Genomic DNA, 70,592 nt, shown 5'->3' on the forward strand with positions numbered 1-70,592 from the left:
TCCAGCATTTCCCAGAACGCTCTGAAAGATCAGTACAATAAACTGAACAAGAAGCAGCACCAGATGAAGTTCTCTGAACCAGACAGGCCTTTTCTTCCCCCTCTCCATTACCAGGTCTCAGTCTGCCCACACAAACCTACCACGCTGGCAGTGGCATCCCCTGGTCTCAACCCACAGCCACACACCCCCAGGAGCTTAAAGAGAAGAGAAACCAAAGATCACAACTAGCTGAAACTTATTTTTTTTAAATAATTATTATTATTGAACATTTACAAGCAAATATAGCATCAGGATCTTAGGAAGATTTAATGGGAAAAATTAATTTTCCTAATTCATTTTCCTAATGAAGTACTTGAGCTCCAGGGCAACAACTGCTAATGGTGCTTCTATCTCAGCTGAAGAGGCAAAAAAATTTTGTTTAATAGTAATTTTAAATATAGATTTGAGGTTCTTTCCCATAAATCATGAAGTCAGATAAGGACTGCACATAATAACTTGTCAGATTACATAAACAAAACTGATTTAAAATACCTCAAAAAACACTTTTATTCCATTTGCAAGGCTGCGCATTTGCGAGGAGACTTCACATCTGCGTGAGCCACCATGCACTTAACCCTTCACCCACGATAACTCTTCCTATCTAACAGCACCAAACCTGGTCATCACACGGGCTTTAAAAAAGAATTTAAATTGTCTGGACATGAATTTGTCCAGGGAGGGATCCTGGCAGGTTTGCTCAAGGAGAAGAGCTGCTCCCCACGCAGGGTGATGGGCACCCGCAGCGACAGCAGCCCAGCCAGGCACCAGGAGATGCCCCAGGAGATGCCCCAGGAGACCCTGGGGTTAAAAGCAGCCAAAACCTCTGCAGGCAGCTCAGGGCTGCTCCCCCCCGGGTTTCCAGCCCCAGCAGCCTCCCAGTGCCTGCTCACAGGAGCATTGTCCCTCCACCACGAGCCCTGTGTGTCAGGGAAATGCAGCATGCATCAGTTTTATTCCCCGCGTGCCGCCCTGAGACACCTCTCAGCTGCTGCTGTGCTGAGCTATTACTCTGAATGTAAATAATGGCCCACGCTCTTCCACTCCTTTACAACAGGTACTTTTTTAATGCTTCCCTCCTTGAATCCCTCTTCCCCCGAGGGCCAGAATGGGGCAGGCTGCTGCGTTACTGCAGCAGAACCCCGTCAGCAGAGCAACACCCGCTGGCTCAGCACCCCCAGGGCTTTCACTGGGGGAGCAAACACCCCTCCCTGATACACTGAAAACATCAAGATGATCTTTAACGTCCTCCCTGAACCTCTGCTCCCTTCAGTAAAGGGATGCCAAGGGGGAAAAAAAACCCCACTGACAAAACCTGAATTAGCACTTCAGGGTGTGTTGACAGACAATGGGGGAACCATGAGCCCTCCAAACTGACCATCTTCTGGCCTTGGACCATCCCTAAATCCCTGCTGCCAGGACAACCACCCATCCCCAGCTTGAGGGCCTACTGATTCCCATTAATTACCACCAGTTTGTGTTGAACTGAACAGTCCTATGAGGGAATGCCTGGATTGAAGCAGTAGCTCACACTGAACCCTCCATCCCCGGCCAAGGAGCCTGTGCATGGAGGGAGCGGGGCCAGAGCTGCCAGCAGAACCACCTTCAAGGGCCAGTGGGAGATGGGACTCATCGGAAAGCTCAAAACTCTTCCCTTCTCCAGAACCAGCAGAGGGACCAAATATCTCCATCCCAAATGCCCTACCCTTTTCAGTGCTTTATAAACTTTTTATCCAGCTGTAAAATTTCTAATTATCTGAGGTAACTAACCAACGTTGCATGAACTCAAACCGAGACTATTCCAGTCAAATACATAATTAAAAATTTCTGCTGTGCTGGTTCCTTCCCCCAGTTACATAAATTACTGCGCAGGGTGCAGCACCATGGCTGGGACCCCAGCTTGATGATCCCGATTGTGGTAAATGCCAGGACCAGGAGGAATGAGCTGCGCCCTTCCCTTGCCCCCAGTGCAGCAGCACCGGCCCTCCTGGCTGGCATTCCCACCTCTTCCAGCCATCATTCCCTGCTCTCTCCATCTGCACTTGCTTTGGAGAGCCCCAGGCTGCACCCAGGAGCAGGCTCAGCTGGCAGAGATGGCTCCGGAATTAGAGCGCAGCACATCCTCAGCTTGCCCCTCCTCAGAATCCACTCCGGGAAACATTTCTTCTGTAAGGAGCCAGAAGCAGCTGGAGACTGACAGTTTGGAAAGCCACAAGGAAGAGAGACCGTGGCAGGGAGAAGCTGATGCTCCCAGCTTCTCCGGGGTATGCATTTCCCAGCTGCTGGGACCTCAGTGTTTGCATCTTGCCGACCATGAGGAAACTTCAGCGTCTCCTCAAGCTGTGCCAGAAAACCTGATATTCCTCCTAATGATTCACCTGCCTCCACACTGCATCAAAGACATCAAGTGGGTCTCATAGCAACTGCCAGATTAGCACATCTCCCTAAGCCAGGCTTATCACTGCGAGCAGGAGGGCTGGAAGGGAATGTGTGTGATGCCAGCTGGGAAACAGGAGCAATTCCCCCCAGCTGCCACATACCTGCCAGGGAAGAGCTGCCACTGGGCCCCTAGAAGGGACAAGCACGGGCTGAGCCCCAGACAGCACTGGCTCCCTACCTGGCTCCTAAATAACGTCTCCCCCAGCCCAATCAAGCCTGGGAGGCTCCTACCCCACAGGCAGTTGCTTTCCTGCACACCTGCCTGTGAGAGGAGCTGACTTCCAGAGCTCTGCTTTGGCTCAGCTGTGTCCAGCTGTAGCCTCTGGCACATCCGTGTGTGCCATGTTCATGATTCCCTCAGCTTCCCACAGTGCATGTGAGCAGGGAGAGGGTCTGCAGCAGCTTGCTGTGCTTGTGTCCATGTTCCATGTGCACTTGTGTTTGCTGTGGGAGTGCTGACAGCGGATGCAGGAGGGATTTAGAATCACAGAATCACAGACTGGTTTGGGTTGGGAGGGACCTTGCAGTTCATCTTGTTCCAACCCTCTGCCATGGACGGGGACACCTTCCACAAACCCAGATTGTTCCATTGCTCCTTTTACTCCGAGGGTCCTACTGGAACAGCCCCAGCCTGTTGGAAAGCCTGGCTGGAAGTGCTGGTGGGAGAGGGAGGCCAGCCATGCTAAATGCTCCTGGCAGCAAACACACGGATGGACAAGCGCATCCAGCTCCCCTCCAAATCCATTTTAGATCAAAGGCATTTGACTCTGCCTAATTCCAAAGAGTCCTCCTCTCTTCCCAGTCCAACTGTAGGACTTCCCAGGCACAGCCCTATTCCTGCTGCTGCCCCAGCACTGAGTGCAGGACCTGCCTGTGGGTGTCACAAGTCTCATCTCCTTGGCAGTACTGTGGCAAGAGGGGACAAGTCCAGAGCAATCCAGACAGTTTCCATGGCTTTTTTGGCTGTGGAAATCCTGTGCTTTGGGTCTCACTGCTGCTGCTTTGCCCAAGCATTTCCAGCCTCTCCTTCATCTCTGGATGCTATCCATAGCATTGATCAGTGATGCCAGGGAGCATGGCAGGACCTTGTGACCCCATGCCTGTCGTGCCACAGCTCTGGGGATTTTGTTTGCCAGGGCAGCTGGATACAGAGGCATCTCCAATGGGAGTGTTTAACAGCTCCTCACAACAGATTATTGGAGGGTGCTTTAAACCCCAGGGCCACTTTCTGAGCCTAATTTTCCGTTCCAGCCCCTAACATTTCAATTTCCCCCTTCACTGATCTCTGGCTTTAATGGCTCTCCCAAACTTTCCTCAAGTTGAGAAGTGCCCATTTGGCGTTCCTGCTGCATCCTACCGATGCCTCATCTCCTTTCTTTCTCCTACCCCTTTCCCTTTTCTCATCCTTTTCACCTTGAAAATACAGCCTCAATGTCCTCACTTCCCTGGGAATTGTGGCACTGGCTCTGGCCCTGGCAGGGATGCTGCATTTCCCCTCTTGGCTCCCTCACATGGGACTGCAGCTGGACCCTGGGAAGGAATTTCATGGAGCTTGGGAACCTTCACTTCCCTTTTTCTTTCCTCTCTTTGCAAGCCAGGCTGGATCTGACACTCCATGTCGCTCCGGCGGGACTGAGGGTGGTGCTTGGCCGCCAAACAGCTCCAAATCCTTTCAGTGGGGCCCAGCACCACTCGGTGGTCTCCAGCGGCTCCGGGGGCTCCCGTCCCCCTGCTTTGTCTGCTCACTCCGTGTGCCCAGCGCGTTTGGCCGGCTGCCGCCAGCGAGGCTGCGCTGTCCGGTCTCTTCCCAGCCCCCTGGGGATAGGATGCTACCGGGCTTTGGCAGCTGCTGCTCGGTGTCACTCAGCTGTCACTGCCTTTGTCCCTGCCAGCAGGCTGCCTTCCCGGAGAGGGGCTTGCTCACCCACTCCCAGCCTCCCTGGCACCAAGCGGTGCTGTGGGCTCAGGAGAGGGTTTTGTTGGGCTCTTGGCTGCTTCTTCTCCCATCCTGCAGGGTCTTTCCTCAGGCAGAGCCGGCTCTGGGATGCCTGCACAGCCCAGCACTGCTCTGCCCTCCCCTCTGCCCAAGGAGAGGTGACTTCAGTGTCTTTGGGAGTCCCTTATTTGAAGCCAGACGGTTCTAAAGCCTGCCAACACTCAGGGAAAATGTTTCAGTGGCATTTAAACGATTAGCCCTGCCACCTGGTTTTCAGCCACGCTCTCTGCTGGACTTTGAAAACTGCTGGTGGGACAAGGGACACTGAGCCAGGTTCTTCCCAGGCAATGTGGGACACACAGCCACAGCAAAGCTCCAGCATGCCAGTGTCTGCCCAGGACGGCCAGGTTTTGAGGGTTCCTGTCTCCTAAGCCCCTGGGAGAATGCCAGGGCAAATATACGAGCCCCAGCATTAACAGCATCCATGGACACAGAATGGTTTCAACCAAGAGGCTCTTGGGGCTGATTGAGAGCAAATTGGTGAATGTGGGGCTTTTTCTCTCCCAGGGCTGAGCATGGCTAACTGCTCCGATGGACAGCTTTATGGACTGTTACATGGATATGGCTCTTCCCATGGCTTCCCAGACCCATTTCACAAATGGTGCTGGCTGCAAGCCACTGCTCTGTGCCGAGCTGCTGGCTGGGACATTGTCGCGGAGGCTGAAGCGACGAGAAGGAAAACACGGATGAGAAATAGATAGGGAAAAACAAATGTCAAGCTGTGCTTTTTATAGTGCGAGGGCAGAGTACTGGCTGGGCTTTTAAGTAGAGAAGGATGTGCTGGTAATTGGAAAGGTGCCAGGGGGAGGGTGGCAGCCTGGCTCCTGTACCTGCAAATGCTCAGGACCCCTGGCCAGCCAGCCCTGAGCTAGGATGTTGCACTCTGACTGCCCACATTGAGCCTGGCTGAGACCAAAGGCACCATGTCCCTCGCAGTGAAGCCCAGGCACAGGCCAGTCCTGATCACCCCAGTCACAGAGCCTGCACGGTTGGAGAGAGGAGACTCAGAGGAAAGGACTGAGCTGGATCCCAGCTTTCAGGCAGGGTTGGCCCCATGTCACCACAAGCAGAGCAGTCCTCTGGGTTAGCAGAGAGCTTGGAAACACTCACTGGCAGCCAGAGGCTGAATTAGTGTTGCTTAACTGTGTCTTTTTCTGGGAAAATAAAGCCTCAAGGCCACATGTGGCCATACCTGTTCGTGCTGTCCATTGGACACATCAGGCGATGTGCTCCCGCCGGTGAATCCTGTGTTCTATTCCTAAATACTGCATTATCGAAGGCAGAGAAATAAAATGAGTATCAGGCAGAGAAATCAGCTGTTCCCTGATCTAAGCCGACTGGAATCAATTACTGCGGGGGGAAAGTGCGGTCAGCCACCTCGGAGCCCTCTGACAGGTCAATAAATACACCTGAGAGGACACGCTCGCCCGCGGAGGTGGACGTGTTTCCCCTGGCATTGCTGCTTGAGTGATGCCCTACTGCGCTCTGGTGCTGCTGACGTGGGTGTCACATGGGCTTCACACAGGGCTTCACACCAGGATGTCACTTTGCCCCCACGTGCCACCAGGGCTTTTGCTCCTGCCCCTCCTGCACTGGTCCTGCTGCGGCAGAGGCGAGGAGCCGGCTCCCAGGACACCCACCACCAGCTCCCGCCTCCGTCCTCTGCGCCAGTCACAGCACTTATTCACGCTTGAAAATTTGCAAGGGAAAGATAATAAACCCCCGAAGAAATTCTGTCCCTGTTTTGGCCTGACAAGGAACTAAGAAAAATGTCACTTTTCAGTTAATATCATGTTCGGAAGATGAGCAGGAACAGTGGGGATTTCATTCTGGTACGTTTATTAAACACACAGAGACATGTCACTGCCAGCAGAGCCAAGCAGGTCCCACAGCCCTGGGGCTCAGTCCCTGCCAGCACCAGAAATACCCGAGATTAGATCCAATACAAGCCTGGCATTTGAAACCTGGGAACTGCATCCACATGTGCTTCCTGAGTCCTGAGGAGAAGACCCACTGGAAGGCCAGTCCCCAGCACAAGCCATGGGCAGCCTCCTCACTGCCCATCCCAGCTGGGCACGTGGAGATTGTGGGTTGAGCCTACTGTGGACTTAGCCCACCATGGACAAGCCCCGCCACAGAGTGTGCCCACCACGGGCTGTGCCCGACATGTGCCATGCAGGTCTCCTCCACTGCGCCATCCTCAGGGCTCTTCCTCTCCAAGCCCTCCTGCCATAACTCATCTCTGCTGAGAGGCGTCGCTGCCTCGAACTGCTTATTAGCACAAATTGCCTGGCAGTAACAAACTGCTCTCTCAGTGCTCGTCGTTCACCGGGCGCGCGCGGCCGCGGCCAAGAGCCGGGCACGTCGGCAGCTCGCTCTGCCACGGGGCACCGTGGGGCTTGGCATGACCCACGGGCTGCCTCAGCAACGACAGCAGTGATAAACCCCCCGTTCTGAGCAGAACTTATTGATGGGTCAGTTAATTGCAATTTTAATAAAAGGTTTTGTTCAGACGTGCATGGGCCACACCATCCGCCAGGAGATGGATGCATGCCGGGGGCTGGTACCTGTCTGGGGAGGGGGAAGCAGGGAGTAGGGATGAGCTGCTGGACAACCTTATCCATCAGTGTTCCCTCTGCTCTGCCGCAGAGCCACTCTGCCTGCCACCACAGGCACCTACACGTGGCCCCCCATTCCTGTCCCCCATCCCCGTGGGGTCCTCAGGGCACTCAGAGGGTGGAGAGTGTGGAGATCTTGGAGACCCATCAGCTGGGATGATGTACTTACACTTTTAATAAGAAATAGCACTTGATATAGAACAGTTCCAGCATTTATTGAACCAAAGTGCCTTCCGCTGCTTCGGTGCAGAGCCCTGAAGCCTGTCCTGGATTATTTAAGAATGATCCATCTGGAAAATGATGCAGACAATTTGTTACATCCAGCCAGAGAGCCATAGAAACCACCATAACAAGCTTAAATGATTTCAGCATCACTACATCATCCAGCTCCAGCCAATCTTCCTCAGATCCACCGCCAAGCTGGGGTTGCCCATCCTGCATGCCTTCTCTTCCTGAAGCTGATGCTGCTCCTGCAGCCCATCCTGGTGCTGGATCCAGGCTTCTAATCAATGCTTTGTGGGACATGGGGGACCCCTTTCCACCTTCCCACTGCTTGTCTCACCCTCCTGCCCTCCCAAATCCCTATTTTCAGACAAGAAGCTCCGAGCAGCTCACAAACCCTCCCGGTGGGCTCCTCTGGCTGCCGGCAGCACGGGTGCCTGTTGACGGTAACCACCTCGCCCTGGGTAAATCAGGGCTTCGGTTTTCAAAATAGCGTGTTGATTGAAGCTTAAAATATCCCCAGCAATTACTTCGCCCCGGTATAATTATAATAATTAAACTTGGATAATGCTTAGTCCTACTTTTTATCAGCACTGTGTGCTGCGGCACCAGTGTGTGGTGTTTTGTTTCCAGCCTCATTTCCCAGCCTCGCCCTGCCGAGCAGAGCTGAAGGGACATGAGCTGGCAGCCTCCAGTGCTGACAAGGGGATGGTGACCCTGTCACAGCCCCTCCAGCTCTGTGACCACTCGTGGCACCGTTTAACCCAGGGCATGGTGTGTGGTGGCTGTGCCCTGGCCCTCGCTGCACGGTGGGACCAGCAGCAGGAGGGGATGCTCCCGGCTCTGTGCTGGGGTGATGGGTGCTGGAGGGAGTAGGGATGCTGGTTCTTCCCTTTGGCTGCTTGCCTCGTCCCACCCCAATCCCTCTCCCACGGCTCAGCACAATATTTCTCCTCCACGCTCCCAGCAGCGACACTTGGAACAGCTCAGGCTGGTGAGTACGTTTCCGGCTGTGATAAATAGCAGGGAAAGGAATGAGATCCTAACACTGTATTTCATGCCCTGAAATCCCACTTGCATCTGGAAATGAACAGAGTTCTCCGGCTGATATATGCAGCTCTGAGGCCATTCGCATCCTGTTCGCTTGTACACATTGTCTCAGTGATTTAAGCTGGCAATTTGGCCCTAAAATGAAGAGCAGCTTGCTTTGTCCCTCCCCATTTTTCTATATATTTTCCTGCAGAACGGAGCTTGTGGAGATTTGGCTGGGCTGGGGCTAGGCATCATCTCTGGTCTTGGTTTTGTGCTGCCCTGGCATGGAGAGATGTGGAGGGTCCTGGCACTGCAGGAAGGCTGCTGCCACGGCCTGGGAATGCAATGTGCTGATGTCTGTCTTCCCAGACCATCCCTCTTCAAGGCCAACATGGACACCAATAAAGGCTTTCCCCTCTTCCAGGTCAGATGGCATTGTGAGGAATGACAGCCATGCTGTCCCAGTGCTCTGGGAAAGAGGGATGCTGTGGGAGCACGGGGGGCTGTGGGAGCTGCCCCTGCTGCCTGGCAAGAGCCCTCCTTGTGCTGCCCAGTCCCCACATCTGTCTGTCCATCTGTCAAGGAGTGCAGCAGCATGGCTGGCCTGAGTGTGAACCATGGTGACCTGCTCCACACCCAATGTGCAAACCAGAGCCATCACTTACCAGGGACCTGCTCATGGCCAGGACTCCTCCTTGGGTAAAAGATGCAGCTGGGTGAAGTGATTTCATAGTAGAGCTGTTTAAGGCATCATTAGTGATGTTTAATTAACTCCCCAACAGTCCTATTAAAAGGCTTCCTTCTTCCAAGCAGCTGTCCCAAGGCACACGGGGTCCCCTCAGAGATCTGGGGGACGTTGGGTGAGCCTGGGGACCGGGCACCCTCCTGCCTGTGCCACAGGGTGTGGAGGTGGTGCTGCCATGGTGGAGACTCCAAGGGGATGCACAAGACCCTCTTCCGAAGACAAAGGCCAGGCCATTTCCCAGCTGCTCACCCGAGGCGTGCACAGCTGGGAACAGTGGGATTTCCCCAGAGAAGCCTCTGGTCTCCTTCTTGCTGAGACATTGATCCCCCTGGACACCAAACCAACCCCGTCCCCTCCCCAGGGACCGCGGCCGCGTGCGGAGGAACCCAGTCACCACCGGCTGCGCGGTTCTCATATCAGTTTTAATAGCAACATCAGAGTACTAAATATACAGAGGGCAAGGGGACAGGGTGGCATTTACAGTGCTTCCAAATACACGGCTTCCACGGACAGAGACAAATTAAAAACCGCTCGGGAAGAAAAGGTCCTTTTGGCACCACCCCAGCTCGCGCTGTGGGCGCGTGGGGCAGCCACAATGCCAAAAGGCGACGGTGCTTCCACCGGATGCCTCCCGGTGCAGGGTTTTCCCAGGAAAAGAAAGAAGTACTCAGTGATGTAAAACCGGTTACAAAGTAAAACTGTCTCATGTTAGAAAACGGGTTTTGGCAAAATAAAAATAAAGTGTAAACTTCACTGTACATGTCCTATCAAACAAAAAAAATAAACCCCTTGGAACCTAAAATAGAAGAATCTGGGTCAGAAATCTGTGCCCTTAGTGTACATTTTTGTGCAACATATACTTTTTTCAAAGTAAATATTATTTCCACTCTTGACACTATTAAAAATGTACCTACAAACGCTGAGAGTAATTCTTAAAAATGTGTGAGAAGCGTTAGATGAGCTCGGGAGACCAAACCCACAGACTTGGAAATGGCGAGGGATTTCTTGCTGGTTTTGAAAAAATCGCGTACAGATTTAATATCTGGTTGAAAGAAAATTCCAACCACATTCATCCTGAAATGGGCGGGCTGAGATAGGATAGATATATTTTTGTTCTATTTTATTTTTTAATTTTATTTTTTTACAAAATATATATTATGTGTAGAATATCTACTATTTAACTACCGCTTCAGCTGAACTACCTTCCTTCGCGACAAGCTGCCAGTGGAGAAGAGGTAACCTGAAATCCGTCCCCGCGCCGGCGCTGCCATCGCTGCGGTGACCTCCTGGCAGGCTCGGTGCCCTTGACCCCATGGTGCCCCATGGAGCACTGGTGTTCTCTGGAGCACGGCTCCTGCCACCACCACCGGCCGCCCTTTCTCCAGCTGGGAAGACAGAGTGAAGGTAAACGATCGGATCTGGAGAGACGGGCGGCTGCCCACGGCCGGCTCTGCCCGGGGTGCTGTGGGGTGAAGCCGCCCTCGGGGGACCCCGGCTTCCAAAGGTCAGGGGATTGAGGAACAAACCCTGCCCGCCCTACCTGCTGGTGCCATGACATGGGAGCTCGGACCTAGAGCCCCAAACCAGCTCAGTTTGGTGCGGGACAGAGCCCGCTGGTGCCGGTGGCAGCAGCGGTGCCGACTCCCTGGCTCAGTGGGAGCGGCACATCCTGTGGCTCCTGCTCAGGGTTTGCAAGGGATGTGGAGGGAGGAGAGTCCCGCATGGCCCTGGGAAGCCTGGGCTTGCTGCAGAGCTCGAGGAGAACCAACCTCTCCTTGCCATGGGTGTCTTGTCCCACACCACTTTCTCTAGGACAGAGCCACAAGTGACACACAGACACTCCATGACACGTCTGGGGGATGTGGCAGCCTCTCAGCTGCCATGGTGTGTTTCTCAGGGACTACTCAGGGGCTAAGGAATCCGGAAAATGAACTGAAAAGAAACAAGCAGCAGCGGGCTGAGGGCTTACAGCAAAGCAAGGAGCAAAACTTTTCTTTTTTTAAGCTTCCAGGACCTCGGGGTGAGACGATGTGCCCAAAACATGACAAAGCTCCCATGGGAGCATGTCTGAGAACACCACGCTTCCCTGCTTTTCCATGGTGGAAAGATCTACTCAATAGACTATGCCATGGAAATGCGACTTTCTATTTTCATTTCTTTCTTGTTTTTTGGCTTTCATCAATAGGAGGGAATGAAATCACCACAGTTCATTTCTCTTCACTGTGCAAGACCTTGGGATGCCTGGATCCTGCCTCGTACATCACTGCATCAGCGGCTCCATCCCAGCCCTTCCTCCTCCTCCTCTCCCTCCACCGCAGAGGCCCAGCATGGATGGGGGGAGGCTTCCTCTGATAAAGTGCAAGTGCTGTTGGTCCTTATAAATAAGGGAAGATTGTGCATCTACTTTTGTTCCCTGGTTCACCGCTCAGCTCCAGGGAAACCAGGACATGTCCTGCTGCAGACTGTGGGGGAAGCTCATGCAAGTCCTGCCCTCTGAAACCTGTGACCATCCTCGGGGTCACAGTGACTCACCTTCCTTCTCTCTCCCTGGCACACACACACACACAAACACACACACATACACGCTTTCCCCTCCTCTTCCCCAGCTCCACAGGGAATTTCCTGTGAGCCAGGTGCCTCCTCATCACCACTGCTTGCACTAGTGCTGCCTGTGCTGCCCTGGCATCCCCCAGCTCTGCCTGACGACTCCCCTGCGGGCAGCAGGTTCCATCCATGCAGAAACAGAATGCTGCTTCACATGCCCTGGAATGAGGGAGCTGAGATATATTTCTTGTCATACTGCTACCGCGATTACACTGGAATACCTGTGGGAATGAAATAAATAGGAAGATTAAGGGGAGAAGCTCAAGGAACGTGGCTCCAAGCTGGCGTGGATGGATTCCCATGAAGTCACAAAGGGAGGAGAGCCTGTGGCAGGGGCTGCACCACTGACACCAGCGTCACAGGAAAGCCCCAGGACACTGAGATGACGCTGGAGCAGTCGCTCAGACTCCACGCTTCCCAAGGACAGACACTCCCCACATTTCCCAGGGACGGCTAAAGCTTTGGGGGCCACTGCTCTAGCAAGACACTGTCCCCTCTCCTCCCTGGAGGCATCCAATGCTCTGGAGAGCCGGACATGAGCCACCCAGGAGATACTGCTCTCCCCAGGGGAATGGTTGGCTCGAGTCCGCAGGTAATTGTCAGGGCTGGCAAGGAAGACTTCTGTCTGAGGCAGTGTCCAAAAATTCAGGACAAATAATCCAGACTGTGCAATTCCATGGGAAAAGGACAGAAAAGGACACGGGAACAAGAGACCGCACGCGTGGCTATGCGCAACACCAGGGTTCTACTTTTTTTTGTTTTGTTTTTAAACTGCACGTTCATTATCATAAAGAAAAGGAGCTGAGTAATCAGTGGGGGAGTAGAAACGTGGATCTGGACAGTTCTAAAAAAGCACTAGTATTTACCAAGGGCAGTTTACAAAAAGAACTGGAGGACTTTGGTCTGATCTCTGCTGTCGTTCCCACCCATTTAACATTGAAGGGACCCGAGAGAGACCCATCCCAGTGTACGATGTGCAGCACAGCATGGCAGCACCCGACTCCATGGAAAGACTTGGACAGAGGGTTTAGGGTCAGCACCCACCACCAGCACCCACCTCAGAAGGAGCTGGATGGGCATGGACGTTTCCAGATCAACAGATCAAGCCGGAGCCTGCAGAATCGTGCTTCCCTGGCAAAAATTCCCTTTAAACACTATTAAGTGATCTCCAGGATTGTGGACAGCTGGCTGTGTCTTCTCCTGCTGCAGCAGAGCCAGCCAAGACCAGGAGAACAAAGGAAGAGGCTCTCTCCATCCCACAGCCCCAGGCTGGGGCAGGAGGCAACGAGCTCCTTCCTCTTGTTTCTCACACAGGGCTGAGTACACTTTGGTGCTGTGGCCAATTTAGAAGCCATTTTCCAAAAAACCTCCCACACCCCAGTCCTAAAATTTGTCTTCTGTGCCAAGAGAGGCCAATCTTTTGGAAGTCCACCCCTAAAATCTGCCCCGTCCAGCCCCGAGGTGTCATGCCTAGCGTGGCAGAGATCACAGCTCTGTGGACACAGGGCAGGCCCGGGATTTCCGGCTTCCTCCCATCGACCTTGATGATGTATCGGGATACAGAAGCCGGGAAATACCTTCAGCACCGCCTTGAGCTGCGCTCTGGATGGTTTTGGGAAGCTTCTCCTCTGCTTCCCGCCGGCAGCGCAGTCCCGGCTGTCTCCCACCACGGTCACATCGCAATGCTGGAAAAGCATTTCCAAAAAGAACCAAAATGATATATATATATATGTATACATACATATATATGTCTATACATACACACACACACGTATATATATGTATATATGTCTACCTATATATACACATATAGGTTGACAGGCAAGCTGCCAAAGTAGAAAACATCAGATCACCCAGTTTGCATGATGCGTGTTAAAGAAATTAGACTTTTAGCCCATGACATCATCTTTAAAAATGAGTATTTAAGATCTTCAAAAATTGCTACAGTACAAAAAGTGTTTGTGTGTGTATATATATATATATATTTTCTCTCTACATATACCGTATGTATGTACGCGTATGGACCGGAATGGATGACCCCACCAGAAGAGATGCCCCACTCTTCCTCCACAACATTTCCAGGCGTTATTGACTCGGCTCTTTGCAAAGTCTTTGCATCGGTTCATGGCACATAATGGTATTATTGGCACAGGTTCAGAGTCACCGTCCATGGCCGGGCTCCAGGCGCTCATCCTTCCCTTTCCATCCCTTGCTGGTTCCTCCTCCTCCTCCTCCTCCACAGGATTCTTTGCTCGCACACTTTCCTTTCTCTCCTCCCAAAAACGCGCTCCTTGACAACGCAGTTACCTATAGGCATGTTCATTTTTATAAAAATATATTTGGCCCATAGAACGCTGCTCTTTGAGTCTCCTACTGGTAAACAGAAATGGTAGGTACAGGTAACCCATTATTTTTTTATATTTTTTACAGGTTCACCAATGGAATCCTGTTGAGAACGAGAAGAAAAAGAAAGATTATGTCATGACAGGGAATTGCACCACATCTTGTGTCACTGCTTGGATGATCCCCCACTACCTGGAGGTTTCCTCCTCCTTCCCCCTGGCTGTGGAGCTGCAGGATTCCTGGGGAAGTGGAGCATGGAGGGAGCAGGGTACCAGTGACCTCCTCCTCCTTCTCCGCAGCTGCCAGTCTGTGCTGGGGATTGGGATCACTACTTCTCTCTCCTCAAGGCCTTTTCCAGAGTGGGATTTACTCCTGATCATCCCAGCGTCCTGCAGCTTCTCACACTCGGGCCTCGAGCAGCGAGTGCTCTGGCAGACGAGCAGATGATGACAAGCACTAACAAGATTTTCTAAAGTTAAATCTAAAGAATCAATAAGGAATTGGTTAAGCACCAAACCAGAGATCCTATCAAAGTCCTTAAGCTATTTATTTACCGTCTACTGGAAGATCTCTCCGTATGCAATCTTGGACCCTCAGTGTGAAGACAATCACTCCCCATCATTGGCATGTGGCCACTTGCTTTACATGTCCGTGACATTTCATGGGCTGTAGCACAGCTGGGTGTGCCAGAGCCAGCTGCAAGCAGGTACCTACACCCCGTACAGCAGTGCTCAGGACACACATCCCTAATTCACACATCCCTAATCTGTGCCCTCTGCCTGGCTGGGATCAGCGTCCAGAACGTGGCATGCTTTTTGTCCCAAGGTTCTTTCTCTAAAAACCACTATTTTTAAGCAAGATGCCCAATACACCATCGCCAAGAACAACCCTGAAGTCTTAATTAGCGAGACAGATTTTCCAGAGTCCTTAATCTCCTGTGCTGGGAGTGCTGGGACTGCTGCTACTCCTCCGAAGACAAGCCGGGATTTTTTATGATGACTCATTATCTGTTAATGTTAACACAAACCATTTGCTGTTGTTAGGCAGAACGGGGCCAGCACAGCAGCTGCTGCCGTGTTCGAGCGCGGCATTACCACACAACGCCGTCAGCTCTCACCGCCCTGTGCCAGGGCAGGGTCAGGCTGATGTCACCAAACCAGCACAGCTGCTGGGTCCCAAACTGCCCCGTCCCTGCCAGCGGTGCCGAGCCTCCCGTGGCTCCGGGTGAGCACTGGTTAATGCACGATGGCAGGATGTACAATTGGTATTGTATCCCAAATAGCCTCTTTGTGCAAAGTAGGTCAGCGCTTGATCAACCTTACAGATTTTTGTATAATCTCATTCCATGGGGTTTTTCAGTCAAAGAGAGTGGGATTAAGGACAAGAATAATGTGGAATCTCAAACTCCATTTCAGCAAGCCCCAGAGCCAGGATGAGATCAAGTCAAACCAGCCACCCTGTGCTGCGGTGCTCGGACAAAGCCACTCGTCTTTATCACATGTCCCGTGCTGGTCTGCAGAGCAGAGGTGCTCCTGCCTCTGTCTGGGCTCTCCTCCAGCACCACTGGCACCAGGGCAAGGGGAGTCCTCCTTTTCATCCCTCCCTGAAGGTAACTCCTGAGAGCTTTCACGGACTGCTCCACTCCTCACCTACCCAGCCCAGGGCCACACTGAGGCTGCACTGCTACACCAGGCTGCTGCAGATGCACCGGCTTCTCCGCCTGCAGGAATAGCTGCTGGCAGCCACTGCTGAGGTGTGACATCCACCGAGGTGTGACATCTACCAAGGAGCTGGTGCTCCAGTGGGGCCTGGCTGCTGGCACAAGCAATCTGCTGGAAAGCTCCACCAGCTGCTTGCCACAGGCGGCATTGCCTGCTGTGGGGAGGGACAGTGTCCTGGTGGGGACCATGCCTGCAGTGCAGGAATCCTCCCCACGGCTCCTGCAGGTGCAGGAGGAATCTGACCCCAGGAAATAGCTTCAACATCTGCTCCCCGTGTAACTAGATGAGTTTCACTATGTTTCGTGACACAACCCTGGTGTTCCCTGCAGCTCTCCTGGCTGGAGATGCTCCTCAGTGCTGTCCCTTATATCTGCTGCCTCAAGTGCTCAGCCCAGCCTGATGAGGCTCTCAGCATCACCCAAGGCCAGGGTGCCAGCTGGGCAGCACCACGGTCAGTCCTCACACCAGGCTGATGGACTGTCAGATGTGAAGTTCACATTAAATTCCAACTTGGCTCCCAGCGGTTGTGTCGATGAAACATCTGCAGCACCTCTGTCCTGCCATCCCTGTCCTGGGACATGCCACCTGCCTTTTGCCTCCAGCTCTTGCCCCACACCATCAGGAGCACTAATGTGCCAACCAGCCAGCTCAGAGCTGTGAAGTGCTGTCAATTAAAACTTGTAAAACACCAGGAGAAAGCGGCTGTGAGGAGAAAGCTGCATGTAGTCCCTTCAGCCAAAAAGCTGCATGTGCTCCAGAGCATCCTCTGCCTCGGCTGTGGTGCAGTGGGTCAACAACAACTGTCCCCTTCAGGTGACCTTGCTGCAGCTGTGCATGCCAGCCAGGAAACACTCATTCCCCCGGAAGCGGTGCAGCCCAAGCAGCTGCATCTCCTTTTCCACCAGCCTTTCCTCTAGAAACAAGAGCTGGAGAGGCATCCTCCATGCCTCTGCTCCTCTGGCGCTTCCCTCCATCCCACTGCTCCTCTGGCACTTGGCAGCTGGTGACAGCACAAGGCAACCACGGTGGCAGGGACAGCCTAGCAGGGAGCTCATCTCAACGCCATCTGCACCTTGCACAGTGGCACATGAAACTTGGAATGCTCGTTTCACCTGCGGGATTTCCCACCGGCACCTGGTTTCAACTGGGACACACCACTTATGCAAGTGTGTCCCAGAAACAGCCGGGTGCAAACACACCTATGCACAGTAAGCACGCAGAGAACAGGTAGAACAGCTTTGGGATCAATCTCATTTTGTTATCGTTAATGAAACCAAACAGCAGCTTCCAGAACTGCATCTGTAATTGAAGTGCCATTACAGAGCTAATGCTCCAGGTACGAGCCGGATAGATTTTTCCAGAGCACGTCAATGTGCATTTTATGGATTCCATGAAAACGGGTCAATGAGAATTTCAAGGATTTAATAAGGCGTAATGGAATGGCTTCAGGCTGTTTAAGGAAATCTGTGGAGGTGACCAGGGCACAGTCTTTGGCCCGGGGTTTCACAGGACTAGGGGCAGGAGCAGCGGGATCCACACAGGATTCCTACAGTGCTTCGAGCTGCTCTTTCCTTCCCTCTACCTGAGGCATGGAGAGCTGTAGATGGCATTGAGTGTAGCTGGCTTGCTTTACCTGTTTTTTCTCTTTTTAAATTCACTTTAAGTCAATGGAAAGACATCCCAAACTACAAAACTGAGGGTGGAAAAGGCCCAGTGGGTTATTGCTGAGGCTGGTGTTCCCTGCAGAACTGCACTGCTCATTCTCCTGCTGCCCTCACTCCTGGCACCAGCTCCTGCCTGGGTTCCTTCACCCTCTCTCCCCTGAGACAGTGGCCACAACAAGAGTCAGAGAAAAAATGTGAGCACGTCAGTGGATGGGGAGTGAGAGCCTTTCACCTTCAACAGTGAAGCTGCTTCAGCCAGAGGAGGCTCTGGGGGGCAGTGGGGCCATGCCAGACAAACCCCTGCTCTCTGCCCCACTGCACTGGCACACACCTCACCTGCCCTGTCCAGACACTGCCAGCCTCGGCACGGCCGAGACCATTAACTTTTTATTCCCCTCCATTCTAATCTAATTATATTTCTGTGTTCAATAGCTGTGCATAATGTTAAACAGGCTATTCCGAGTGAGCTGCAGCCAGGGAAGGCTGGAAATTTCATTTACACTGAATATATGATTCATTACAGCAGGGACTTGAGACAGAGCAATTAATTCATCTGAGCATGTGGCTCGAGCGGGCACCTCTGCCCAGGGCAAGCTGGCACACACAGACCCCAATGGCTTTTCCTGCCACTGCTATCGGCTGTGCCCCCTTCAAAAGTGACACAAGGAGGTGGAAACGGCTCAAGCCAACTCAACAAAAGAGAAGAAAATCCCCAAAGATTGTACCCTTGCAACCAGAACAACATCAGTGCACTCCTTCAGTCACAGCAACACCCCAGGTGTGACTGGCTGCTGGGGACTGTGCTCGAAGGGTTGGCTTTGCAGAGCAGCAGGAGAAGGAGGAGGAAGAAAGGGAAGAGGAGGAGGAGGAGGAGGACCCCAGCACCCTGGCAGTGAGCATGGAAGTGTTCATGACAGCAAACATCACCAAATGAGCTTTCAGATACTGATGGAGCATGCATGCCGGACGTCTGGTGCTCGGACTAGGCGGGCTGTCCATCATGCCACCAGAGGTTAATTACAGATCAAGCCATTTCCCAGCACGGAAATTACTGTGGCTTGTTGAGGTTTTAGAGGTGGGCTGGAACCATGGGATCAGGCTGAAGTTCAAGGCTACCCCAGGGACCCTTTGCTTTTGAGTCCATGTCCATCCCAGTCCCTGTCTGTTAGTGTGGGCCTGTCTGCAGTTAGCCTCCCCGGAAAAGCCATTTGGCTCCCAGCGCCCCATCCACGGCAGGAAATATGTCCAGTCACACTGACAGAAGTGCAGATGGGAGGAGGGCACCAGGCAGGGTACGATGGGCACAGTGGGGGCACAGGATGGATGCGGGATGGATGCGGGGAGCGCGGTACGTACCAGGAAACAGCCCGCTGGCGTCTGCCCTGCCCCCAGAAGTCAAACAGGCTTCGGCCAGTCAGCAGGAGATTTCAAACCATTTCTCAGACACAAAGGCCACGGGAATAAGATGCCGGTCAGAAGAAGAGGGTCTGCAGCGAGCAGAAAGAGGGGCTTGTACACGCTGGTACGTAACACACACGGTGCAAGCCGGGGCGGCCTGCTGCACAATCAGCTTCTTAGGGGGAAAAAATTACACCTCTCTAGAGTGATGCTTTGAGTGGGCCTGGGCTTGCCAGGCTGCCTGGAAGTGCTCTGGGATAGAGGGTCCCAGAAAGCATCCCTGGCTGGCAGAAAAGCCATAATCCCTGCCAACCAGAACACAGGCACCCTCTGTCACCTGGCTGGGGGGGAGGGGGGTTCACATCAAACCAAGGCTTGTGGGTATCCAACAAAATGGTGGGACAATCCCTGCCAGTTCTCCACCTTCCAAGATCTGAGGAAGCCCTGGAAAATGCGGACGAGCAGAATCCCGAACACACGCAAGAGCTGCTGATTGAAGAGGCATCAATGAAGTTGTTGGCTCCAGGCCTGTCCTTGGGGCAGGCAGACATGGGCTGTGGCTGCCACGCATGCCATGGTTCCTTCAGGCTGCCTGGAGCATCAGCTGCTTATTTTCTCCCTCAAAACTCTGTGCCTGGCTTCCCCTCTACCTTTGATAGGGACACACATTTACCATATGGTGAAACCACACCAGCACCCAGTGAAAGGGCTCTGGTGTGGGAAACATCGCTCCCAATCCCATCGCTCCCCATCCTGCTCCCGATCCCGCTCCTGATCCCCTCCCTCTGGGCAGGCGAGGGGCTGGCAGAGCACGGCCACATCCCTTGGCTGCCAGTGACGCTCCTCATTAACACTCCGCCGTTATTTCACAGCAGCCAAACGGTTCATTTGGCTCTCGCCGCCTGCTCCTCCATTAATCACCCGCTCGTTTGCAGCCCGGCAGCTTTGCCGGTGCCACTGAGGAGACAGCTTGGGCGCTGGAAAAATGGATCCAGTGGCATTTTATGTGCTGGCAGCAGCAGCAGTAGCTGGGAACTGAACACCGTGTGGTGCTGGGCTCGCCCAGCCCTGCAGGGCCAGGGGCTGCTGAGGCACCCACCCAGCGCTGCTGCCAGAACTGGGGGTCAGGGGCCAGTCCCACACTGAACTATGAGTGGGTGAGCACCCGACAGGTAGGTGGCTCTGCCACGTGCTCCCAGAACATCACCCCTGAGCACCCCATCACCACAGCGGGATGGCGCTCCCCAACCCACCGGGAAACCACGGCGCCCACCTCACCTGTTTCCATTGAAGGTGGTTTTATAATCCCCGGGCGAGTGCAGCGTGTCCTCTGCGTAGACGGGCACGGGGGTCCGGACGCACTCGTGGGAGCACTGCAGCGTCTCGTTGTAGGCGGTGAAGATGTCGAGGGCGCTGGGCACGCGGGCGGGGGCGAAGTCAGTCAGGTTCTGGCAGCTCTCCTCCTGCTGGTCCAGCTTGCGTTGGTGGCTGTTGCGCCGCGGGCGCCCGCTCTGTGCGCAGCTGGGCCGGGGGACAGAGAATCAGACAATCATGGGATGGTCTGGGTTGGAAGGGACCTTAAAAACAATCCAGTTCCATCCCCCTGCCATGGGCAGGGACACCTTCCACTATCGCAGGTTGCTCCAAGCCCCATCCAACCTGGGCTTGGACACTTCCAGGGATGGGGCAGCCACAGCTTCTCTGGGCAGCCTGTGCCAGGGCCTCACCATCCTCACAGGGAAGAAATTTCCCCTAAGATCTAACCTAAGTCTTCACTCTTTTAGCTGAAAACCATCCCCCCAATACCATCCCACTGTCTGCCTGTGTAAAATGTTGCTCTCCATCATTTTTATAAGTCTGTTATGGCCTGAAAGGCCAGAGCAGAAGGGATGGGATGCATAGTGTATCCCTGAAACTTGGCAAGGGGACTCACCCGATTGACCAGTCATTACAGGTTGCTCAATACTAGATTAGAATTCAGAAATTCCAATTCAGAATTGGAAAGATCAGCCACAAGCAGTCATTTGGCTTGATGCTTTTTTTAAGAATCAAATTTATATTTTAGACACAAGCTTTTTCCCATCAGAGGAATTACTTAATGAGTCACACATTTGTACCTGCAGGAAGCAAAAGCCTTTTCTTAAGTGAAAATATGTAGGTGAGAACAATGAAGTGAAGCCCTTTCCATTTGGGAGGCACCAACAGGTTGGAACTTCTCAGGATAAATGAGCTCAGGACCTGGTGTGACACAGCAGAGGGACGGCTGGCAGGGCAGCCCTGCTCTCTGGAGGCTCCTCCAGCTCTGGAGGCTTCATCAGGATCTCGTGGCTGCACAGCACTTCTGGCTCAGTACGTCAGAGACGAGGAGAACCCCAGCTCGCAGGAGCCGCCCTCAATCAGCCTGGTCCTATTTCAGGGTCTAGACACTGATTTAATTAAGATGCCACCTTTTCCAGATCAGATTGACAGCGCCTCGCAGAATGCGGGAGTTTTGGGAGGTGGCAGCTCTGAGGGCGGTGGGAGCTGGAGATGATGGCACTGTCTGGGGAGGGGCACCCGTGGGGACACTCTGGGGACAGCAGCGCGGGGCTGCGCCGAGAGCGGCGCTGGCCAGGGCGGCAGCATCTGCCAGCAGCAGGGCACTGCCGGCTCTGCTCCGGTTGATGCAACCGAAAGAGACAGCCCTAAACCAACTGCTGTCTCCCCACGGCACGTGTGCAGGAGCAGCAGTGACAAGAAGGACGCTGGCTTGGCACGCAGCCATCGCTCACCCGTCCTGCCCGAGGGCGACAAGCGCCAGCCAAAGGACGGGACGGCGACTGTGTCCCTGCTGGGGATGGGGCCGGAGCGTGCGATGTGGGTCAGCCCGGCCATGGAGCACCCGCACACGGCCCGGGGTCACCCAACGAACCGAGGCAGTTGGGTCAGAGCTGAGCAAACTCCCAGGTACTGTTTCTTCACCTGGGACACACCTGGGTGCTGCCCACACTCCTCTGCCAGGGATTTTCTCTGGTGAGCTCTCAATTTCACTTACTGTAAAGCATTTCTATTCTACACTGATCACTGGATTTATTTTTTTCCCCTTTTCGGCTTCAGCAGCAGTTACTGAGCTGTTCTGCCAAGCTGTGGTCAGCCGGATCAATGACTTGTACCGCTCACTGCTGCGACGGGAGACAAACCCCGCAAGTGTTTTATAAACTATCTTCCCTGCTCCTTCACTGAAACACTGTGGCAACCAGGGAAGTTTAGTGAATTAAATCCCGCTTGAGCTACAGGAGAGAGCATCACTGGCTGCTCCCCAAAGCAAATTCAGCTGTGGGACCAGAACCTCGGCGCTTTTGGTCGGCTGCTGCGCCGCATTACGGCTTTGCCAAGATGAAGATGCCTCCATAGCCCTGCAAAGGGCTTCTTCCCTCATCCCAGTCAGCCAGCAGGCTCCTCATCAACCCGATGTTGCAATTTCCTCCTGGCTGCAGGAATCGATTTGCTGCAGCACCCACTCAGAGCTCGGCCAGGCCAGAGGGGAGAGCCACTGGCAGGGCCGTGCGGCCACTCTCGCCTCAGCCCCATGCTGCAGCCGTGTCGCTACGCCAGCAACGCTGACCTCAAAGTAGGCCAGTTTCCCTGGGAAAATAGGTAAAGTGAGGAGTGCCTGGAGCGAAAGCTAACCTATTTTGCCATACGCCCAGCCACGCTGAGAGAATAAACGGGAGAAAATGAAGCTGGAGGAGCACAGCAGCACCCTGGGGGTTGGGGCATGCTTCAAACCGTGGCACCTGAGGGGCTTCAAAGGTGCCCTTCAGCCCCTGGGGTCACAAGGAAGGGCAGGAGATGCAGCTGCTTCTTGCCAAGCCAGGCTGGGGATTTTAGGAGCAGCATCAAAGCTCTTTAGGGAAGGCGGTGGAGGAGCTGCTGCCGGCACCGGGCAGATCCTGGGAACACCCGCTGTGGCCCAACACACGGCTCCGTCCTCTCCAGGCAGCATCGTGCTGAGGCACTCAGCCCCGGAGCGGCCATGTGCACGTGTCCCATGTGAGACCTGTCCACCCAACCCCGGGCATGTGCTGGTCCCCAAAGCCACGGGCCAGGTGGTGTGAGGTGGGGAAGCTGTGGGGGCACAGCCGAACCCTCATGAGCCAACCTCCTTTGGAAGTTTCGGTGTAAACCCCCCATTTTCTCCTGCAGTGCCTTTCCAAAACTATCCTGGCAGGTGCCATGGGCTTTGGCACCTGCAGCTGGATGGGCACCTCCATCCCCACGCTGTCCCCGTCCCACACCAGCCCCCAAACCAAGCAGAGCAGGAGGGACCTTACCAATTTTTTAAGACAAGGGTTGTTATCAGCGCGGCTATGACCATGATGAGGGACACGGTAATAGTGATTATCTGATGAACTGCCAGACCTGCAGACAGAAGAAAGAAGAGAGTGGGGATGGGAACGGAGGGGACCCCGGCAGAGTCCCCCTCCCCACACAGCCCCCCCGCCACCCCCTCCCAGCCCTTCCTGGTGCGGGGCCACACACAGCCCCCGGCAGCGGTGCTGCAATCCTCTCTCCTGCCTTACACAAAATAATCTGTAAGCCAGGCTCCTCATTTCCTATCCTCTCAAGTATGTTCCTTGTCAGCCCGAATTAGGCACGAAGAACGGAAGAGAAGTGAAGACGTCTCCCCTCCGGGACGGAAAGGGAGACGAGCGCAGCCTTGCACCGGGTGCGGGATTCACCAGGGATAATAATTACGGCACTGACGGCTGCTCACTTTGCAGGTCGGGTGGGCTCATTTCCCCCTCTTCACCTTCCACGGGGTATCATTTTGGCTCGTGGATCATTCCTAATGAGCAGTTTGGAAACAAAAGCAGCTCGCTGTACACTATGTTTGTGATTTTGCGCTGCCTTACAGTTGCAATTTCATAATGAAATGATTTTTCCTGGCTGCAGCCCAAGGATGTGCTATTTTTCACAAACAGATGTTGCAGCTCCTGATGGATGGTAGTTTTAATAAATAAATAAGTCTTAGAATGACAGGAAAATAAGCAGTTTTATATGTATATATATCTGTATGCATCTGTGGCAAGGACGGTGTCAGTGCCAGGGCCACAGCTCAGCTGGGGCTGGGGTTGCCTGGGGGCCACCAGGCAGCACTGGGGCAGCCACCGCTCATGGGGAAGGATTCACTCATGGCCCCCGTGCTGGCAGGGTGGGCAGCAGCCAGTTCCACCCAGAGCCATGGCACTCACTCCTCAGCTGCTCCACCTCTGGCTTTCATCTCCCAGGGGAATTCACAGGGAAAATACCACAGGGGCTCCCCACCGCCCACTGGCACCCCACCTCCTGAAGGTGAGGCATGGAGAAAGACTTCTGGCCCCATGCTCTGAGTTCCCAGAGGGTGTTGACGATGGGAGCATGTCCCGACGGGCCCGAGGAGCGCGGTGGCAGCTCATGCCCACGCGTGCCAGGTCAGGAGTGACGCCCACCCCGGCAGCAGCCAGCCCGGCCGCATCCTGCACGGCAGTCTTGGAGCAGCTCCCAGTGGGACGCTGCTGAGAGAGATAAAAGGAAAGACTCTAAAAATAAAATCAAACCAGCCCAGTGCCCGATTCCTTTGAAAACAGAAGCGGAGTCAGGGACGAGACCTTCCGCAACACTGGGAGCTCAGGCAGTGGTGGCAGGGCCGAGGGAGAACCTAACGATGCAATTAATCCTTGCATTTACGTAATGGGAAAGGCACAGGCAGAACAGATTGCAGGTGGCTGAGCACTGGGAAGGATGGCAGCTCCTCGGAGCAGGACACATGGATTTTAAGAAAGGCTGGATAATTTTAGACTCCATCACACACATAAGTTGCCATATGTACCGGCACAGCAAAGTTCCTTTGCATCATGTATTAGTTCTGCACCAGAAGCCAGGGGGATTTCAAGGGGACAGGAGATCTTTGTCTCAGTGGTGGTGATGGACAGAGGGAAGGGACCAGACAGGTGGCCCAGGATGGTTCCCTGGGAAGCCCTACAGCGATACCTGCTGTAATAAATGGTGCCAGGTCTTTATGCTTAATTTATAAATATATCAAATCCTTTCCTCTAGGCCCTCAAAAAATGTAGGGCCATACGGATCAAGACCAAACAAATATCCCATCTGCGAGGGCTGGGGTTAATGGATGGGGCACCCTTTGAGAGGGGAATGTCCTGTAAGGGACATAAAGCACCCTGGGGGGTGAGGTGAGATGGAGAAAGATGCTGCCAAGGGCAAAGCAGTATTTTAGACACAGCCCTTGAAGCCCAGTTGGATGGAGGAAGAGAACTTGGAAGATAAAATCAACAGCTCATAGAGCAAAATCCTCCTCCTCCAGTGTGGGAAGCTGCCTGGCACAGGCATAACTCCCTGAGAGAGCCCGTGCCCCCAGAGAGAGACCCTGGCAGCAGGGATTGCAGCGCCTGGGTTTTGTTTGCTCATCTCCACGGCAAAAGCTCCGATCCCAGCGGGTCACAGAACCCGACGGCCACATAATTACATGTTATTAACCGTGGAAACCGGGATCTGCAGGGACAGCAGCGGCGGGCGCGGGAGGGCAGGGAGGGACAGCCAGCACCGGCCTCGGCACCTGCGAACGCCTCAGCCCTGTGAGGGCCCGGCGAGGGCTCCCCCTGCCAAGGCTTTTACCAGGCAATTTGACGCAGTGACCATTTAACTGGAGGGTAATTACAGGAGAAGTATTTAATGGAACTGAAAGTGTGTCCAAGCCTCTGCGCTTCTGCTAGTGCAGCAGAATTCCGCGTGCTGCCTGCCAGGAGGGAAAGCTCTTCAAAGGCGCTCTCTGAACCCTCGGAAATGCTGAAATATCTCTGGGTTTTTCCACTCTCGTACCATCCGTGTGCACTCCGCTCTCACTGGGGCCTCTCATCCCCCCGGTGGGGGGAGAGGGGCCACAGAATCCCAGCAGGCAGCACAACTCAGCTCCCGATTCCCCACATCCCGGGCAAAACCCCAATCTTCTCAGAGCAAGCCAATGCCAGGGCTTTTTTTTATCTGTTATTTTAAAGACCATATATTTGCTGCTGAGATGAAAGTGCTGAGATTTGGCCTTTCTGGCCACCTTTTGAAACGGCTCCCGGACAGCTCTGCATCAATGGAATTAATTCCACGAGAAAATCCATTTGAGACTAATGTCTTGCTACTGCAGGAGCGCGCAATGGCAGTGAACAGGAGATATAAGCTCTTAATTAAAAACAAAGAGAACCTCTATCCCCCAAGGCCTTTATTTCAACAGCTCTGGTTAGGCAGCCTGTATTTTTCATTTTCCCAATAAAAACAGCTACGAGCTGCAACTCTTTGAAGACTCTCGTCAAGGCCTTGAAGCTGCATAAAATTAAAAAAAGGAGAAAACAGCTCTATTTCATTTGAAAGGGAGAAAACTGGAGTTAGTCTTACGGGCCTGATATGGCTACCCCCAGCCAGGGCTGCACCGGAGGTACCCCAGCCCTTCCCACACGTGTGCTGTGTGGATCTCCCTCTCCTCAGCATCCCATCCTCATCCCTGCCATGAATCTCCTTCCTCTCTTCTCACATGCCCTGGGCACCAGGATGCCAATGCCTCCTCCTGAGCGTCGTGGAGAAGCTGGGGCAACCCGGCTGGACTCAAGAGGCTTTACAGCTTCCCCAGTCATCAGAAATCACATCTGAGCCCCAAAAGCCTCATCCCCTGACAAAGCTGCTTGCGGACAGAACAATTCAATCAGGACTGTGGTGTGGCCTCCCTGCTGCCACCGCCGGCCTTTCCCAGGGGGGATCAGCCAGATTTGGCCGTAACATGAACCTACTGCTGGTTAATAGCTTGTAAGGAGAGTAATTTACAAAAGCCACAAGGGTCTGATACAGGGGAGGAGATGCAGCAGAAGCCTTCTTGAAAAGCCTTGTTACAGTACCCAGCCAGTTCCTCTGCTGCCCAATCCACCGCACCACAAACCACCTTGGGTCTGCTCTTCCCAACACCTTCTTGCTGGCAAAGTTGGGGTCAGCAAAGCCCCTTGGTTTTCCACCTGGTAAATCAGTGATCACTCCAAAACCCAGCCGAGGGAGTGTTAGTCATCCTGAGGTGAAAATGCAGCTTTTCAGTGAAAAACCCACCAAGGTTCCTGGTTAACTTCCTGGTATTTTGAGCTGGACTGATGAAAGAAGGAAAACATCTTCCCGCTACTGCTGCTGCTGCGGAATGTTCTTACCAAGAAGGAAGATCCTGAAGGCTTATGCTAAAGACCCTGGGACTTATCTTCTCAGGTGTTACAGCAAATATCACCAAGCAATAAATACTTGGAGAGCAGCAGAGGAGAGTTTCTGGCTCACTGAGACGCATGTGGGAGGATGTGCACAGGCACGTTTGCCATCTGCACATCCCGGGCAGTGTCCTGTCTCCCTTGCAGGGAGAGCTCAGCTGTTGGCCACGCTCCTTCCTTGCCTCCACCATCATCCTCCACCCTTTGGAGAACTGCAGCTGATGCACGGCCCTACAAGGGATCCTTTGGGAACCTCCCAGGGAGGGTGACTGGTGGTGCCGGCCCAGGAGACACTGTTCAGCCCCTTCACCTCCTCTCCGTCCCCCAGCTGTGGCATCTCCTCACTCCTTGGCACGGCAGATCAAAGAGGCAGCTCCATCCTCACTGCCCAGGGTTTTCTTTTAAACACATTTTATCTTTAATTAATTCCTTTGAAGCCTTTTGCGTCCACTATCTCCTCGCCTCCAGCACCCCTCTTTCTGGAGGCAGGGTCATCACCAGTGGGAAGCAACGCCTCTATTATTATTTATTCCTGACACGCTGCTGGCTGGCAGTGGGGAGGGGGTGGTGAGTGGCCTGGGGCCACCACCAGCTCACATCCAGCTGCCAACACCCACATGATCCCCACGTCCCCCCAGGAGAACGGCAGCCCTGGGGAAGGGGTGTCCCTGAGCGCCAGCTCTGCCACAAGCTCGCTGCTCACAGAGCGGGGTGCCAAACGCGCCGCGACCAGCCATCAAATACCACTAAGAGCAGCAGGCAGCACATGGAGTTTTCTGCTTTATAAAGCACTTAAAGGTTTAATTAAAGACGGCTTTATCCTAAAGCTCCTGAAAGGAGCCTCGGACAAACCAGCAAGTGCAATTCCTGCCTTGCTCTGACAGCTCTGATTCATTCCACTCTTCTCTGCTTTGGCTGAGGCTGCGGGACCCGGGGATGCTCTGCCTTGACGGAGGAGCCCAGCCCACGTGGCGAGTGCCCGGTGAAAGCTCCTCACAGCCCTTCCCACTTGCAGCATGCTGGAATTTTAATTATTCCTCTCTTTCCCTGCTCCAGAGTAAAATGATTACGACAGCCCCGAAGAAGGACGCACATTTTTGAAGAGCACAAGCATAAACTATGCCTGGGTGAACATCTTGCACGCCCAGCTGATGCCAGCAGCGCTGTGCTGCACGTCAGGGGTGGCACCGGGACAGGAAGACCTGAGCCGCAGGTCACCTGAGCCCCTGTGGCAGCACCCACCGGGCCACGGCACGTGCCAGCCTCTCCTCTCATCCCAGGCATTACCAGCCATCGCTCCTCTGCCGCCTCTCCTGCCTATGAGCCGAGTAATTCCTCTTCCAGGGGAATTTTTTAAAGCCTGTTTTTGCTGTCAGCGACTCACGGAGGCATTGTTTCTGGCTTTTTTTCTCTCTCTCTCTCTCTCGCTTCTCAGCGAGGAGGAAGGGGGGCGAGAGGAAGATCTGACAGAGCAGAGCTGCTCCCATTGCTCATCTCAGCGAGCACTGCTGCCTCTGCTGAAGTGAAGCGGCTCTTTTTACCACCCTGCGTGCACCCCAGGGACCCCACGGTCCCACAGAACCACCAGGGACCCAGAGGGAGCCAAAGCACAGAGGGATACAAATGCACAGCACAGGAGAGACATGGGGCAGCAGCACAACAGCAGCTACCTGCTCCGATGGAATCGAGCGTCGGGGAGTGTGGATCTGCGTGGCTCCAGGAGCCTTGGCACAGCTCTGCCAGTTCCTGGAGTGACCCTGGCATCCATGGGTGCCACACACAGGTGGTACTAACCTGACCCCCCCAGGCAGCTGCCAGGGACAGCTGAGGGACCACAGGCAGCGCGAGCAGCACCGCGCCCGCCCCAGGCTCCCGTCAAGGCGCCTCACCGGACAGGGACTGGCAATGCTCGCTGAGGCAAATAAACCATACAGGCGAGTTACCTCATCCTCATTTGTAGCCATATGTTTTTCCCAGCAGAGAACAAACACTTCCAGCCGCTACAGCTTATATAACAGAGTGGAGCAGGGCTGGGAAGCTGCACGGCTTCGCACAGGCGCCGCACCAGCAAAACTGGCATGGGCACAGACCCTGCTTTGAGACAGTGTCGGCTGCTCGCTCCCAAAACACTGTCCTGAGGCATGGCAGGGGCATGGTGCTCCCACTGGGATCATACTGAGAGCTCTCTTGGGTGCTCAGCCCCAGCACTGGAAGGAAAAGCAGATCTGGAGCTCAGGAGCTTTTCAATTGAGGGTGGACGAGCTGGGATCAAACAGGGCCTTTAGACCCGGGAAGGAGTTTATCGCATTCACTGCTCGAAGAGAAGTTAATTAGCAAAAACTCCGATCCTGGAAAAAGCCCCTAATGAGAGCTAAAGCCTGAAGATTAAAGCAGTTGGCCCTCTGGGAGCTGCCGGGGCTGCAGCTCCCGTTGTTCTGCAGCCACGCAGGACAGCAGTGGTGGCACCGGCGGGTGGGTGGCATCACTGTCAGCTCGCCCTCACCTAAACAAGGCAGCCCACTCCAACAAGTCCCAGAGCCTCAGCACATGCCAGGAGCCATCCTCCCACAGCTGGTGCAGGCAGAGGGGCTCCTGCAGCTGGCTGATGGCAACAAGCCACTGGACCCCACCCTCCTGGACTGAGTGATGCCACTGAGGCCAGAGGCACTGACCACAGCAGGTCTGGGGAGACCAGGCTGATGCTCTCATCATGCAGGGAACAGCAAAAGCCGCAGCCCTTATCAATACTCCCTCACTGATCTATCCAGGCAATTCCAGCGTTTTGTAAAAGGTGTGTAGGCTGGGAGTTATTTTTCGGCTATAAATAACTCCTTTAAGTCAGGAACAACATCCTGGTTGCATCGTCTCTTTCTGCCAAGCAGGGCAGGCTGGATAAATTAATTGGGATTAAGATTAGGCCATAAAATTCCTTTTCATTTCGACTAGAAAATCGCAGTGGGCTTAAAGCAGTCGATGCACAGTGAGTAAATTCTGTAAACTATCCACCGGTATCCCACGGTTTAATATCAGCAATAACAAATATAATTTGCAATAAATGGGAAGCAGCTTTCCCATCCATGTCCACACAGCAGCCAGCACTGGGGGAAGGCATTGCTGTTCCGAGCGTGGCGCTCAGCGCGATTATGGGAGATGGGCTGTGGATGGAGACTGTAATGGGAAAACACAGCAAGTGGCTGGAAAACGCCTCGGATAAAAGCGATAATCAGCACCGCCATTCTCCTCCGAGCGCCTGTTTAATGTCACACTAACTTCTGTCCCAGGCAGCGCTGCCACCGGGACACTCGTGCTCTGCTCCAGGACCCGCCAGCCCTCCTGATGTCCCCGGGCACCGCCCTGGTCCCCGGCAGACCCTACCTGTGCTGTCTCCCAGCCCGCGAGGCGGGCGAGCATCCTTGCCTCCGCTGCTGTGGCCGGCGGCCGGCTCGGCGGTGCTGCTGCGGCCGGGGCTGCTGCGGGGCACGTCCCCGCCGGGCGGGGGGCCCGGGGTGCTGGGAGGCCCTCGGGGCGGCGTGGCAGCCGTGACGGCGGTGGCGGCGGCGGCGGTGGTGGCGGCGGTGGTGGCGGCGGCGGTGGTGGTGGTGGTGGCGAAGGCGCCGGGCAGCGTGCTGCTCTCCAGGGAGTCCTCCTCGCCCGTGGGGCCCCAGACGATGACCTCGGGCAGCGCCGTGGGCCGCCCGTCCCGTGGGGCGAAGCCGCGGCCGCGCAGGTGCCGCCGGCCTCTCCGGGAGCGCGGCCGGCGCAGGGGGCGGCCAGCGGGCAGTGGGGCAGCGGGGGGCGGCCGGCGGGAGCGGGGTCTCTGCAGAGGGGGCGCGGGGGCGCAGGTCCAGGGGGGGCCGGGGCGTTGCAGCTCCTCCCCGCTCCCCGTGCCCCACAGCGAGCCACGGGACAGTCTGTGCCGGAGCGCTGGCCGTGGCGAGAGCCTCCCCCCAGTGCCGGTGGCTGGGGGCTGGCAGCTGGCAAGGTCCATGGCTAGGTGGAACATGGCTATTAAAATCCAAGCATGGCTTCCGAGCGGGCAACCTGACCTGTGGACAGACAGGGACCGTGTTAGAAGGGCAGTGGGGCAACCCCGCACTCCCTCTCAGTATGGCACACCCTTAGATCTCCCAGCCCAGCCACCCAAAACGTCCCCCAGCTCCATGGGTATCATTATCCTCCCTGGTTCTCCAGCCAGAGTCCCCCTAAGTGGCATTGTGGGGAACCCTGCACTCCCTCCCCCTGAAAACTACCACTGCCAACATGGCAGGCTGAGGATCCAGATTTGCAACCGTGACTTTTCAGTTGGTCTGGGAATGATGGGAATGACCTGAGGATGGGTTTTACCAGGGAACACCCTGGAGAAGTAGCCAGTGCCTGCTTTGTCCGAACTCAGCCCTTTTGGGTGAATTATCCAAAGCAGACGGCCCAGCAGAGCTCCAGCAGCACAAGCTTTTACTCCAGGGACACTGAGATGCGGGGGTATCAGAGAGCCTATCCCCTGCTTCCCAAGCCCACAGGCAGCATGATGAGTCCCTCAAAGGGCTGGAGCAGATGAGTCTGTGGGCTCTTGCATTTGCACGTGTAGCCCATCTCCCACTATGGCAGTCACCCACGCCGCAGCAGGAGCATCCTCCCACGGAGCACGGCACATCCCCTCCCACGGCGTGGGGCACCCAGAGCTGAACACGACCCTGCAGCACAGGGAGGGCAGGAGGAGCAGCCCCTTTCTGCCACAGAGTAGCTGGAACCCCCCTGAGCTGCTGGCAGCTTCAGTAGTTACAATTTTGCTTTCATGTCACCGTCACGTCACATCACGTCACAGCCCTCTCCCTTCCCCAGTGGCACGGCACCAGGGCCCTGCTCACCTCACGTTTCCTCCGATGCTGCCCCACGTAAAGCGGCAAGGAAATCTCTGATTGGTAAATTTTTGTTGCTTTTTTTTTCCCCCCCGGAAAAAAAGTCATTAGGCCAAAGCCCAAAAATCTTTCCTCCATTTTACTCAGCTTTTACACGAGAAAGACTTTTGTTGAACTCAGCAGGAGTTAATGAGAGCTTTACATGGCTAAACAGGCTAATCCTCCGCAGCGGCGCCCGCACAGTCCTTGGGAGCACGACAGAATGTGCATCTGGTTGACAGAAGCATTTGTACACTCCCTCCGTGCCTGAGCAAGCGAAGCTAAAGGAGCTGACCTGGATACTCCCAGGCACAGGCTTTTTCTGCTCAGAGGATCTCTGCTTTTTTCCTAATTGGGTATTTTTTCAAAGCGTAACAGCATTTATTTTGGGGAGGGAGAAGGCAACGCAAGGAAAGAGCGCAGAAGGAGAAAGGGAAGAGCCAGAAACAGATAACAGAAACCAAAATAGTTCAGGCTGGGGGAGGAAGGATTTCAAGGCTTCAAAAAAACCACAAACCACCCAAACCGTGGTGGTGGTGGTGGGTTTTTTTAGAGGCCAGCAGAGTGGTGGCAGCACGAAGAGTGTCCCCCACGTGCTGTAGGCAATGTCATGCTTCCACTGGCGAGGAGTCACAAGCTCATGCTCCAGCCGGATCGTCAAACACTTACTCACCTTTGCAATGCTCAGGATCACTCCTGTAGTGTGTCAGGCTTGATTTCAGCCTCTGCCCAACTCCCCAACATCACCTGACACCTCTCCTTGCAAGGAAGGAAAGGTGCTGGGCACCTCCTGGCATGTCACTCACCCCAGGTGCCACCTCTTACATCATCTGTGCCCACCCCCAGACCTCACCCCCTTCCCAGCTCTCTGTGTTGTCACACTCAGAACTTTTATGAACGGTTGCTGAACAGAGCAAGGGAAGATGTGCCCAGCCCAAACTTGGTGCTTGCTGCATCCCAGCCACTGCCTGGAAACTTCTGAAAGACAAAATGCCGGTGCCTGGGATTGGCAGCTCACAGGAAAAACAGATTTTCCTCCTGCTTCCATCTCCTGCTGTCTCCTTGTGACATTCCAGGCTGCAGTGATGGCAGCATGAACTTGCAGGGGCTTGCTCCTGCAGAACCTGCCCGAGCATGGATGTATCATTCACAGCAGCACCAGGAGGATCTGTGGGCAGAAGCAACATCCAACCCTTGTCTTCCCCTGGGTCATGCTGGAAACTTGTATCCCAGCACAGCCAGGCAGTGCTGGTGACACCCACACCAGTGTCCCTCACTGCTGCCACTGCTCCCCAGGCCAGAGGCTCTGGGATGGATGCAGTAAGGGACACCCAGATGGGGCAGACCCCGTTCTGCCCTGAGGACAGCTTGGGTCACCGTCCCACCAGTGTCCCATCAAGTGATGCCACCCAAGGGGCTGTCACCCCAGGAGCGTCCTCCTCGCCACCACACAGGCTGGCAAGTCCCCAGGAGATGGCTTCAGGCACAGAAGCAGCCAAGTCCGGTTACCTCGGAGGAATTTTGCGTGGCATGCGATCTTCTGAGGGCTTTGCAACAACAGATAAGAGCAAGTGTCCTTCAGAATAAATAGCAGCGTGTAGGAGTTGCCGTTGTCGTGGCAACGCAGCGTGATGTGCCCGGCGCGGCGGCGGGGATGGATGCGGCAGCGCGTGGCGCGGCCAGAGGCAGGACCACCCGGCCCTCCCCTGCCACCCCTGCCCCCGCCCCACACCAGCCCCCTGACAAGGCTGGCAGGGGGAGTGACACGTCCCAGAGGACACCCAGGCAGCGGGGATACATCCCGCCCGGAGCTCCTGCCACCTTGTCCTTGCCCCAGAAAACCTGGGCTGTCCCAGGAGAGCCCGCTGCGGCTGGCACAGCACGGCCCGGCCCGGCACAGCGCCCCGGGAGCCCCCGCGCCTCCGCCTCCCCGTCGCCAGAGCAGGCAGGAGAGCACCGCACGCCTCTCGGGAGCGCCAGCACAAAGTCACCGCTGCTCGGAGGCCGGGAGGGCGTTCCTGCTTTGCCGAGACATCAAACAGCTCAAACACCTCCTCAGTGGCACGAGCTGCTCCTCAGGGACAGCAGAGCAGAGGGAGAGCCCCCTGTGCTGCTCCCAGTGCATGGGATAACTCCCTAACTGCACCCAAAGAGGGGGTCCTGCATAGGGAAGGGAACACATCATCCAGACCCACACACAGCACCCGTCTGCCTCGGTTTGGGGGCACGGAGCCAGTCCTGGCCGGGGGCACACATGGGCCAGAGGGATGCATCGGGCAGGGCTGAGGTTACACTCCTCGCACGGGAATCAGGGCTTTGGTTATTCCTCACCCCCCTATAAGCACACACAACCTATTTTGCAAACAAATTTGAGGAGCGTGGGCAATTTCCACATTACTTCCTTTCCCATCTTGGAGGTGAATGGGAATGGTATCCCAAAATACTTTTCAAACTCTACGAAAAACTCAATAAAACTCTGAAACTGGGTTAGATAAAGCAACACAGAGCGGATATATTTGAGAAAATGAAATCCTGTCCTTGATCTCCTCAGCCAAGGCCTTGGCTCCCAGCAGCCACAAATCCTCTCCCTTGGCTCCACGGTTGGTGAGGCGGCTGCGCTCACACACAGGAAATGGAACTCCCACAAATATTTACCTGCGAGAAGCACGAGAGCAGATTTCAAGGAAACTGCCGGGCTAATGACACGGATCAGGCACACCAGGCACTCCGAGGCTATTTCCTGAGCCCACCCGAGCCCATCCTGGTTCCAAAGGTGATGGAACAGTGGGTGTTGCACTGGAGCCACCACGGCCTCCCCACCCCACACACCTTTCAGAGTCCTCCCCTGTGTGAAACCCCTTCCTGAATGCTTCCAGGTGCAGCTGTGTGCTTTGAAGAAGGACAGTTGGCACTTGAGAGAGAGATTAATTTCAAGGATGCTGGAGGACGTGAGCTCGCCGCGGTCTTCGGCAGCCGGGAAGAGGCTGCTGTGGAACTTGGCTGCTGCCGCCACTGCGCACATGGTACCAACCTCCACGTGCAGGGAGGGAAAGCAGAAGCATCCAGCATGGAGTGGGACAGAATAGCCCCTGCCCCAGTCCTGGGCACTCTCAGGGGTGGTGGCACCTCAGGCAACCCTGATGCCGCAGACAGGACATGGATTAGTCCAGTGCACCCGCTGTGCTCCCAGAACCCCCTGGCTCCGGTAATGTGTCTGAAAATTAACTGGGATCACGGCTCTGACAAACATCAAAACACCACCCGTCAGCACTAACCCACTTCCCCAAAGCCTCAAAGGCTCACTCGAGTGCAGTCCCTTTCATAAGGTCCTTTTTTGCTCTCCAGCATCGGCCCCTTTCTCCCCTGCCTGTGGAGACACTTCAGAGGAGCATTAACTGCAGAATAGGCTGATTTTTAATGCAGAATTATACAAATGGAGCCGTTCTTCCATTTCATGCCTCCTGTTAGGTAATCTATCGGTATTGCACAGGGAATCAAGGTTATGTCCTTGTTGGGGTGATTTACGCACTCTGAGCATTTCATATCTCTGAACACCAAGTGAGGCAGGGACAGAAATATTCCTGTGAATGCCCGGAGCACGAGCTGTGGTCAGAGAGTTGGGGTGATGTTTCCTTGACCCAGGCAAGACAAGGCAAGAAAGCTCTAGGAAAAGCATCCTTGGCAGCGCGGCGTGTCCTACAAAGGTGCTCAGAGTGGGGCAGGTTATGAGAGTACGTGCAGGAACTCGCTGGCTCCATACGGAATAGAACGAGGCCGCTGCATCCCAGCGGGTGACTTTCACACTGGAGCAGGAAGAAGAGGGGAAAACTTCAGTGGCAGATACTTGGCCCACGATCGTGTGTCCTCGCCGAGGTGGGAACTGCAGCCACCACTGCAGCTGCTCTCCTCTCCTTCCCTCTGTCCTGTGTGATGATCCCTGCAGTGCAGCGACTGTCCTTTCTTGTCACACTACCAACCATCACCATGGAAATGGAGCATTGCCATCCTGCACTCTGGGCTGGACCAGGACCCTCCCCAGGACTGGGAGGAGGGGAGATGCACCATCCCATGTGAGGGCGGCATGGATGGTGGATGCCATGGGATCAGCAGGAGACCTTGTGGACCACCCCTTGCATGGCGTCAACCATGTCCCACCCCACACCCCTGCCACAGCAGCACCATGGAGACCTCTCTCCTGAGCCGTGTTCTGTTATGGGATGAGTTTTTCTGATCCCAGACCCAATGGGAACTGGGAACATACAACCCACTGCGCCATCTGTAGCCCCAGCTTCTTCCTAGATAATTATAAATTTGTGAAAATATGGCTGCCAAGCTCTTTAAAGCCAGGACTGGGACTTAAGGCACAAAGGCTGACACACAGTAGCACCTAAGTAAATTAAATGTGCCACATCACTACCTATCTATATTACAGTCCTGAGCTTCAGGATTACCTGCTAATAAAAGTGATATTTAAAACAAGTCCTAAGTTCCTCCGCTGCCCCCTTCTCCCCACAAGTAATTAAACTGATGCGGCTTCCCACGGTGGAAGGGATGGGATTTATCATGGAGGGAAATCAGTAGAGGGTGAAATAGGTTGAATCCTCCCTGCCACGCTGCTGCAGCCAGGCAGCCAGTGAACACCCACTTCCCTGGGAAAACGGGGCAGAAAGGGGTTGGGTGGGGCTGGGAAGCCACGGGTCCCCCCAGGATGGAAATGCCAGGATGGACGCAGTGGGATCCATCCCTGGTGGTGCTTGGGGAGCCGTGAGAGGGGGGCAGGAGGGCGGCTGTGGCGGGGGGGAGCCGCTCGCTCTTCTGCCTCTGCCTTGAGCTCACCCAGCTGCAAATAAACAATTTTACCATTTGAATAGCCGCGAGTGCGGAAGGCATAATTAATACCCAGTGGTACCATCAGCCAATGTGCTGATGCGGGAGGTGCAGCCCCTGCCAACGCCGTCAGCGCACAGCTTTGGCTCCGCAGAGCATGGCCCCGGCTGCTCTTGCCTCCAGGCCCATCCTTTGCCAGAGGCAGAGGCAGGGCAAAGCCCCAGTGCAGGCTCCTGGGACTGGTGCTGGGGCCTACCAGCGCAGGACGTCTCCAGTGCATCCCGCACCCACACAGTGGGAAGAGTCAGGATCTGGCAGAGCAATGTGGGGAAGAGTAAAAGGGAACGGGCAGAGGGCAGGCGTGCGTGGCATCGCTGCGAAGGCAAGAGCTGTGCCCACTTGCTGCCAAAGTTGGGCCAACCTTTAACCCTGAGTTTCAAGTTCAGTTCCCATTTTCAAATATTTTAAAAGACACTGACAGGACAAAGGGCCCAGTGCCTCCAGCCAGCCTGATGATGAGTGTGAGAGCTAACACAGCGAGCTGGCCAACACTGCCCATTATGGCCAGTCCAGCTCAGCTTCATTAGAGAGGGCAGGACATCTGCTTTAGAGTGTTTTCCCTGGTCTTCAGGGATTATTTCAGGCAGGATTTGAGAAGTGCCAAAGTGGATGGGAAGCCCAGAAGTCTGCATGCATCTTCAGACAAAGACATGTCTCCAGCAAATTTCTGTGCAAAACCAGTGCTCGGTCATTTATCTGCCACCACTCTGGCAGCAGGAGCTCTGAGCCCAGTCTGGCTCCCTGGGAAGACTCAGAGGGCTGCGGGCTCATCTGCCAGCATGGCAAGACAGGTCCCAGACAAGCCAGGGGATGAACTGGCCTTAGTGCTCCCCAAGGGGAACAGCACAGTGGCAGGCTCAGGCCCTGCACCCCACGGTACAGCTGGAGCATCCCTCCTGGCAAGGCACAGTATGGGTGGTCCTGGAGCATCCCCCACAGTGGGCATGGGGCAAGTACTACTAGAACATCTCCCCCAGCAGCACAGCCTGGGTACTGACAGAGCATCCCCTGCAGTGGGCATAGCTTGGATACCACTGGAGCATCCCTCCCAGCACACACAGTGTGGGTACCACTGGAGCATCCCTCTGAGCACACACAGTGTGAGTATTGCTGGAGCATCCCTCCCAGCACACACGGTGTGAGTACCACTGGAGCATCCCTCTGAGCACACACAGTGTGGGTACCACTGGAGCATCCCTCCCAGCACACACAGTGTGAGTATTGCTGGAGCATCCCTCTGAGCACACACAGTGTGAGTATTGCTGCAGCATCCCTCTGAGCACACACAGTGTGAGTACCACCGAAGCATCCCTCTGAGCACACACAGTGTGGGTACCACTGGAGCATCCCTCTGAGCACACACAGTGTGAGTACCACCGGAGCATCCCTCTGAGCACACACAGTGTGAGTATTGCTGCAGCATCCCTCTGAGCACACACAGTGTGGGTACCACTGGAGCATCCCTCCCAGCAAACACGGTGTGGGTACTGCTGGAGCATCCCCCTCAGTGGGCACAGCACGGCCATCGCTTCCCCCACTGCCACCCGGCCGCCCCAGCCAGCAAACACTGCGTGCATTTAGCGTGGCAGGGACGGACAGTGGGGCGTTTCATCAACCCGGCAGCGATAACACTCGGCTTTTGTCCCTCCCGGATAAAGGGGGTTTGTGAGCGCTGGCTTTCCAGCCCAAACTGGCACCTGTCGCCAACTTACCCCACTCGTCCCCCCCTTGAGTTCTGCACCAGCGCTGGGGACCAGGCAGCAGCAAGAGCTCCAGCTCAGACACAACTTGATGGGAAGTTTCAGATTTCCAGATCCACCAAAATCTTGTTGAAGAGCCACAGTCTCAAGCTCTGCTCTTGCTGATATGAAAAACAATCCATAAACCTAAGGAAATCAGGGGTGTCCCCCCTCATTTTAGCTTATACCCAAACCTCCTCGTGTATTCCACCTTCTCGTGCACCACAGAATTGCTGCCCAGGCTTTACATACTGATGGCGACCAAGGAGGTCCTGGCACACGAGACAGTGCCGCCTTCTCCCATCCCCATCACAGCACGGAAAACACTCCCCCATGTACAAAAATCAGTCTGCTGAGGGAACAGGGCTGCAACATATGTAGAAGCACGTTAAAACCAGAGCTTAGAGATCATCCCTGCTGTTAGTTAATGCTAACCACAATAAATAGGGCCAGCGGCTGAGCTGAGGGGCTCCCTGCTGTGGACACAGGCGCAGGCAGGACAGCGCACTTCCCCGCAGCTGCCATCCAAGGATTTTCTGCTTTCCCTGTTTTGCTCATGAATTTTCTTCCTTTGCCACACGTCTGCCTCCTGTACAATCAACTGCAGCATGATCAGGTCTCCCCCTCGGATAAAGGGACTGCACTGGGGTGTCCAAGCAGGATGCAATGCCCAGCACTGTTGGATGGGGCGGGATGGGATGGAATGGGAATGGTATGGCAGAAGCAAGGCTCTCCCCACCAGAATGGCAATAGTCCTGCCAGATCCCAGACTGGAGCTTATGAGGGATTTTGTTCCTCTGAATACATATTCACAAAGTGATTCCAAGGGATAGCAAATAATTCAACCCAGCCGTCGGCTCTGGAGGACCTACAGAGAGGAAAACCATGGCACAAAGCTACAGCTTATGCTGCCCTTTAACCCCACCCCTTTCCAGACAAATAACCCAGCGCTGGTCTTATTTTCTAAATGAACGTGCTTGAGCGTGTCATTACAATGAATGCGGGAAACGCTTTGATCTAAAACAAAAATAAGATAAGTTGGCTCAGTACATCTAAAGTAGCAGCTTAACAAGCTTTAAAACAAAACAATTAAAAGAGGTCTGTGGTGGCTTTGTAACACAATGTGTCTTCGCAGGAGCCGCGCATCAGAGCGCACCGCGGTATCAACGGGAAATGCCTCCAACCATGGAACAGACCCAGGGAGAAAATACCTCATAATGGGATTTTTAATGATGGCTTCCCAAAGTGCCTTGCTTTCCCAGGAGCAAAGACAAGCACTGACCCGCTGGAAGCGTCTGGCTGACCAGCACAGGCCCAGCTGATCCTTCCCCACAGCAAAGGCTGGATGTACACACATGGAGTTCCAACTAACTCGGGTCTTCACTCCAGCACCACAGTCTCCTGGAGGAGCTGCTCTCAATTTGCACTGCAGTGACTGAGATCCAAACCTGTCTTTCTCCCGGGAAGTCCCCGGCAGCCCAGAGATGCACAGCCTGCCCGGAAACCTCAGCAGCCATCCCCAGGAATGAACACAGGCAACACGTCAATAATTTCAAAAGCTCCATAAACTCTAACAGAAATGGAGAAGATGAGAGGAATGAAGACTCTGAATGCAGAAAGAGGAACAGATGGCTTTTATGGAGCAAGAAATACAATAGGAAAAAATGGAGCAGCAGAGCTCTCTTTGAAGGTGTGAATCGTCAGTAGGGAAGCCTGGAGAAAGCCAAGGCCTGGGAACTGGGAGCTCAGTGCAGGGCACTGCATTACCCAGCCGAGGCTCTGGCTGGTGGTCCTGGGGAGCTCCTGCCCCCCCCGGCTCCTGAGACAGCACTGGCTGTGCCCAGCCCCACCACAGGGACATCCTGCTGCCAGAGAAGGGTCAGCGTGACACGCAGCATGGAGAAAGAACAGCCCAAAAAGATGATGAAAAAGCCAAGCTAAAATAGAAAGTGAAGGCAGCGGGAATGAACTCCAGGGCAAAGACTCTTGATCCTGTCACAGAGAGTTTTAAATCCCTTTTAGCACCGAGCAATTTCTTTTCCATGGAGAAGAGCCATTCTCCCTGCCATGGCCATCTCACTGTGCATACAGAAGCCAGGCAGCTCACAGGCTCTCCCAACTGCAGCCATGGCAAAATCCTGATGGATCAAAGTGACGATGAGGATTTGCCTCCAGGACCTCAAGAACACTGTGCCATTGGGGGCACAGCCCCTCGGAGCCCAACTGCCAGTGAGTCAGGGATCACTGCGCTCTGCATCTCATTAAAAAAACAATAATCCCCTTTGCAGGAGAGATTAAACTTTTGCAGCATTATCTCCAATGGGTTGGCAGCAAGGGATGACCTCCTGCATCCCTCAGAATCTCAGCTTCCTTCAAAGGCACCTATGCGCATCCATCCTCATCCATCAAAATTAGCAAAATTGATTTTGCCAGAGAATATGTCACTTCGACAGGAGCCCAGAGTAAGTCCTGAGTGTATCATGTCAGATGATGCTAAAGTAGAGCCCCTTACAAAGACAAGAAACAAGAAGATGAATAAGTCATCCTTGTCCTTTCCATTAAAAACTTCGTCAGGAAACGCATGAATGACAGCTACTTGTAGAAGACAGGTTGATTCATTTTGGGAGCTCTTTCTAAAATAACACTTGCCAGCATCTGGAATGGTCACACCTTCCCTACATAAACGCCCCACTGCTGGGGACTCAGCCAAGCTTTGGCTCTGGCTGGGACAAGGCAGAGCCAACCACGCTCCCGGCGGGATGCGCGGCTTCATCTCCTGGCAGTCATCACCCACGTTCCGGTGGGTCCTTAAGTGGATGTCCTCATCCATGTCAATTAACTGATGCTTCATTACTCGAGTCCTGCAAAGGGAGCAGAGATGCTATCGCAGGCTCCGGGAGCAGGGCTGGGGTCACGCGCGGAACTCAGGCAATTACGGAACGCGTCCCTGAGGAAGCCGCGTGTGCTCGCCAGGCAGGCAATTCCCGGGGGGGCAACCTGAGCTGCCCCCGACCTTGTCACATCTTCAACCTGAATGGCGTGCAGCGAAGTGGCAACATCAATTAGCGGCATTTGCTCTCACCAGTGCCTCGAACGTTGCTGCTGAGCAGCATGTCCCCAGCTTTCCCATGCTGAGCACAGCAGCTCTGCACAGCTCCTCAGCTTGCATCACACAGCCACATTCCCTATTTATAGTGCTATAAAACATGGCTGGAGTTTCTCCTGACCATCCCAGGATATTGCAGAAGAGCCATGGCCAATACCCTCGGGGACAGGAGCCATCAATTCTCACCAAGCTGTAGCTGAAAGCCACAAATCCACTCTCCTGCGTGGCACAGGGTGGTCCCTCACATGGCATGTGCTGTGCTGCCGGTGTCCTGCGGCACACGGTCACCCCTGCACCAGCATGTTCCCATCTCCACGCTTCTCTTGTGCTAGGGCATCTGCCCTCTGGTAAGCTCCTGTTTTTCCACCTCAAGGATCCAGACTTGCCTTTTGAAGGAAGTGCCTTGCCGCTCCCAGGCTACGTGTTGTTTTTGAAGCAGCTTCTGCTCAACCTTTATTTGGAAGTCAGTGGAGCTGACTTCCAGCAGTGGAGCAGCCAGGCCAGTGAAGCTTCACTGCTCCCGCCTCGCCACGGCTAAGCCTCATCCCACAGATGCTTCAGCCAGGGTCCGGAGCAGCTCTGTAGCCAAGGCGCTGCTTCTCCTCCCTGCCAGCTTCTGCAGCAGGAGCTGAAGAGTCCTTTCCATACCCACAGAGATGCTGTGCCAGGGAACAGCTTCTGCTCCCAGTGGCTCTGGCTCGTGGGGACACAGCAGCCATTGGCAGCGGGGACACAGTGCCCCTGGGATGCTCCAGCACTGCCAGGAAAGCGGAGCTGCCAAGAAAGACCTTCAGAGCAAACTTCAACAAAAATCATCGCATGTCAAAGCGTATCTCCTGCCTACGCATCATTTCCAAGTCACAAGAAGACATTTTGCAGATCAGAGTTGGAAATGAGCACTTTGTGAATGATTTGCTTTATTTATTTTTGTAAGTCCTCAGGCGAGTCCCAGTGGGTGCTTTGGCCTCCTGCCCTGGGCACCCAGCACCCACTGACCCCACCCCTGCTCATCCACCTCCAGCCAAGCTGGGTTGTTCCTCCTTTTCTCTGTGTTGCTTGGGACCATAAATGCCAAATCTCTCAGCACTGATGGGAGGACACTCCCACACAGCTGCACTTGGGGCAGGTCTCCGCCCTGCTCCCAGAGCATCACACCCAGCAACCTTGGCTTCATGTCAGCACCCCAATACACAGCACCCAGCCCTGCCACCACGCCACAGGCAGTGTGGGCACTTTGCCTCCAGCTTGAGCAGAGTGTGAGGGGCACTGGGGGGTGATGGAGCCAAAATGCCTGTCAGTCCCCACCACATCCCCAGTGAAGGAGCTCAGCGCTGCACTGAACGGAGGTTTTAGTGCAGCTTTGCCTTGCAGAGCCGCCGAGGCCAGAGAAAGCAACTGACAAACTCAGAAAGCAGCAGAGATTCAGCAGCAGAGAAAACCTCATTTCACAAGGAATCCTCATAAAACCAAATTAATGTTGAAGGATGAAGGCAGGTAAACCTCCCACAGTTAAGTTCAGGCCACTGAGACTCAGTTTAAATCTCTCAGCAGTTCTGATTTAATCAATGCATTTCCAAGTGAAATTAGATGAAGTACATCTCCATCACAGGAAATTATATAAGCTATCAAAGTCTGTAGGTGCAAGTCCCAGTAAGAAGAGCCACAGAAAAATATTCATATAAACTCAAATTCCATTTTTAAGGAGTCACTTCAGGACCAGAGTTTACATCCTTTTAGTGAAAAAATTCACTCTGATGAAAACAGTGAGCCAAGGCGAGGAAGGGCCAAGCAGCAGGTTCGGGAGCAACCCCTCATAACCCATGGTGGCTGCTGGGATGCTGGGCTTGGCCAGGAGCCCCCTCCCAGCAGCACCACCCAGCGTGGGAGGGAAGGAAGGTGGAAGGGAGGAAGTATGGAAGGCAGAACAGAAGGAAAACCCTTTTGTTTTAAAGGAGGGGGTGAAAGTGCCGACAATGTCACACCATCCACTGATCCCACCCAACACACTCAGCCTCCAGAAATTATCCTGCTAGAAGAGTGTTGCTGTCAAACCCAAACTCTGTTGGGCTGAAACTGTTGTTGCCCACTTGGTCACCACCAGCCCTCAAGGAGAACAACAGGCACCACAACCCGGAGCAGAGCAGCTCCTGCTCCTCCTGCTCAGCACACTGAGGTTCCGATAATCTTGGTAATCTTTCCTCCCAGTCCTTCTCCCATTAGCTATATTTAAAGGCTTAAGCATGCATACATTTTCATAATGAACCTCAAACCTGTTGGAAGTCCCACGGCTTATTCACACCCTATGGAGCTGCCCTCGGGAGCTGCTGGCAGTGCTCACCACTGCCCTGTATCCGTACCTACCTATAGATACCGAGGTAAATAAGGCATGCTGAGAGAGCTCGAGGATCAGATTGGGTGAGAGAAGGTGGGAACAAGGTTGGAGAGCTGGCCTTTGCCTGGCTGCCATTCCCTGTTACAGGCTGGGTTCTGAAGGAACATTAGCAACTCCTTCTTTCCGGCAGATGACCATGTACAGAAGGCAGAGCCAAGCCGTGGCACTCCGGCGCTGGAGCAGCTGGGCCGGCAGCTCGCCCGTCCCGTGTCCTGCCTGCCGAAGGCTGGCACAGCAGCTGCCACACGGGGCAGCCCCCAAACATCCCGGGCAAGCGGCGGCACCACGACAGCTCCCACCCGCCACCCCACTGGAGACACCACAAAGACAAGGCAGTGGCTCCGGCGTTATTACAACAATTATTCATGCTCCGGGAAGCGGCTGCCGAAGCCCCGCGCCGCTCCCCTCGCCTCATCTGGGAAATTGCTGCCAGCGTGGAGGTACGAACCGCTGCATAAAAGTGCAGTTTATTCAAGCATTATTGTGGCTGTTAAGTATCATAGCCAGTGACACCAGATGAATTTCTGTGGCAATCAATCCACCCGGGAGCAGCCAGCTCAGCCCCTGTGTGGATGCGGGATGAGTAAGGACTCCTCAGTGGAGGCCATTAACTCCCACTTCTTACTGCTCTCATTACTTCCCAGACTGCAAGGCTTGCATCTTTGACGAGCGGCTGAATCTACATTTGACAGTGTGAACCTGATGAGTGAAATTCATGGAAAATGTTTTCTTTGGCAGTAACTACAAGGCCCATAAAGTTTCCACGGAGCCAATGTGCAGGGATGTATGCTTTTAATGAGTTGTTTTATACAATAGCCGAGAAATTGCAAACGGTGGTTTTACTCCTACTGCAAATCACTCCACAGCTCAATGCTGTAAAAACCGTGGCATATTGTTTAAAACATTATATTCGTAGCTATGGAGGGGAAGTTCTCGGCAGCGCTGGAAGCCTGGCATGCTGCAGAAAGCTGCCGTGCCCTCACAGGCGGGCGCAGGCACTGACGCAGGCGTGTGCACGTACACGTATGTCTGTGCACACTCAGGGAGTGACAGAGCCACTGCCACCTCCCCAAAAAACAGATTTTTGCCCCGCAGCACCCACACCTGCCAAGAGCAGAGCAAGGCTGGAGCATCCCTGGGACCTGGCAGAGGCTTTCAGGGCAGCGCTGCTCGCTCAGCCCCGCTCCGAACCGGGGAGCAGCAGCTCCCCTTGACAGGAACCGAATAATTCTGAGCAATGCAGTTGCACAGGTCCTGCCCTCCCCGGCGGAGGAGCACGTCTCACCGCGAGGTCAGGCACTGCCACCGCCCCGGGCGAAAGGGATCCGACTTGAAAGGAGCAGCACGGTACCACCTCCCCGCCGCAGGCAGCTGCTCCAGGCAGAGGCTGCGCGGGGTGAAACGGGCGCTGCAAAGCTCCACTGCTTCTCCTGGAGCTATTTTTCTAGTAGTCTTCGAGAAAATGAGGAGAAATGACATGGGAAATGTCAGAAATAAAGCCAGAAGCAATTAGAGTTAGAGAGAAGGGAGAGCAGCAGGCAAGGTTAGCAGTAAAGTTATCTCTTATTAAAAATAAAACACGGAGGGACTGGAAGCTGATGAGGTGGCAGAAAGGACAGCCTGGTGCTGGGGATCCAGGAAGCACAACACAGAAATTCGCAAGGCGAATGAATCGAGGAGGGAAGCAAGCAGAGGGCTCCTGTTTCCACTGCTAAACTCTCCTCAAAAATAACAAAGCAGAGGGCGTCCTCTGTTCCCAGGATTACAGCTTTCTGCCGCGCCAGCCTTGGGAAACGGCCCTCCAGCTCCACTGGGCTTTTCACCGGACACACGATAAATCCAAAAGCGTGGCACCCTGAGAAAACCCTCGGGTGCTTTCGCCGGCAGGAATTCCTAAGGTCACTACATCACCACAGACTCTGCCCTTCCCACACGCAGCAGCGCGTCCTCGGCTGACGGATGGACAGACATCTCCGGCGGCAGCTGTCTCCGATGTCAGACATCTCCGGTGTGCCCGTGCTGTCGGGGTGCACCAGCCGGAGGCACGGGACAAAGACGGGGGGCACTGGAAGCCGGCTCGCCACGTGCCTCTGGAATACGCGGCACGGCACGGGAGTGTAACAGAGAGGCCGAGGGCCTCCCCCAGCTGCTCAGCACAGACAAAACCTCAGTTCAGGTTTCACCCTCCAGGACTCCATCCACAGCCCGGGCAGAGGGACAAAGCCTCCAGCGATTCCCAAGGGTGGCGGACAAAGGCTTTTCGCATCACCACTCGCTGTCCGTGGATTCGGGGGGCCCTGCCCGCCTCCCTCCGTGCCCCCAAGCTGCAGCCATGTTCTGCCAGAGCGCAGGGGCGCGGGGGGCGGCGCGGGCTGATGGGCTCCCCGAGGTGCTGCGTGGGGTAGGGCTGGCGGTGGGGGCTACACGCACCCATCCACTCACCCCGCTGCTCCCCTGCCCACCCAGTCCTGCTCCCCGGGGAGCAGCTACAGGGCCCGCTGCGAGCTGCGGGAGTGAGGTGGCCGCTCGGGACTGCTCGCCTTGGGACCCCTCTCCCCAGCAGCAGGTGATGTGCCGGAACCACCGTCCCGCTCGGTGGAGGGACGTTGGAGGTTTGACCCCTGCCCAACACAACCGCTCAAACCCAGGACTTTCCAAATACAAAACCGGGTTGGGGAGAACGAAACAGATCGTGGATTTCACTTTTCTTTAGGGTCTCACTTGTTTAACCCACTGCTGCTTTCACTCGATTCCGCTGAGATGGGCTGAAGCCACCAAAGCCCAGGTACTGCTGGGGCCCCGGGGCCGCACACAGGCAGGGTCCGGGGCCAGGGCTCTCCAGCCACAGCACCATGGAAATAACAAGATTTCGGCTCAGATGACTTCGCAGCGGTAATGAAAATGTGTTACGTAACACTTTGCCTCCGTCTCCTCTGCTTTGCAATTCTCGATTAATCTCCCGAACACATCCATCCATCCATCCATCCATCCATCCATCCATCCATCCATCCATCCATCCATCCATCCATCCATCCATCCATCCATCCATCCATCCATCTGCCCGCGCCCCGGCCGCCCCTCCAGCCCCTTCCCCCGAGCGGCCCCCGCCGGGGCGGCCAGGGGGGAGCGAGCAGCCGGCGAGGGGACGCTGACCGCGGATCCATCTCCTGGGCAGGGCGGGCGAGCGGGGCCGGGGAAACCGGGCGGGGGGAGCCCGGCACGGAGCGGAGCGCGGACCGGCCGCCTCCCCGGGCGCCGGCAGCCGCCGGCTGTACCGCGCGCTCCCCGCTCCGCTCCACACACCGCTCCCCATCCCGCATCCCGCTCCGCTCCTCAGCCCTCTCCCCGCTCCCCACTCCAAGTTCAGGGTTTAACTCCGCCGCTCCCCGAGCGCGCCCGGCGGCGGGATGCGCCCGGCGCTGCCCCGCGGGGCCACCGCTCCCCGGCCCTACCTGCTTCCCGGGAGCCGTCGCATCCACATCGTCACGTCTCGGCCCGGCCCGGCCCGGCCCGGCGGGGCTCAGCGCCTCAGCGCTCCATCCGGGCGCGCCGCCCCGCGCCCGCGGCGGCGCTCAGCGGCGGGGCAGGCGGCGGCCGGCGGGGCGGGCATGCCCGGCGGCGGCGGCGAGGACCGGGGGTCTGTGCTCCGGAGCTCCGGCCCCTCAGCGCCGGCGGGGCAGCTGCGCGCCCGCGGAGGCTGCGCGCCCCATGCGCGTGTCGGTGCGGCTCGGCGCGGTGCGGTTCACCGGGGCTCGGCTCGGCTCGGCTCGGCGCGGCGGGGCTGGGCGCGCGCGCGTCTGTGCGCGCACCCGCGGGGCGGGGGCGGGGGGCCGCGGCGCGGGGAAGTTGCGCGGGGCGGAGGCGGGGGCGGAGCGCGGCCCCTCCGCGCCGCGGCCGAGCGGGGGTGGACCCGGATCGGCACCCGCGCCCGGACCCGGTTGTGACTCCGTCTCCGCGGGGATCGCCGGGCAGTGCCGGGACCCCGCCGGGGAACGGCCCGTCCTTCCCGGGACGCCGCCTCCGGCAGCCGTTTCCCCCGATGGAGAGCTTCTTTCCCTGGACCCCGCGAGCAGTCGCTCGCCGGCGGCCCCGGGGAGCGAAGCCCCCGCTCCGCCGGTGGGCACTGGCCCAGCAGCTCCGCATCCCGGGACCGCGGTGTCACCGCGCGGAGCCCCGGTGTCCCGTACAGCCCGTCCCCGCCGGGCGGGCAGCAGGGGAGTGCGGGTTCAATCCGTGCTTTGCGGGCAGGGCGAGGGGTGCCCCGCAGTTCAGCAGCCCCGGGGAGCCCCGGCCCGCTGCCCGGCGGAGCGGGCCCGGCTGCTTCTGCAGCGGGCTCCACCAGCCGGCCGAGCGGGCGTCCTGCTCCCGGAGCGGGCATCCTGCTCCCGAGCCAACCCTGGGAGAGTTTCCATCCTGATCTGCACAGCTGGCCCGCAGGTACAGTGTCGGGCCAGCGGGAGCGCGGATCCGCCACCGCCGCCTCGGGCCCCCGCACCGAGAGATACGCAGCCACCACCGAATTCCCTTCGGCTGGAAGTGCCTTTCGTGCTCCGTGCTCGCCCAAAGACAGCCGAGCACAAAGGGGAGCTTGCGGGGAGAGGCGCTGGTTATTTTGGGAGGTGTTTCATCAGAGCCTGATGCGTTTTCTCTCTTTCCGGGGGTGCTGCCAGTAAGGAGCGACATTATTCCTGGTGTACTGTAAGAAAAGTGTGTCTCTCAAAAGCCGAGCTGCTTTTCTGTTCAGCTGCTGCAATAAAAGAAGTTTTTGTACGCATTTGGGGATACATTCTTCAAAGCTGCTCCTGGCTACAAGCGAGGAGCAGAACCGTGGTGCCCAGAGCCAGCACTGCCGGGGTGTCCCTTCACGGGGACAAAGCACCTGCAAGGACGGGGCACGTCGGTGACCACGGCTCACTCGGCTCTGAACAGTCACAGCGGAAAGCAAGGCTTGTGGAGAGATGAGTCTCTGCTGCCTTTTTGACTCACTGGGTTTCTTTTCTGCCTCCAGAGAAACTTACTCTCCGGAGAGAAGGAGCCTCCTGTGAACAGGGCAGCTGGATGGAAGGTCAGCGCTGTCCCTTGGACGCCTTGCCAGCCCCTGCTCCTCATGTGTGCTCCCGCTGGATCGGCTCCAGCTGCCGCTAGAAGTGCTGTAGCTCAGCATCCAGATCCCCACGTTCCTTGGAGCTGGATTCCTGGTCAGAAGGAACCTCATGTGGGAAGGGTGAAATCTCGGGGGTTGAACTGCGGACCGGCTTATCCTGGGAGGTGGCAGCTGCCCGGGGAACAAAATCTTCCATCCCAGCCCAGGCAGATCCAGGGCTACAAAATGCCTAAGTAATGGCCGAGCCGTGTTTGGTTTTCACTAAGCACGATCCTCACTTCTCGGGGCGGTTGGGGCTTGGTTCCCTCACCAAAGGAATCCCACCTTCGGTGGTGCCACAAAGCCGATGCTGTCCCCTCCCCACCTCCTGGAGCAAGCCTCTTACAAACGGGCTGTGGCTCTGTCCAGTCTGCCTCGGGAGGGAAGGAGCCTCGAGCCCCAGGGTGTTCATTACAAACAATCCCAGGGTTGTACTCACAGTGCTCACAGCTGCTGATTACGGCAGCTGTGGCACAGACAGGTAACAAAATCCGGGGTTCACCTGGGCGCACCTGCCTGGGGGCTGCAGGTGCAGGGACCTGGAAGAGAAAGCTCAGCTTTACTGCAAGCCCACGGACTTTATCAGCCATTAAACCCAGCTCACCAACATGAAAGATCTTGAGAGACAAGAAGGGAAGAGTGTTCGATGGAGCCTGCGAGATACTGGAACGCAGTTAAGTAAAAGACAATCAATTAAGGCTTAAATAAACCCAAACGAGCAAACGTTAATGAGAGCTATCTTGTATCTCAAACAAATCCTCTTAACTCAGCCCCACTTAAAAAAATATTATTTCCCCATTTGTGCCAAATGGGTGGAGCTGGAGGAGGACTGCAGGGAGGACCATGCTGGGGATCTGGGGCCTGGCAGTGCGGGTTGAGCTACTGGATTTTTGGCTACAAACATCTGGTTTAGTCTATGCACATTGGTCAGGCAAGTGACCGCAAGCATGGAAAGGTCCCATGCCCTCATCATCAGCCTTCCTCTGGCCCTGAGCCTCTTCTCAAGCTTCTGGCCTCAATTCCACATTGCAACATCATCAGCCAGAAGCTTCCAGAAACAAAAGAGATCAAAGGAGGGTTGAGGTTTTCGACAGTACCAAAGCAGGTGTTCAGGCAAAGCTTTTATACGCAGGAGATTATTTGGGTTTTCAGGGCTGCTTTGGGATGCTTGGAGAGGAAACCTCACAGGGAGGGAGATACCTGGCCAGAGAGTGTGTGCATCCTTGCTGCCCTTCGGGGAGCCCTGCCTGTCACTGCCCAGTGACACGTGCAGCACGCACTCCGTGCCTCCCTGAAGCAGCCAGCACAGCATCTTTTGTGGTGTTTGAATAGGCGGGCGGTGCCACTCGGCAATCTTGGCCCTCTTTGTCTCACTCATCTCCTCAGCAGCGCTGCCGGGGCCGCCTGCCACGGGCAGGCGATGGAGCAGCCCGCTGCAGGAGCGGGAACCGTGAATTATCCCACCATTTAAGTAGGAGGGAAGGAAGTCATTAGCGAGTTCATTTGTCTAACTTGTTCTTCTCAGAGTCGTCGCTCTAAGAGAGTAAAGTTCCTGGTGCTGGTGAAAAGCTGCAGGCGCTGACTGGGGCTGGCTGCTGTGCTGGGGGGCACAGATGCTCATGCAGACACATGTTAGGGGAGAAAAGAGGGTTTTTCCCTGCAATCCGGTCTGTGCTTCCCAGGTTGTCCATAACAGCCCCTGTGTGTTCACCCACCCACCCACCATGATCTGGATCAGGTGTGGGCACCCCAAGGGTGCTGTGAACCACAGCAGGGGAACGCTGCCAGCTGTGCTGAGCTTCATCCACCGTGTTCTGAGGCAAAATCTGTTAATTTGCCTCTGAGTGGAGAGAAAGACACTGCCCCAGCTACGCTTGCCAAGGAGGAGTGAAAATTGTCTCTTCAGTAGAAGTAGGTTGTCATTACCCATTTTCCTTTCATACGGGAGAAGCAGAAGTGTTACTTGGAGCTTGTGAAGCACAGAGGAGTATAATGCAATTTCTGCCTCCTTGTAGCACCGTCCTTTCGTTTTTCAGACCAGTGCTGACAGGGAATAGGATTCTGGAAAGCACCCCGGGGATTTTATACATTGAGCAGCTCTCTTGAGACTTGCATTCCCTTCAGAAAGCATCCCCCACTGCCCCAAACTCCTCTAATGGCCTAAACCACATTGTCTAACAAGGCACAGCTCCAACCTGGCATGCTGGACCCCTGGAAAGAGAATCACAAGGCAGGAGAGCGGGAGGGGAGGGATGAGATGGGGAAAAGCTGGATGGGATTTCATGATCCCATTCTGCAAGCCCAGAAGAGTCATCCAAGTCCCCAGAGCCTCCCTGCTGCAGGGCCTGTCTGCCTGGAGGTGTCAGCCAGCCTTGCAGCCACAGCTCGCTTTCCTGGGGGGGGTGCTCCCTCTGTCCCCAGAGTCCTTCCCCAAGGAGAGGAGGCAGAGCCCACCTCACATCCCCAGCTCCAGGAGCCCTGTGATGCTCAGCCAGTCCTGGGGCCCAGCGAGGAAGGGAGGGAGCTGAAAATAGGGTAACTGAGGTTCTTGTTAATAGGCCCCTTGGGGCAAATCAGAGTGAAATGATGCTGAATGACCAGTATTTTTAGATATATATATATATGTGTGTGTGTGAGAAAGGTTTATTTTGAAACAATTTGGTTGCAATGGAAAGGGAAAAAAAGGAAGCCGTTTTGGTTATCATTAATAAAAATATAGCAATACAAAAGTATAAAAGTATCACTTAAGAAAATATAAAAGGAAAAGACAAAGAAGGGATAAGGGTAGATAGTGGAAGGATCTCAGCACCTGGGGATCCAGCAACAAGACTCGATTGTTGCAATTTAGATGTCTGTTGTTTGAAGTGATGGTCTTGGTCTGTTGGGGGTGGGGAAAGCCTACAAACCCCAGTGTGTTCATACAGGCTCAGGTTCAGGTGGGAATGCCCAGGTAGCTCCCTCGATGGAAGTTTTACACTGAGTGTTGCAATATTGCACAGTCCTCTGGTGGAGGGCCCCAGAAATGAGTCTGTGGGCACTTTGGGGGTCTTTGATGATTTATTACCCCTTTTAAGACATGACAGCTGCTGCCAACATAGCTGAGCCAGTTATGCCCCCTCAGAGGGGATGAAAACCCTCAGGCCTACGTGTGAATGTCCTGATACCTTCCCCTGGGAGGCAGTTTTACACCTGAGCTGGTTGTGCACGGGAGGACATTGCCCTGATGAAAAGCATTACCCCACCTCGTAGGATCTGCTTCTTACCAGCCTTTTCCTTTATCTGGCTCCAAACCCAGCTTGTTGCTCAACAAAGGTCACCATCCAGTGGTGGGTGCTCACCCCCTCTGAACCTGGGCTGCTCTTATGCAAACCCGAAGTTTAGCCACCACACCCCCAAAACCTTCCCTCCTTCCCTTCAGCTGTGGGGTGCAAACCTGGCACATGATGCTTTGCCAATGGTGCATTGTTTGAGTCAGTAACCTTCAACATTTCAGTCTCTCACAGAGCTGCTCCCCAAAGCTCACATCTTGTGTAGCACTTGTCTGGCCAGGCTGCTCTCATGCAGTTTCTTCCCTTTTTAAGCTAAACATTGCTAATCAGCTTCTTCAAGCTCCAACATATGTCCTATAAATATCCCTTGTGGAAGCAAAATCTGTCTCGTGTGTGTATGCAAGACAAAAGAAAAAATTAGAAAGCGTGAAGCCCTGACTTAGCAGCCCGGCAGCAGAACTGCGCTAAAGCCTCGGATCTCAATGAAAGCAGGGAACATGCCTGCCCCCTCCATACCCCTCCTCCAGCCCCAGAGTGAGCCAAAGCCCCGAAATGTCCATCCCTGACAGCCCCAGAGCTTGCCCAGGTTCTGGTTTTGCCCTTAACTGCCTGCAGGTCCCGTAGGAGCCACCCAGGCTACTGCAGAGGGGATGGGGATGGAGCTGGGGAACGCTTTGTCCTTGGAGCTGAGCAGGGAGCTCAGTGCTTCCTCTTCTTCTTGGTATTCAGGAACAGCCCTGAGGTTCCCCTACACCTCTTATTTCCAGCGCTGGCTTAAGAAATTTATGAGCCCCTGGTTGAGCTGAGGGTAGTGTGGGATGCCACGATCCTCAGCATGTCTCTGTGTGGGGTGTGGTGGGGACACGCTCCTCATGTGAGATATCTCCAGGTAGAAGAATCATGAAGGCAGGTGTCCAGGACTGTGTCGATGAAGCTGGCCTGGCTCTGCCACTCTTCCAGCATGGATGAGAGGAGTAAGGGCTGATAGGAGTGAGGGCTGATAGGAATGAGCTCAAATCAATCATCTGTCACTCACTGGCTTCCCTGGCCAGGCTGCAAAGCCCTGACTGAAGCAGGACCCTGAGGACAGATGAGTGAGCATCTTAATCACCTTCAACACAAGCAGCAGGAATCCACCTACCCACCCTGCACGTTGTCCCCAGGTACCTTTTGTTTTGATGGAGGCACAGGCAGAGGTGGGCTGGATTCACCTCTGCCACATAGGCTGCAGAGCCGGGGGTGTCAGGCAGGGTCTGGAGACCCCAGGGGGATGAGACAGGGGCTGGAGAGCCCAGGGGGCTCAGACAGGGCACAGAGAGACCAGGAGCACTGGCTGGGGTCAAAAGCAGGTGCCTAAGAAACAGCACTTGCAGGAGCCTGGGAAGAGAGCTTTCACCAGCAGGAGAGGTACCTGCCTTTGTTACCTCTGCTGAGAAATCCTCGGCACCATTAGAAAGGTGACACTGGCCTCAGCATTGCCATGGTTTCCCCAGGTTCTCCATCGAGCTGCTGCAAGGTGAAGCGAGGCATCTCTCCTTCACTGTGCCTGTCAGCTGGGAGACGTTAACAACCCGGAGAAGTGGAGCTGAAGCAAAGGTCTCCTCTGCTCTGTGAAGGAGAGGGGCTGTCACAGGCTCCTCACAGGAGAGGAAAGCTAATCCCATCCCGGTGTACTACAGAGGGCGAAGCAAAGAAACCCATCCTGCTTCCCGGGACCCTTACCTGCGCTGAATCTCGGGGTTTCACCTCGATGGGGTGCACAACGCTCACAGGCTGAGCCTGGCAGCTCCCATGCAATGAGGTTTTTGTAAGAGCAGAGGGGCTGACTCTGAGCTCGGCTTATCTCCAGCTCCAGCACCAGTGTCCTCGTCTTGCGTCCCTGGCTGATGAACTTTCCCAGCTCCCCATTGCTGGGAGGTGGCTCGGAGGGGGATGAAATTACAGCACTGGGTTTCATGAACGGTGTGTGGCTCTTAAACCCTGCAAGCGTCTCTAGCAGGGCTGTTATAGATTCCCTTTGCTTTGGCTGTATTTGTCTCATCAATCTCAGTGATGTTGACAATTGGGCACGGTTTAATTCTGCAAATCTGAGGAATGATCAGGCCAATTTAGTTCACATTTAAAGCATTTGTGTTCACATGCTGGAAAGCCTTTTTTCTTCCTTGCTCCTTGCCCAAGGCCCTTATTATCTGCTGGTGCTATTTATCAATGCACAGCAGGTATATTACAAGAAGGTCTCTTTCACAAAGCGATACAAAATAATCATTCCTGTTCCTCGTCTGCTCAGCAAGAAAAGTGAGCCTGGCTCTCCCGCCTGTCAGCATTCCCAAGCCGCAGCATTTTTATATTACTGCGGGAGAAGTGATTTAACTCAATAAGCCTCCCTCATAAATAGCAATAGTTTGATAAAATAAAAGGAGTGTGTCAATGAACACGGTGTTCCCCTTCAGCTGAGTGGCTTTGGGTCCTGCCCTGTGTGTGGGACACTGCAGGACCCCCCAGCAGCCACAGAACTCAGCCCCTCTCCAGCTCTGAGCTTGCACTGGGATGCACCTTGGACTGGGAAAACTTCTATCAAGCAGGGGAGGTCTTATTGGGGTGGAAAACTTTCATTTTTGCTCCTGAAGTGCATGAGATGAAGGATCAGTCTTTAATAATGGCTCATGCTTCTGAAAAAAACCCTCCTCCTTCCTCCCACACACACTGTGGCTCCTCATCCCCTCCCCACTACCGATTTGTCTGGGTTTAGCCACTTTTATCCCATTTCACTGACACAATTGCACAGATTTTCACTGGGCGCTGGAGCTGTCTGAGCTGGGTGCATCTTCCTCTGGCATGTAATTAAATCCCTGGTGAAGTGGCTGGGAATGTCTGCACACCTGGAAAGCGCAGTTAGGAAGGAAGATCAGGTGGTCCTGGGAGCTGGAGAGAAGCAAATTATGTGGAGAGCGAAGAATGCCAACCTGTGTGCCCTGGAACAAGGCTGGCTCCCCAGGATGGGATCCGTGGGAGCCCTGGAGGAGCCAGAGCCCGAGCTGTGCCCTTGGAACGACGGCCTCTGCAGAGCAAAGGGGTGATTTAACATGCTGCCATTCCTTGAGCACTGGGCCCGTGGGTTTGTTTGGCTTTCTCCTCCCCCAGGGCCTTAGGTGTAATATCACCTTCCCATTAATTTATATGAGAACATTTCCAAATAGTAAACTGCCAATAAATTAGTAATGCTGATCTATAAAAGGGAAAAAAATGGCCTGTTGTGAGTTTATAGCCCTGTGGAAAAGACATTAAACAGAGGCTTCCTTAGCACGAGGACTGTGAGGAGCTGGGGGGGAGAACTCCGGGCTGAGACCCGCCTGGATGTGTTTTGTCTGGCTGGTTTTTAAACCTGCTCCCTGCAGTATCCCTCTGCGAGAGCCAGGCAGGGAAGAAAGCATTAAAAGATTCCCAACGACCAATCCAAAGGCGATGAAAAATGAATGAGAGGATGGTGCAGCCTGGAGAGAACAAACAAACTACCTGGAGCAAATAGTTTATTTTAAGGTGCTAACAAATTTCCTCCAGAGGCCTGCGGAAAAAAGGCTGGTACCACCAGAGCCAACCTCTCCCTTATTTATAGAATAATTGTGATGATTGATTAGCTGGGATCAGAACTATATTTACGGCATGGAAGTTTTCAGCAATATTTCAAGTAATTTACCTCCTCACGCAGCTCCCTGGCGCTGTCATCCCAGCTTCACTTTTTCTCCCCGTGAAGCCTGCTTGTGCCAGGATTTATGGCTTTGTTTGTGGGAAGAGAAGGTGTCTTGCTCCAGAGAACAGCAGCAAAACAAGAGCTCAAGGGTAAAACCCAGGCGCCGCAGCCCCCCAGCAGCTCCCTGCGCCAGCGAGGGTGGCCCTGCCTGGCTCCCACGGTGGGCAGTGTCCCTTGGCATGTCACCGCTTCCGCTGGCACTGTCCTCTGGCAGAAGGACACGGCTGCTCCTCAGCCCTCGCTGCTCTCCCCAGAGCACTCCGAGGGTGCTCCAGCAGCACCCTGACCACCCCATGAGGCTCCTGGGCTCCTTTGCTCCTACACCCAGCGGGCAGTGTGGATGGAGAGGTGGCAGCCACCATCGCCCCCTCCCGCAGGGCTCTGGGGAGCCTGGCTCGCTGTCTCCGAAACAGCCGGGGAAAACCTCTTCACATCCTCCTGCTCCTCATCCACCCGGGTCCTCCCTGCTCCTGCCACTGGATACACTCGCTGATTTCAACGCAGGGAGGAAGGAAACATTCCCAGAAGAATAATAAATGTAATGAGTTTGGGAGAAAAGCCTAGATATTTGGGCTATGCCTCAAACAAAGCACTTAACACCTTTGTTTTTGGTTTTTTTTTTTGTTTTTTTTTTTTTTTTTTTTTTTAATGCGACAGCTGCGGCTGTTTTCCAGGTGAGCAGCAATGAGGGAAGGAAAGAAAGCAGCAGGGAGGACAGGGCAGGGCAGGGGGCTCGGGTTCCCCATGTTTGCCTCCAAAGGGATGCCCACTTGCTCCCGGAGTCAGTGCCAGAGGCTGCGAGGTGCTGGCCAGCATGGGCTGAGGCTGCAGACAGACAGACAGACAGACAGATGGGCAGGCACAGGATGTGTTTACCAGCCTGGAGATGCCCATGGCAGTTCCTGCCTCTTCCCTGCTGCTTTCCACTGCCTCCAGCCTGAGCTGCAGAGTTTTATTTAAGCCCCTTTCCACTCCTGCCTTGTCTCCATTTCTTTATCTCCCAATAAAAGTAAGCTGTTATTTCCCTTGTGTTCCAACTGCCCTCATTCATCCCCCGGTACCCGCAGGGCCGGCAGCCAGAGACTGTGCCAGCACTTGAATACTGAGGGGAAAAAAGGCATCCTACAGGCTGAAGGCCCTTAGAAGTGAGGGAAGCTCGATGCTGCTGGAAATAGAAGCTGCTGCAGCCAAGGTCCTGCTGCAAACCAACTGATCCCCATTAGGTCATGTTTGCTTCCCAGCACAGCCTCAGGACTGGCTTATGGCACAAACATCCCCTCCTGCTGCCTGGATTCTCGGGGCTTTTCTCCCGGTCAGGACCTGCCATGACCTGTTTAGGAAGCTTTAACGCTGCTTTTAAAAGACGGTGGCATTTCACCACCCGAAACACTGGATTTATTACAAAGCTGGGATCTCAAACTTCATAAAAGGGGATTAACCTGCCCCTCCAGGCAATGTCAGCTCCCTCCTTCTGAGGGCATGGACCTGGGCAAGGAGGCAGGAGGCAATTAGCCGTTGTTAATTGGCCGCTGAGCCCCTCCCCTGCCCCTCAAAACCTGCTGTGGGAAACAGCTTCCGAGGGGTTTTACTCTGCACCTTCTTAGGGGAACATGAATTTCATGTGCCCAGGACTAGACACAGAGGCCGACACCACCAGCATTAGTGACCCAGGACCAGGAACAGCTCCATTATGGTTCAGGAATTAGATGTACCTGGGAGCAGCCAGAATATCACTTGGTTCATTTGTTAACACAACATCTATAAACAGAAGCCTCAAGCAAGCCCGTTCTCGGGGCCCCAGAGGACGGAAAGAAGGATGGCCCTTGTCCCAGCAGCATTTGTTTTCATTAAGTGGGTGGAAGGGCCCTGATGGAAGCAGGGAGCTTGATTGTCGGGTGACCTTGTTGACTGAGGAAAAGTCGGAAGTTTTCAAACCGGAGTGAGCAAACCAGCTTGATTAAAAAGAAATAAAACCCAACCTAAGCCTACACTTCCACACCCCTCAGCATCTTGCCTGTGTCAGCAACTGTCCAAACTCTGGCTTTTCCCCAAAGCCCACCCACAGAGGAAGTGTTGGTGTTGTGTGAAAAAGGCCTTGCCAAGCCAGAGAACTTTTGGAAGTCCTTGCACAGCTGGAGACCTGGATGTTGGAGCTTCCTTCATAAAAGGCAACCCATGGAGAGAAATGTTTAACTCCTTGGGCTTGTTTGTTTTGTGTTTGGTCCCAAGGCACCAAAATTAAAGGAATTTGCTCACTAAAATGATTTGGAAATTGATGACTTTTTATATGATGCTCTCCCACAGCATTTCCTTGGCATCCATCTTTCTGTCTGCTTTTCCCAGCAGCAGAACCTTCCTGGTCTCTTCCTGGAGTTACATGTCCTTGCTCAGCCCTAAACCACCCAGAAACATTTGCTGCACAGACACCAGCCCTGCAAAGGGAGCTCTTGGATGCTCCTGCTCCTTGGCAGGCGGATGGGGACTTCTCAGGAGCTGTTTGGGATCTGAGTGTCCGTCCCTGGCCGGTGGCAGGGGCAGCCTGAGGAGTGGGGGCTGGGGTTGGGCACAGCAGAGCGTGGCCTTGCTGCCAGCCCACTGCTCTCCTCACTCACTCAGCTCTGCTAGAGTTTGTCAGCACATCCTCCAAAACTTCTTGGCAATGAAGTTGTTCAGGGGAGTTTGATGACTTTTCAGAACAGGTAAAGCAGCCCCCAGCCCTTTGGCCTCCTTGTTATCAGTCCTCCTCCCTGATACCTTCAAGGTCGTGGCTCCTGTCCCTCTGTCCCCATTAGCCATGTCTAATTATGACTCCAAGCTTACGTGCTCTTTGACTAGTCCAGCTTATCCAGCCATGCTTGCTCTGCCATGGCTCCTAATCATCATGTCACGGAGCCTGGAATGCCCTGTTGTGGTTGCAGGAAGGATCCTCATCTAGGCAGGAGACAGGGAGCAGGGAGAAGCTTTTCTTAGAACCAGAGAAGCATTTAAGCTGGAAAAGACCTCTTAGGATCATCAAATCCGTCCGGTTTTGCTCAGGCTGAGAGGATGTGCATGGTGCAGAGGGATGAGTGACCTCCAAAGGATCTGCACGCAGTGTGTGGGGTGATGGGGGCACAGAGCCTGCTGCTCGTCCTCTCCCTGTACCTCTGGGACACTTCCCTCCTTCTCTCTGCAGGAAAATCATTGAGAAACATTCCCTTTTCCCCATTTTTTTAGGGTCTCGGGCTGCAGCACTGGCCCTGAGCAGCCTCTTAGAGTGGCTGTTCCTCCTGCTCTGGCTCCTGCGGGATCCATCCCTTTTGTCACGGGTGCCAGCAGTCCATGAAAGTGGCCCTGAGCTGCTCAGAGCCCTGTCCTTCCTCGCAGCAGCTCCAGGCTTGTGCACAGCAAGAGAAAAGGTGCCTCACCGGAGGCTCTGCCATCTCGTCCCTCTGATGCTGGAGATTGTTTTGATAAGCTCCTTGTTTCCCCAGCACAGAGCACAGAACTATTTTTCTTGCACTGAGCAGACAAGATGTTGAAATGTTTTTTCCTGTGATAACTGAAAGTGGAAGGAATCCTGCCTGCGATTCTTGTCAAGTCGAGGGATCTCTTTGTAGTTCAGTGAATCATTTCATCCCCAATGTTAATTTAAAAGCAAACAAACAGAGCTGAATGCATTTGATAGTAGAATTATTTCCAGTACATTTCAGGTTTTGTTGCTGCGTGTTGTAAAACACCATGGCACGAGCATTGCGTGGTGGAACCAGGGAACTGGAGGCTGTGCCCCACTGAATCCCTCTGAGCCCCACTGCATCCCACTGAACCCACATCATGCCTGTGCTGGGAGGGCAGAGCACCCACCGCTCCCCAGGAGCATCCCAGCTGCATCCTCTGGGAAAGGCTCTCACCCCCAGCACAGCCACAACAGCAAACCAGGAGTTAAAAACTCCCCTTGAAAACAGGAGCTGCAAAACATCAGCCTCGTTCCACCTCAAAAGAGCAAGAATGAATCGGAAAAGGGCAAAGTGCGTGAAAGGCTGAATTGTAATAAAAACGGTGTTTAAATGTGCCACCGAGAATTAATCGCTCCTTTCTTTGGAGCTTCCCCTTTGAGGGCTATTCCTAGGAATTTGTGGGAGGAAGCAGGAACAAGGAATCAGTTTTATTTTGCATGTAGGCTATATCAGGTGTGGAACTGCCCTGGTTTAGAGGCTCGTGATTGCAGAGGGGCAGCCCTGCACCCCCTGCTTGAGGGCTCTCGGAGGGGACACATAGTCCTGGAGGGCAATTTTGGCTCTTCTGGGGGCTGGTGGCCCCAGGACCCCCTGGCAGGGATGGAGACTTTGCCACCTGTTTCCATGGTGGCAGGGTCCAGGTCAGAAGTGCCCCGGCACTGGGAGAGCAGGAGGTGGCCGCAGTGCCAGCCCAGCACCACGGGGACCCCGCTGCCCTCCAGGCTCAATAAGTGCCTGGAACTGGGAATGCTTATCCCCATTGAGTCAAGGACCGGCAATAACGCTTCCCAGCGAGAGGCAAAGTGCTCCATCTGCTCGGCGCTTCCCGAAGGAGTCAGTGGTGATTTTTCGGCTGCCTGGAGGAGCAGCGGGCACAGAGGGGCCATGCTGGGTCCCAGCCACCCCTCGGCAGAGCTGCAGGGTGGGCAGCGAGGGGGACAACAGCAGAGAGCCCAGTGACCTGATGCTTTTCTTCCTCCCCATCGCTTCACCTCCTCTTCCTGCTCTGTTCCCTGAGTTTTCCACAGTGCCCACTGGCCACTTGCTCTGTGTGGCAGTGACACGCACAGGATCAGTGGGAGGATCAGCACCAGCAGGTCTCTGTCACCAAAGCCCCACTCACTGCAAGCCCAGGGAGTGTCACCTTTTCAGACACACAAAATCAATGCTGTCCTACATCCCAAAACCTTTAAACATCCGACAAGCAATTTGTCTTTGCTGACGGTGGCTGGGCATTGAAAAGAGCCTGGCCAGATTAAATAAACCAGCAATAGCAATTTGAGGTCATTTTCATCATATTAATGGGTTTCCTGCCTATGGTAAAAAGGGAGTCAAGGAGATGGGCTTGGATCAGCTCCACAATGGCATTGCTTTTCTGAGGAGAAGCTGGTTTTGGTGATCATTGCAACAGAGAGGGAGTGATGGGGGAAGAGTCAGCGATGGGTTTGGGTACACACAGCATCTCGGGGTCCTGCCTGGGATGGCACAGCTGGGTGGGGACATGGTGAGGCCTCTGTGGGCTGTTCCTCCCCTCAGCCAAGGAGCCAACGGGAGGAAAAGTATTTGACACTTGGCTTTTTCCCCTCCTTTTAATCAAGAAGTAAATAGAGTCAGAGCTTTACGAGTCAGTTTTGAGTGTTTCAGTGCCAAAATGCAGCTCAATATTTTCAGAGAGGTTTGGGTAAGGGAGCTGCGTGATTATGCACACAGCACACCTCCCTCCTCCTCCTCCAAATGGGGGGGGAAAGGCAGGGAGGAGCTGAAAGGCTGAGTATTCCTTAGAAACGGAAAGCAAATTCAAGATAACATGAAAAACATCATTTGACATATCTGAAAGCCTTTTGTAAGCACTTTCCAGGAATATTTTATGGCCTCAGCTTCATTAGTAGCAGTACCTGCAGGAAGGCACCTCTCAGCGTGAGCGCTCAGCGTTCAGCGCTTGCAAACGTTGTATTTCAGATTCCGCTGTAAAACACACAACGTGTGCTGAGAGATAACTCCCATCAAGAGTGGGAAGAGCCATGTGTGGCTTGTGGGATTCCCCAGCTTTGCCAGGCTGAGGAACCCCTCGAAACTCCCCGCCAAGGGCAGCCTCAGAACTGGGTTTGTTCGTGGAAGGGATGTTGCTGTAGCTCTGCAGAGTGGCGTTCACGCGGAGCAAAGGGCAGCTCACGAGTTCTGGGGGAGGAAAAGGTGCTCTCCTATGTGCCACCAGCCCTGGGCATGCAGGATGGGTCACGATGCTTCCTGCAGAAATTCAGGAATAGCTGTGGGTCCACCGCTGGCTTCTCACCAGTGACTCATGAAGAGCAAGAGAAACAAAACTCACCGAATATGTGACTGCTTGCAGGGGTTTAGTCAAAACCGTGTACCAGCAGAGGCTGCCTGGGGCTGCGTGGCATCACGACAGGAGGCCAGTGCTCCCTCTGCCCGGTGAGGATCTGGGTCCCAGCCCTTCCCCAGCTCCCTGGGCAATTTGTCCTCAAGGTTTCCCTGCTTCAGCACATTGCCGAGAGAGACAGTGACAGATACAGGAGAAGAGCTCCACATAACCTCGATTACCCAAGGATAATGAGGCCCAGTGCACCCACATGCTATCAGTAATATTTGTATCTATTCAGCTTTTTCAGTGCTAAAGGTAACCATTTATATCCATTAAAAGCAGACAACTGGATGGCAAGTGGAGCTCAGCTCTGGCTGCCTCTTGATGGGCAGCATCTATCACACCTCGTGTCCTCGGAGAGCTCCTCCACGGCTCCTGGTGGCATTGGGCTCTGCCAATGTCAACACCCTGGAGAGTTGCTGTGACACACCAGCTCTGAGGCCATGCCACTGCCTGTTCACGAGTGTCCCTGTCCTGCCCAGCCCGTGCTCTGTGTGACACCCAGCGGAGTCATCACTGTCCCACCCGGCTGTGATTGCCACACTTAATTCCCTTCAACCCTCAGAAGACGATGCCAGGATGATCCCTGCCCGATGCCATCCCCACAGTGGCCACCACTCCTCTGTCACATCCTGCCAAGAGCTCTCACTGCGGAGCAGCAGCCGGATCCGTGGCCCTCACTGGGCCGTCTCCCCAGGGATGCTGTGTGGTCCTGGTCCTGCTTAGCACCTTTCCAGCTCCTTCCCGTGGTGGTATTCTGACATGGAACCAGGCAATCCTTTCCTTTGCCCTCAGTTTCTATCCCAGCACTCTAAGCCTTCATAAGCTACTTTTAATTAGAGGGGAAACATTGTTAAGTTGAATAATCTTCCCACCAAACTCCTGTTTGATGGCTGTATCACACCCAGCTGGGTCAGATGGTTTATAGTCAGGCCCCTCCAACACCTTTGCAGAGTGGGCCTGGCTAGAAAAAAATACTGGATTTCCTCCTGTATTCATTTAACTGGATGAAGAAGTAACTTTTTTTTAGCCTACGAAAATAGAAAATTACGGGTATTGGTGCTAATTCCTCTCATTAATTGAAGATGGTGTGAGAAATAATAAACAGAATTCAAACAATGCAGGATGCTGCAGTTTCCTCAACGAACAGGGAACTTGGTGATGAAAACAGACCATGAAATCACCAGCCCAGGTACGCGTTATCCCTTTTGTTTTTTCCTGGAGGTCACTGAGTGTTTGATCAGCCCTTGTAGACTGTCCTTTGGATGCGATACACAAGCCCCCTCAGGTAAATATTTGGCATGGGGATGGGGTTATCTTCCCCTTTGCAAGTCTCTTATCTGTCCCGGTGCAGCCTGAGCTGCTGGCTCCTGCATCCCATCCCGACTGCTATTCCGGCGGTGGCAGAAGCGCTGGCAGCGGTGGAGCTGGGGGGTGGCAATAGCAGCCGTATGTCTGAAAGCGATATTGCTGCCCTCCCGGAGAAGGTAATTGCTTCTGCAGAAGAAATTAAGCACCATAATGAAAGGACCATAAAAAGAGGCCCCTTGCTCGCTGCCCGGATCACAAATATCGCAGAGGTTGCACCCAGCCCAGCGGGGCACGAGCGCAGCCGCAGCGACTCTGCCAACACCGTCGTGGCTCCAGGGCCAGGGCTGCCAGGCACTCGTGGATAAACTCGCCAGAAACTTGCCCCTTTCTGCCTTCACAAACTTCTCAGCTTTCACCTAATTTCCAGCGTCTTGGCTGCCTTTTGCTTGGCTTTATTTCCATGCTCCGGAAGCGTGTGAGGGGCTCAGCAGCCCTGTGTGTGCGGCTTTAAAGCCTGAGCTGAGTATCCGCAACCTGGGAAGGGAGGAGACATCCTTTTCTGGAGAAGCCACACATACCTGAGCCTTGGCTTTGCAATGCAGCAGGGCAGATCAATTTCCCAAAATGGGCAAAAGCACACAAGATGTACGAAGGCTGTTTTATCAGCTGGAGCCTTCAGCAATCCCAGCTGGGACAGGGCTGGCTGTGGGAGCCAGTGCTCTGCAAACGCTGCATTCCTCTTTTCCCCATTCCCTCCAAGGTGCACAAAGTCCTGCCCAAAGCGTCTTTCTGTTGTTCCCAGCCTGCATTTTCTTCCTCTACCTGTCACCCCTGCTGGGATGCTGCTGTAACCATCGCCAATGCGTCAGCCCCCACCTCACCAGCTCCAAGGAGGTGAATTCTGTTCGCTCCAGAGGTGCCCTCGAGGAAGGGCCAGCAGCCCCTTCACTGTGGGAATCCACTCGAGCAGCACCTCGCCCATTCATCATCTCCTTGGACATTACAAGAGAATCTGTCCACTTAAAACAGGATTATTTCTGGGTGGCAAAGCACAAAGTTAATTTGGCTCTAATCCCTTTAAACAGAACCAGTAATTGGAGTGATAATGACTCTCCTGGAGGGCTCTCCTTAGCAGGGCACGGGAAGGTCTGCGGGCAGATGAGCCTGACCTCCAGCCTGGCACAGCAGGGACAGCACGGGCACAGCACTGGGGAGGGCACCAGGATGAGAAAATCACCTCCACGAGGGGCCACAGTGTTGGGTCGGGACCCCCAAGCCCCCCTGGAGCAGTGGGTCCCTCCTGCCTGCTCCATGTCCCTCGCCTGCTTCCAGAGAAAGAGCCTGAGAATAAACAGCTTTAATCATACAATCCCCACTTCCTATTGCTAATAATATTATCATCATGATATTAAGCCAGTTAATTCTTTCTCTCAATTTATTTGCTTTTGTTTTTGTACTCCCATGTTGTAATTTTCAATTTAATTAGTTTCAGTGTTTCTGAGGGCAATAGGTCTTGGTTTATCTTTGCAGCTAATAGTCCTAATTGTTTACCCTTTCTTTGGCAATATCTCATTAACTTTATGGGCCATCATTTCCATGGCACCTCCAGAATTAATTCCCTCACTCTTTGAACCATCTTCCTAAAATCTTCACGGCTTTTTGCTTCCCTAATCCTGCCTGACCTTGCCCATCCTTGCTGGCTGCTCTTGCGGCTCAGCACTGCTGTGTCCCACCAGGGCAGCAGGTGGAGGATGGACCTCCCCGTACAGGGAAACCTCTGCCTCCTATTCTGACCTTGGGCAGAGCCCTGCATCTGCCACCTGGTCACTGATGGTCAACTCTCCTCTCTTTAAGTGCTCCTGCTCCTCTAGACCAGTTTTGATCATTATTTCTATCTTTAACAGTCTGGGGTCACTTTTCCTGCTGATGGAGGGTTCTGGATATTCCCCTCAGCTCCAGCGACTGCAGAATTTCTTCCCTCTCTCAAGCAAAGGAAAAGCTATTGGGAAACTAAAGCATTCCATCACTTTTGAGGCAGCTGATGAGGTGCAGATTCACCAGCCCTCCGCCAGCCCCTCGAGTGGGTTCGATGTTGGGATTTGGGAGAGGTGGCCGTGCCACTGGGCACCCCTCATGGTGGTTACACAGAGGACAGAGCTCACAGATAGCTTCCCTACCCCAGCTTCTGCCTTCAGACGCTATTAATCACACTCCTAATGACTTTGTGTTCACAGACAAGATGTTTTTGGCCACCGAGGAGAGCCACAGATGATATCTCCCATTGATCCACCCTGCTTGAATGATTTGTACCAGGAAAGGGTTCTGAATTTTCAGCTGAAATCACGCTTGGAGGGTGAGCTTGGAACCTGGAGGGACCCATTTGGCTGTAATGATTGCAGCCCCACGGGAGTTTTTTCCCTGGAGATTCCCATTCCACAGCCAGCTTCACCCTTGGGTCCCGTCTTGCCGGTGTCAGAGGGTGGCACACCCTGAGCCCCTCAGCTGCCCACCCAGCTGGAGGAGCAGAGCAGCGCGGGCTGGCCCGGCTGTGGGAGGATGCCAGGAGCATCCCTGGGTTACAGCTGCCTGCTCAGCACCGGAACATGATTTCCCATTAAGCAGACAGGGAGGGATCTGCTGGTGGCCACTGCGAGGGCACCTGAATTATTGATTGGAACACAGCTCCAGCCGAGGCACTGAAGGCAGCGAGAGCGGCTCCTTCCCAGCAAACCTCACCCGGCTTGTGGCAAACCCGCTGGCCAAGCCCCCCAAGTGCTGCCTGTTGTGCACAGCCCAGGCTTCACGGGGAGAGCTCATGGAGGGCAAAGCCAAGGCAGGGAAAAGACAGCTGGAATGCTCCCCAGCGACCACAGGGGCTTGGATAAATGGCTTTGAGGAGCAGCCGAGGGAAGGAGAGCATTCCTAAAGCTCGGCAGTCTGCTACAGGAGGATTTTGCTGGGGCTGAGGCTGGCGCTAGCGTGCAAAGTGCACGGGGGCGAACAAACACACGTACGTGCAACATATGGAGAGACACACGAAGCACAAACCAGCCATATGGGCACACGCTGCTGCCAAATTCACTTCTCCCATGCTTTCCTTTGGTTATTTTTCATCTTCCACGGGCTGCTCCAAAAGTGCTGGGTCTCCATCCTGCACATCCCAGGCCCAGCACCGGCTCCCACCTCACTTTTTGTAGGCCAATCTGAGTGTTTTCTGGATGCTTCCATTCCTTAAATTTCGTTGTGTTTGTCTGCCAGATTGCACAGGGTTTCAAAAAAGGCTTCTCGAGGGTTGGTGGGCGGGCAGGCAGATCTGATCCGAATTGGGAGAGGTGGCACTGCTGGGGAGGCGTGTGGAGAGCGAGCCAGATGTGGTAGCAGAGGCTTCTGGAAGGGAGCCCATGGCAAGTGGTGGCATTTCTCTAACCCCATATTGACTTCGGCTTCCAGAATCAATTTTCTTTATTAGCTGATGAATCTCCTCAGAAGACTTTCTGTACTGAACCTAGATAAATTATTTAACCAGTAAATTCTTTCCGCTCTAGCACTGCTCCAGCACTGGGATTTCATGGGGAAGGGTAGCAGAGAGGGGTGAAGGGCCAGGATCACCGCCAGCAGAACAGCAGAGCAGGAAGGGGTTTGCTAATAAGTTACCAGTTGAGAGTGACCATAAAACAGGCTATTAATAAGAAACAGGTTCTCGACAAAATGCTGGGATTAGCAGTGAATACAAGGAGCAAGTCATGGGAGACTACAGCCTTAATTATTCATGCAAGCAAATTGCTGCGGATGGAGGGAGAGCACAGTGCTGATGTTGGCAGGAGCAGGCAGCGGCCGTGAGACGAATTCCACCTGCCCTGGATCAGCTGCACCCATGGGAAGAGACGCTCCAGCCTCCACGGGGACACGGGGACGTGCAATGTCCACGTTGTGTCAGGGGTGCTGCATGTGGGAGGATGGGCTCCATGGATTTTGGGACCCTGACTGCCCGTTCGGGCATTGTGGTGGCAGCACTGTGAGCACGTGGATCATCACCTGGAGAGCATCAGTGAGGGCTGGCATGGGAAGGGTGCTCCCCCCCGCTGCCCTGCCTCCCCCAAGGCCTGCTGTGGGCGTCTCATTTGCTGTGTAAAATCGGGCTTCACATGCTTGTCAGGGCCAGGCAGCTTCAAGGCCAAGACTAACTGATGAGCCACAGAGCAAGAAATAATTCTGCCTCCAAGAATAATGCTGGCTCACGAGGTCAGAGTATTCCAACATATTTATAGCCAGTAAAGAAAACGATTGTGTTAAACAGCAGCTGAAGTACACGGAGGCCCAGCCAGAGCTGCTGTCTGTGGCCATTCGTTATCTTACCGGGAGCACAATTCCGCAGCTCGGGACTCACATCCCGAGGACTTCACAGCAATCCCTCCCAGCAGCCACTTTGGGGATCAAAAGGCAAATGTGTATGTCCTGCAGAACGAAGCTGCACATCCCAGGCTGACCTGGGGCTTGTGAGGCGTTGGCAGGTGCAAGGCAGTGGTGGTGCTGAGCAGAGGAGTAGCAGGGTCCTGCAGGTGTGCATCCTCTCCATGTGCATCCCCTCCTGTGTGCATCCCATCCATGTGCATCCCCTCCATGTGCATCCCTTCCATGTGCATCCTTTCCGTGTGCATCCCTTCCATGTGCATCCCCTCCTGTGTGCATCCCATCCATGTGCATCCCCTCCATGTGCATCCCATCCATGTGCATCCCATCCATGTGCATCCCCTCCTGTGTGCATCCCATCCATGTGCATCCCCTCCATGTGCATCCCATCCATGTGCATCCCCTCCATGTGCACCCCCTCCTGTGTGCATCCCATCCATGTGCATCCCCTCCATGTGCATCCCTTCCATGTGCATCCTTTCCGTGTGCATCCCTTCCATGTGCATCCCCTCCATGTGCATCCCTTCCATGTGCATCCTTTCCGTGTGCATCCCTTCCATGTGCATCCCCTCCTGTGTGCATCCCATCCATGTGCATCCCCTCCATGTGCATCCCTTCCATGTGCATCCCCTCCATGTGCATCCCTTCCATGTGCATCCCCTCCATGTGCATCCCCTCCTGTGTGCATCCCATCCATGTGCATCCCCTCCATGTGCATCCCCTCCTGTGTGCATCCCATCCATGTGCATCCCCTCCATGTGCATCCCCTCCTGTGTGCATCCCATCCATGTGCATCCCCTCCTGTGTGCATCTCCTCCCTGTTCATCCCATCCATGTGCATCCCCTCCCTGTGCATCCCATCCATGTGCATCCCCTCCTGTGTGCATCCCCTCCATGTGCATCCCCTCTGTGTGCATCCCCTCCGTGTGCATCCCCTCCATGTGCATCCCATCCATGTGCATCCCATCTGTGTGCATCCCCTCCTGTGTGCATCCCCCCCGTGTGCATCCCCCCACATGGATCCCCTCCACGTGCATCCCCTCCCTCGTGCATCCCCCCATTTTCCATCACTGAGCACAAACACAACGCCAGGGACGGGCAGAGGGACTCAGAGTTCCTCGCTGCCTCTCTCCTTATGGAAACCACACCGAGATAAGTTCGACCTGGTTCCAATAATCAGCTATAAATAGCAAGCTCAATTAAGACAACCAAACAAAGGCGATGATGGATACCTGCTCAGAAGGCCCTGGGGGACGGGGGGCAGGGAGTCTGGGTTTTGCTTGTGCAAACACCATGTTTTTATGTAAAGCTGCTGGCTGCGGGTCAGGCACAGGACGAGGACGGGGACAGAGGAGATCAGGACGCCCCACGCCAACTTCCCCCCGTCCCCACAAAGCAAACAGCAAAACACCCATCCCGACTGGGCTGAAGCGTTGCAATGCCTGGCTGTGAGCATCACCCACTGGGTCACAGCCCAGCTCCAGCTCCAGCTCCTCTTCCAAAGCCCCTCACCACTGGCAGTGGCTGTCCCAGCCTGTGGATCACCTGGGATCAGAGCTTTGCTGTCTGGGTAAGCAGCCTGGCAGCCCAGCTAAGGAGCACACAGGTACCTGTTCCTTGGCCCTGATCTGCAGGGAACAGAGACACAACCCCAGCAGCCACAGTGATGAGTGAGTGGCTGCAGAGCTGGGTGCTTGGCCGGGTCCCTCTCATCCCACCAGCACGCCCTGGCCGCTCTTTAGGGAGCTCATCAGCGCTCCCATTATCCCCACAGCAGCCGGGGTTTGCAAGCACCGGGAATCGAAAGGATGAATTTGAAGTACACACAACTCACAGTGTGTACATCAACCCCAATTTATTCAGAACGAGCAGCTCAGACACGCTCGTAGCAGCCTCGAGAGCATGTTTATCAGCCAGGCTACTCGGGAGATCATTGCCATTGATTGCCGTGTCATTGTCACTCCCGGGGCACAACGGGAGGCCGGGGGAGCGAGATGACATTGTCGGCAGGAAGCAGCGAGGTGGGGAGCTGATGTTTCCCGGGAGGGCAGGTGTGCCCGGGTCAGGCAGCGCTGCGGTGCTCCCTGGTGCTCCGAGCTGCCTCGTAGGGAGTGCAGACTCCAAACAATTCTGAGCTCTGGAGAGCCAGAAATGATGGCGTGCCTGGCCAAAACTGTTTGTTTTTTATTGGTGTTTATGTATGGATTGCTGTAGTGCCACCTGCGAGGAGAACACAGGGGGGGTTTAATAAGGAGAGAAGAAAATCCCACCTGATGGCAGCAGAAACAGAGCAAACGCTCTGCAGAAAGGAGGCAGGCAAAGGTGAGCTGAGGACTGGAAAAATCTCTCCCCTAAAGGAATTAAAAAGCTCAGTCTGTTGAGCTTATTAGAAGGAGCAGGGGGGACAATTGGCCCCCTGGCATGGAAGTCACAGCCCTGCAGGGCTGCCAGGGACAGGGGAGCATAAAGAGACCCAAAGGATGGGACTCCCCAATTCAAAAGCAAGGCCTT

The 70,592-nt window shown here is 54.7% G+C and overlaps 1 protein-coding gene across 1 annotated transcript; it reads right to left on the reverse strand.

Moving 5' to 3' along the window:
• Positions 1–13,630: 13,630 nt before the first annotated feature.
• On the reverse strand, positions 13,631–47,421 carry AJAP1 (adherens junctions associated protein 1). The gene is made up of 8 exons (XM_069035227.1): positions 47,377–47,421; positions 46,013–46,191; positions 41,398–41,464; positions 30,458–31,181; positions 23,132–23,219; positions 20,097–20,339; positions 18,777–18,907; positions 13,631–14,138 (listed from the first exon to the last, which is right to left on the reverse strand). The coding sequence occupies exons 1-7, from the start codon at positions 47,419–47,421 to the stop codon at positions 18,835–18,837; spliced, it is 1,419 nt and encodes a 472-aa protein (XP_068891328.1). The 3' UTR covers positions 13,631–14,138; positions 18,777–18,834.
• Between the last annotated feature and the right edge of the window lie 23,171 nt (positions 47,422–70,592).

The sequence above is a fragment of the Aphelocoma coerulescens genome, chromosome 21 (assembly GCF_041296385.1).
Source record: "Aphelocoma coerulescens isolate FSJ_1873_10779 chromosome 21, UR_Acoe_1.0, whole genome shotgun sequence".
Classification (NCBI taxonomy): domain Eukaryota; kingdom Metazoa; phylum Chordata; class Aves; order Passeriformes; family Corvidae; genus Aphelocoma; species Aphelocoma coerulescens.

Bases quoted from the DNA above. Each gene is read 5' to 3' on its own strand.
- AJAP1 (XM_069035227.1), bottom strand. From the start codon at position 47,421: ATGCGGGATGGGGAGCGGTGTGTGGAGCGGAGCGGGGAGCGCGCG. The intron at 23,220-30,457 runs GTAGGGTCTGCC...TTCTGTCTGCAG, and splicing joins CGGGCTGGGAGACAGCACAG to GTCTGGCAGTTCATCAGATA. The intron at 18,908-20,096 runs GTGAGGTGGGCG...TGCTCGCTGCAG, and splicing joins ACCACCTTCAATGGAAACAG to ACCCTCTTCTTCTGACCGGC.